This window comes from Ictidomys tridecemlineatus, chromosome Y, assembly GCF_052094955.1.
Source record: "Ictidomys tridecemlineatus isolate mIctTri1 chromosome Y, mIctTri1.hap1, whole genome shotgun sequence".
NCBI classification, from domain to species: Eukaryota; Metazoa; Chordata; class Mammalia; order Rodentia; family Sciuridae; genus Ictidomys; species Ictidomys tridecemlineatus.
The window spans coordinates 27,889,294-27,961,382 of record NC_135494.1 but is presented as its reverse complement, the minus strand read 5'-3'; the positions used below and the strand labels follow the sequence as shown (position 1 = coordinate 27,961,382).

The 72,089-nt window shown below is 42.3% G+C and overlaps 2 pseudogenes; one reads left to right on the top strand and one right to left on the bottom strand.

The window, feature by feature from the left end:
- Positions 1-27,558: 27,558 nt before the first annotated feature.
- Positions 27,559-29,899, bottom strand: LOC144371913 (E3 ubiquitin-protein ligase SH3RF1 pseudogene; annotated as a pseudogene).
- Positions 29,900-43,940: 14,041 nt separating this feature from the next.
- On the top strand, positions 43,941-54,545 carry LOC144371912 (protein lin-54 homolog; annotated as a pseudogene).
- Positions 54,546-72,089: the final 17,544 nt, after the last annotated feature.

The following is a 72,089-nucleotide window of genomic DNA, read 5'->3' as shown; positions in this document are numbered from 1 at the left end:
GGCTAATGAGCTGAGCTCAGAGTCAAGGGATCTTAATTATTTTAAAAGTTGGATCTGTTCCCGTCTATGTTTGAGAGACTCTCGCAAGGGAGCCAGGTCAGGCAGGGGAAGTGGAGAAAAAATGTCTGAGGGGGCATTTGGCCCCTGCAGGGCCGGAGCACAAAAGGCAGAAGGGATATATGAGGCTGGGGGATATGTAAGTCCTATAGGCTATGGCAGGGTCCTGAGAGGTGGCGGGTCTTCTGAATGGTAGCGAACTGCTTCCTTGTCCAAGGTAGCCTCCTCCTCAGGGGTCGATATGTCTCCAAGATTTAAAACTGGATAAAGGCGGTTGGTAACCGTTGGAGCCTTATTTATTAGGGCGGGGTCTTGAGCGGGACCAGGAAGGTTCTCAGAGTCCTGGGGAGACTGAGAAGGGTCTGTGTTTATACTAACTGAAGGGCATGCCGAGGGGAGACAAGAGGTCTTTTGCATAGCCTCTTCCCCAATCCTGACAAGTCTTAAGGTACCATTGTCAAAGGGTGAACTTTTAAGAAGTTCATTAATTAAGTTCCAGTAAGAAAATGTGAGAATAGGCACCTTTTCTGGGCCAAAGGATTCATAATAATTTTTTAAACAGTCTCCTACTCTAAGCCATCTTTTACCATCAATGGTCCCTTCAAGGGGAAACCATGGACACAATTCTCCTACGTATGAAAAGAATAATTTTAAGTCTTTTTTCTTAACACGTGCCCCCGTGTCTTGAGGGCCTCCTTGAGGCCTGACAAAAACAACTCATGTGACAAATCTGCTTGTCCCATGGTGTGTCATTCACCTTGCGTCGTCCTCGCTCTCCTCCCGGATCTGTCTCTCGGTCGTGTCTCCGCGGCGATCACACGCTCCCGCTTGGCCAAGTCTTTTCGGAGGACGGCGTTCCCCCTAAGTCAAAGGCTCGAGCCCCACACTGGGCGCCAAATGCCCCGACCAGCAGGACACATAAACGTGGGAAGCGAACCTAGATGGGGAGGAATGAAGGGACAAGAGACACGAAGGGTGACAGCAAGACAAAGTTCTAATCAAGCTGCAAACTTTTATTGTTCACATGGGTATTTATGGGCTGGGGATGGGGGGAGCTCTCTAATCAGCAGTTGCCAGAAGTCTTCACAAGGTGAGATAGCGCAGGATGTCTCAGGAAGACAGATGGCCGCAGGATGTCTCAGGGAAATGGATAGCTGCAGGGTGTCTCCCAGGCGAGATGTCTCCTAGGGGGCTGTTTCTTGTAACTGTCAGGCTATTCTTTGAAGGAGAACTCCCTTTTGGTCCCTGGCACCCGATGCCTGCCCAGAGCTTGCCCTGGGTCTTGGTTTACTATGCTTTCTTTGATTATGATAAGGAAGTGTTCTGTCCTTAGTGCCAGGAATGAGCTAGGATTATCTCATATTCTAGTGCCACAACTGTAGGGATGATCCATGCAAAATTCCACCTGTGAGAGCATGATGGGGCTAGGGCCAGCTAGAAGTGCCCAGCACCCTCTGTGAGCTTAGACACCCAGAGTGAGGCTCCTTCTGCTCTCTACCCTTCTCCGTTCTTCTTCACTGCCAAGTTTTCAGGCAGCTTTGGACTTTTCACAATGGTACAGGGAGACACTGAGAGAAAGCTAAAGGCCCTTCACTTTGGATGTCTCCCTCCTCTCCCCATGCCTTCGGGTGCTCTGAGCCCAGAGTGTCCTAGTTTTCCTGCCAGTTCTGAACACCCGAGAGGACAGGTGGCAGGGGTGTATTGGATGGTAGGTGCTTTGCTTTCATTAGAGTGCAAAGCATTGCCACTAGAAGAGACCTCTAGTCCCCAAGAAGCATCTGTGCTGGCAGGCTTGCTCTGTGTCCTTTTCTCCTTGTCTTCAGTGGGATTGGCTTCATCCATTTATGCTTCTGGACTCACGCCTTTGGCCCTCATGTTCTCTTTCCTGGGAATAAAGTCAGAAATATTGGTGAGCCTCAGCCCTCAGAGCTTTTGGATTGTGAGAAACTGTTTAACACATTTGGGCCTCAGTGTTGTAAGTTGTGAGAAGTTTCTGTTTCTTTTTTCTGATATTATTATAAAATTATTCACACATCAGTTCTTGTAAGCTGTAAAGTGGACACTCCTGACTGCCTGGTACAACTCTGGGACAACTCTGACAGCACTGGAGGATGACACTCAATGGCCATCTCCCAAAACTGACTCATCTGCACAGCATGCACTTCAGAGCAAGACACTTCATATGACCCAATTTGGGCTTATCTGCTTCCACACCACATTTCTGACTTTTTTTACCCTGTTCATTAGATACAATATCTACAAAATCACTAAGCAATTGGAAAATTACTATAAAGCACCCACACAATACTGACCTGGTCTGATCTTCCTCTACCCCACCTCGGGCTGTTCTTTCCCAGTGTCCTTCTCTGCCTACTCTAAGCCATTTCCTGGGCAAAATTGGAACTTTTATGCTCTATACTTTATCCCCTAAAGTTTTTTAATGTCATGCTGGACATGCTGGATCATCGAGTCCTGGGTCATGAGCTCTCTAATGGGACAATGTCCAGGAAAGGGAACTCCTGCAGATAGTTGAAAGCTGCTTACTTCTGTGATGCCAGGAGAAGATCATCCTCTGTTCAGCCCCTGACCCAGTAAGCACACCCTTTCCTCAGTTTATAAGGGAGATGCTGTCTAGCTGAGGCAGAATGGAAGAACCAGCCCCTTAAATATGATCTGGGCAGAAACAAAGACCAGGAACGCTGTGTCTTGTCATTTTCCCAATAAGCATGCTGACAAATTGATCAAACTAGGCTGGGATTTACAAGAAAAACTGGAACAGTGTTGGGGGTTGTTTTTGCCAAATAGGAACTTGCTAGCCAGGGACAGCTGCTCTTTAGCTAGCACTGCTCAAGTGGCAGACCACCCATGTTGTGTCTGGAAAGTAGATCTCCTGGAACGTGCTCTGCATTTTCTCTGCTTTTAGATGCCAGGTCTGAATTGCAGTGAATTGGCAAAAACTATGATCCATGAGTCTGGTTTCTTCCTGGGGTGAATATTTTTTTACCCCTGAGCAATTAGTCATCATTCAGAATTATACTGTCTATTTTCACCAGAGATTTCAATTTAGAAGGGAACTTAGAAGCCTGTATCTTGAAGATGCATGAGGACTCTCTCTCTGTTTCTTTGCCTTCATTTCCTGAAGGGAGACCAACTAAATGACATTCAGCTTCCCAATCCAACTGGAACTGGCAGGAAATTAATTTGCTTTTTATATCCTCAAACTTAATGCTCCAAGTAATGAATTATTTGGAGCTGGGCTCCAGATAGCAAGAGCACTCTGGGCTCCTTGCAGTTTCTCAGACAGTGTCTGCATCTGTTTGGACATGGTTATCACAGAGACCATCTTAGGTGTTATGAGAATTCCCAATTGATGCCTGATTGTTTCTGAGTCTTTTAGTTAGTGGTTGCCATAAAAAGAGCCTATGACTGATGGTTAATTTTTCAGTTAGGTGCAACTATCAGTGGAATTGTAAGCTGACCCTGGACCCAGGTATGAAGGCATCTGATTACCAGGCCCTTCTTTTTCTCATCTGAACTTCATGGCAGTGGGGGAGTAAAAAGGGTGAAGCATTGAGGGGGCTTGTTGTTGGCTCTTTTTGCATCCATGACAATTGTGAAAGTAGTTTTGGTTAAAGAGGGCAGGAATGGTAGTTGATGGCTGAAATAACAGGTATATCCATGGCTCTGTCACTCGTTCTGCTTATCTGATGTCCTCCCCTTGCTGTCCCCATATGATGGGTCTCCAGGCTGTGTTCTGTGCTTATACTCTTTATTCTCATCACACCTCACACCTCATAGCTACAATCGGTCATAGGGTGCCACACCACACAAAGCCAAAACATTCATTCCTGAGAGGCCGGGGTAACTCAAGGAACTGCCTTTTTTTCAGGTTGCTGTAACTCTTCTATTAAATTTACTATTAGATAATAGTAAAATAATAATAATTTTACTATTACTTCTAGGAAACTGGGCCAGACACTTACATTGCCAGAATCATTGTAACTCAGAGTGAATGCCTTGTGCACCCTGAGAGGCCGGTTGCTATCAATACTGAGCCATGGTGACAAGCTGGATGTTTTGCTGCAATCTGGGAATTCTGAGGAGCCCATTGTGAGAGTTAGAATTTTTTTCATGACTTGGGAGGGCAAAGCAAAGTTTTTCCAAAGTAAAGTTCTGAATAAAAACTTTTGCAGTAATGAGACTGGAGAAAAAATTTAAAACTAAAGTTGATATTGTGCATGTGATTGTGAGTTAGAGCTTCCACCATAGTTGCTCATAAATGTTAGGCCTTCTCTGCTGTGCAGGTGCTGGGAGTCATTTGGGTTTGAATCATTCAGTTGGCTTTGGTTAATGAACTGGATCCTTCTTTTTCCAGTGACCATCATAAATTTTAGGAAGCAGAATAAGGCTCAGCATCATTGCTATAGTGAATATAACTGTAAACATGTCAAGGTTATTTGGAGGAGTATAGATTTGATGTGAGAAATACATTCATGGTTGACTTTAAATGGTACAAAGTTGTGGAAATAATTCTGATGTGCTTGAGAGAAAGTGAACAGTATCACAATGCTCTGACGTATATGGCTTCAAGTTTTTCTGGACAGGGTAAGTCTTTTACTGACAGCCCTTATATTACATTTGTGTGGGAGGAATGTTATGACCCAGAGAGAGGGGTCATAAGCCAAGTCTCAGAGCATTGCTTTTGCGAATCACTGGCAGGTTTCTTTCCACTGACTCACATGTTCTGAGAGTACCTGCAGCAGGCCTGTCACTGTGGAAATATGAAGTTAGCTTAGCAGGATGAAGTTTTTTCAAACCTTCATAGGTTTTGAGGTTCTTTAAGAGATTATAAGCTGTTCAGGCAGTCCATACTTGAACAGTTTAATTGGAGTTAAAGACATTAAAGAATTCACAAATCCAAAGTTTATGATCATTTACCTTGAAAGTGCCATGAAAATGCTAAAATATTCTTGGCAATATAATCAGAGATTTGTATTCTTTTATGATTTGTCAAAATAGAATACAGGTAAAAATAATTGATAAAAAATGAGTGGTGCTTCTTGTGCCTCAACTGGAGATAATTCATCATATGTGAGACCATTGATGCTCCCTTGCTTATTTTAAATTTCCATTGAAATCATGATAATCTTTTCATGTACATTGTCTTCTTATTTTTAACAACAACGTTATGAAGGTTTTATAATTATTATAGGGTCTTTTTAAGGAAAGGAAATAAAAAAATAGAAAACTAAGAACTGGTAAGTTGTTAGGCCAGAATTCTTGCTCAGTGGGTCTGTTATATAGACAACATGCAGTTAGCTATCTTAATATGCTGACTTTAAAGATCAGTTTGAAATCATTCTAAGGATATTTTATAAACAGCTAATCTAGAGTCTAGGAGTTGGTTGTCCACTATCTAAATCAGTTTATCAGATTTATCCTTAGAATATTTCTTTTAATGAGAAGACATTCTTGGTTTTATTTTGTGTTTAATATATATTTTTTTTTTTTTTTTTTTTTGTTGATTCATTTTTATTTTTATTTTTTTTTATTGGTTGTTCACAACATTTCAAAGCTCTTGACATATCATATTTCATACATTAGATTGAAGTGGGTTATGAACTCCCAATTTTACCCCAAATGCAGATTGCAGAATCACGTCGGTTATACATCCACAATTTTACATAATGCCCAATTAGTAATTGTTGTATTCTGCTACCTTTCCTATCCCCTACTATCCCCCCTCCCCTCCCCTCCCTTCTTCTCTCTCTACCCCATCTACTGTATTTCATTACTCTCCTTGTTTATTTTCCCATTCCCCTCACAACCTCTTATATGTAATTTTGTATAGCAATGAGGGTCTCCCTTCATTTCCATGCAATTTCCCTTTTCTCTCCCTTTCCCTCCCATCTCATGACTCTGTTAAATGTTAGTCTTTTCTTCCTGCTCTTCCTCCTTGCTCTGTTCATAGTTGCTCTCATTATATCAAAGAAGACATTTGGTATTTGTTTTTTAGGGATTGACTAGCTTCACTAAGCATAATCTGCTCTAGTGCCATCCATTTCCCTGCAAATTCTATGATTTTGTCATTTTTTATTGCTGCATAGTACTCCATTGTGTATAGATACCACATTTTTTTTTATCCATTCATCAATTGAAGGGCATCTGGGTTGGTTCCACAGTCTAGCTATTGTGAATTGTGCTGCTATGAACATCAATATGGCAGCATCCCTGTAGCATGCTCTTTTAAGGTCTTCAGGGAATAGTCCGAGAAGGGCAATAGCAGGGTCAAATTTTAATACAGTCCCTTATTTAAATTTTTATGTTTAACAGTAATATTCTGCATGTTTTATTTTATGTAGTATTCTTGTGTGTTGCTCCTTAGATTATGTGTTAAGTAATTGACATTGATGCTATTGAAAAAATGTATCTTTTAAAATTTTATTTTTATCTGTTCTTAGTATATAAAAATTTGAGTAAACATTTATATATAGTTGAAACTTTCCATTTAAAAAATTGCTTCTAAATTCTATATAGTGTATAAATTATTTTAGATCATCTGAGTATATAATCCTGCAAATTGAAAACACTTTTTCTTTTTCGTGCTGGATTATCTGAAATAAATGCTAAGTATAAGTTGTAAGAATATCCACCATTTTCTTTCTTTTTTTTTTTTTTTTTTTTTTTTTTTTTTTTATAAAACTGTATTAAATTTTATTTATTTATTTTTTTTTTTTATTGTTGGTCGTTCAAAACCTTACACAGTTCTTAATACATCATATTTCACAGTTTGATTCAAGCGGGTTATGAACTCCCAACTTTACCCCGTATACAGATTGCTGTATCACATCAGTTACCCTTCCATTGATTCACATATTGCCTTTCTAGTGTCTGATGTATTCTGCTGTCAGTCCTATTCTCTACTATCCCCCCTCCCCTCCCCTCCCCTCCCCTTTTCTCTCTACCCCTTCTACTGTAAATCATTTCTTCCATTTGTATTATCTTGTCTTACCCCTCCATTACATATTTCTTGATATATCATATTTCACATTTTGATTCAAGTGGGTTATGCACTCCCATATTGCCCCTTATACAGATTGCAGATTCACATCAGTTTCACTTCCATTGCTTTACATATTGCCATCCTAGTGTCTGTTGTATTCTGCTGCCTTTCCTATCCTCTACTATCCCCCCTCCCCTCCCCTCCCCTCCCCTCTTCTCTCTCTACCCCCACTACTGCAATTCATTCCTCCCCCTTGTATTATTTTTCCCTTTCCCCTCACTTCCTCTTGTATGTAATTTTGTATAAACCTGAGGGTCTCGTTCCATTTCCATGCTATTTCCCTTCTCTCTCCCTTTCCCTCCCACCTCTCAACCCTGTTTAATGATGGTCTTCTTCTTGTGCTGTTCTTCCCTAGTCTGTTCTTAATTACTCTCCTTATATCAAAGAAGACATTTGGCATTTGTTTTTTAGGGCTTGGCTAGCTTCACTGAGCATAATATGCTCTAATGCCATCCATTTCCCTCCAAATTCTATGATTTTGTCATTTCTTAATGCAGAGTAATACTCCATTGTGTATAAATGCCACATTTTTTTTATCCATTCGTCTATTGAAGGGCATCTAGGTTGGTTCCACAGTCTTCCTATTGTGAATTGTGCTGCTATGAACATCGATGTAGCAGTGTCCCTGTAGCATGCTCTTTTTAGGTCTTTAGGGAATAGACCCAGAAGGGGGATAGCTGGGTCAAATGGTGGTTCCATTCCCAGCTTTCCAAGAAATCTCCATACTGCTTTCCAAATTGGCTGCACCAATTTGCAGTCCCACCAACAATGTACAAGTGTACCCTTTTCCCCACATCCTCGCCAGCACTTATTGTTGTTTGACTTCGTGATGGCTGCCAATCTTACTGGAGTGAGATGGTATCTTAGGGTGGTTTTGATTTGCATTTCTCTGACTGCTAGAGATGGTGAGCATTTTTTCATGTACTTGTTGATTGATTGTATGTCCTCCTCTGAGAAGTGTCTGTTCAAGTCCTTGGCCCATTTGTTGATGGGATTATTTGTTATCTTATTGTCTAATTTTCTGAGTTCTTTATATACTCTGGATATTAGGGCTCTATCTGAAGTGTGAGGAGTAAAGATTTGTTCCCATGATGTAGGCTCCCTATTTACCTCTCTTATTGTTTCTTTTGCTGAGAAAAAACTTTTTAGTTTGAGTAAGTCCCATTTGTTGATTCTAGATGTTAACTCTTGTGCTATGGGTGTCCTATTGAGGAATTTGGAGCCCGACCCCACAGCATGTAGGTCGTAGCCAACTTTCTCTTCTATCAGATGCCGTGTCTCTGATTTGATATCAAGCTCCTTGATCCATTTTGAGTTAACTTTTGTGCATGGCGAGAGAAAGGGATTCAATTTCATTTTGTTGCATATGGATTTCCAATTTTCCCAGCACCATTTGTTGAAGATGCTATCCTTCCTCCATTGCATGCTTTTAGCCCCTTTATCAAATATAAGAAAGTTGTAGTTTTGTGGGTTGGTTTCTGTGTCCTCTATTCTGTACCATTGGTCCACCCGCCTGTTTTGGTACCAGTACCATGCTGTTTTTGTTACTATTGCTCTGTAGTATAGTTTGAAATCTGGAATCGTTATAATCGTTATACCACCTGATTCACCTTTCCTGCTTAGTATTGTTTTTGCAATTCTGGGTCTTTTATTCTTCCATATGAATTTCATGATTGCTTTCTCCATTTCTATAAGAAATGCCGTTGGGATTTTGATTGGCATTGCATTAAACCTATAGAGAACTTTTGGTAATATCGCCATTTTGATGATGTTAGTTCTGCCTATCCATGAACAGGGTATATTTTTCCATCTTCTAAGGTCTTCTTCAATTTCTCTCTTTAGGGTTCTGTAGTTTTCATTGTATAAGTCTTTCACCTCTTTTGTTAGGTTGATTCCCAAGTATTTTATTCTTTTTGAGGATATTGTGAACGGGGTGGTTGTCCTCGTGTCCATTTCAGAGGATTTGTCGCTGATATACAGGAATGCCTTTGATTTATGCGTGTTGATTTTATAGCCTGCCACTTTGCTGAATTCATTTATTAGCTCTAACAGTTTCTTTGTAGACCATATTGGGTCTGCTAGGTATAGAATCATGTCATCTGCAAATAGTGATAACTTAAGTTCTTCTTTTCCTATTTTTATGCCTTTAATTTCTTTCGTCTGTCTAATTGCTCTGGCCAGTGTTTCGAGAACTATGTTGAACAGGAGTGGTGAGAGAGGGCATCCCTGTCTTGTTCCAGATTTTAGAGGGAATGCCTTCAATTTTTCTCCATTCAGAATGATGCTAGCCTGAGGCTTAGCATAAATTGCTTTTACAATGTTGAGGTATGTTCCTGTTATCCCTAGTTTTTCGAGAGTTTTGAACATAAACGGATGCTGTACTTTGTCGAATGCTTTTTCTGCATCTATCGAGATGATCATATGGTTCTTATTTTTAAGTCTATTGATGTGGTGAATAACATTTATTGATTTCCGTATATTGAACCAGCCTTGCATACCAGGGATGAATCCTACTTGATCATGGTGCACAATTTTTTTGATATGTTTTTGTATCCGATTTGCCAGAATTTTATTGAGGATTTTTGCATCTAGGTTCATTAGAGATATTGGTCTGTAGTTTTCTTTCTTTGAAGTGTCTTTGTCTGGTTTCGGAATCAGGGTGATGTTGGCCTCGTAGAATGAATTTGGAAGTTCTCCCTCTTTTTCTATTTCCTGGAATAGCTTGAAAAGTATTGGTATTAGTTCCTCTTTAAAGGATTTGTAAAACTCTGCTGTAAACCCATCAGGTCCTGGGCTTTTCTTAGATGGTAATCTTTTGATGGTTTCTTCTATTTCTTCAATTGATATTGGTCTGTTTAGGTTGTCTATATCCTCCTGACTCAATCTGGGCAGATTATATGACTTAAGAAATTCATCGATGCCTTCACTATCTTCTATTTTATTGGAGTATAAGGATTCAAAATAATTTCTGATTATCTTCTGTATTTCTGAAGTGTCTGTCGTGATCTTGCCTTTTTCATTCCTTATGCTAGTAATTTGAGTTCTCTCTCTTCTTCTCTTCACTAGCATGGCTAAGGGTCTGTCAATTTTATTTATCTTTTCGAAGAACCAACTTTTCGTTTTGTCAATTTTTTCAATTGTTTCTTTTGTTTCGATTTCATTAATTTCAGCTCTGATTTTAATTATTTCTTGCCTTCTACTTCTTTTGCTGTTGTTTTGCTCTTCTTTTTCTAGAATTTTGAGATGAAGTATGAGATCATTTATTTGTTGGTTTTTTCTTTTTTTAAGGAATGAACTCCAAGCAATGAATTTTCCTCTTAGAACTGCTTTCAATGTGTCCCATAGATTCCGATATGTTGTGTCTGTGTTTTCATTATACTCTAAGAATTTTTTAATTTCCTCCTTGATGTCTTCTAAAACCCATTGATCATTCAGTAACCTATTGTTCATTCTCCAAGTGATGCATGATTTTTCCTTGCTTCTTTTATGGTTGATTTTTAGTTTCATTCCATTATGATCAGATAAGATGCATGGTATTATCTCCGCTCCTTTATATTGTCTAAGAGTTGCCCTGTGACATAATATATGATCTATTTTTGAGAAGGATCCATGTGCTGCTGAGAAAAAAGTGTAGCTGCTTGATGTTGGGTGGTATATTCTATATATGTCAATTAAGTCTAGGTTGTTAATTGTGTTATTGAGTTCTATAGTTTCCTTATTCAACTTTTGTTTGGAAGATCTGTCCAGTGGTGAGAGAGGTGTGTTGAAGTCTCCCATGATTATTGTATGGTGGTCTATTAGACTCTTGAACTTGAGAAGAGTTTGCTTGATGAACGCAGCAGCACCGTTGTTTGGGGCATATATATTTATGATTGTTATGTCTTGTTGGTGTATGGTTCCCTTGAGCAGTATGTAGTGTCCTTCTTTATCCCTTTTGATTAACTTTGGTTTGAAATCTATTTTATTTGATATGAGTATGGACACTCCTGCTTGTTTCCGCAGTCCATATGAGTGATATGATTTTTCCCAACCTTTCACCTTCAGTCTATATATATCCTTTCCTATCAAATGCGTCTCCTGAAGGCAGCATATTGTTGGATCTTGTTTTGTGATCCATTCAACTAGCCTGTGTCTCTTAATTGGTGAGTTTAAGCCATTAACATTTAGAGTTATTATTGAGATATGGTTTGTTCTTCCAGCCATATTTGTTTATTAATGCTGTTAAACCTGTTTTGTTTTTCTCTTTGATTTTTCCCCCCCTTTACTGTCCTACCTCCCACTGTTGGTTTTCATTGTTGTTTTCCATTTCCTCTTCCTGTAGTGTTTTGCCAAGGATTTTTTGAAGAGATGGTTTTCTAGCTGCAAATTCTTTTAACTTTTGTTTATCATGGAATGTTTTAATTTCATCCTCCATCCTGAAGCTTAATTTTGCTGGATACACGATTCTTGGTTTGAACCCATTTTCTTTTAGCGTTTGAAATATGTTATTCCAGGATCTTCTAGCTTTTAGAGTCTGTGTTGAGAGATCAGCTGTTATCCTGATTGGTTTACCCCTAAATGTAATCTGCTTCCTTTCTCTTGTAGCTTTTAAAATTCTCTCCTTATTCTGTATGTTGGACATCTTCATTATAATGTGTCTAGGTGTGGATCTCTTATGATTTTGCACATTCGGCGTCCTGTAGGCTTCTAGGATTTGGGGTTCTGTCTCATTCTTCAAGTCTGGGAAGTTTTCTCGTATTATTTCACTGAATAAGTTGTCTATTCCTTTGGTTTGGAGCTCTGTGCCTTCCTGTATCCCAATGACTCTTAAGTTTGGTCTTTTGATATTATCCCATATTTCTTGGATGTTCTGCTCATGGTTTCTTAGCAGACTTGCTGAGCTGTCTATGCTCTTTTCAAGTTGAAATACTCTGTCTTCATTGTCTGATGTTCTATCTTCTAAGTGATCCACTCTGCTGGTAGTTTTCTCAATTGAGTTTTTAAGTTGGTTTATTGCTTCCTGCATTTCTAGGATTTGTATTTGTTTGTTTTTTATTTCCTCTATCTCCCTGTGAAATTGATCTTTTACTTCCTGGATTTGTTTATGAAGTTCCTTGTCAATGTGATCTTTCATTGTCTGATTTTGCTGTCTCATGTCTTCCTTGAGACTCCAGATCATCTGAAGCATGTATATCCTGACCTCTCTGTCTGACATTCCATCTGTTGCAGCTATTACCTCTTCTAGAGTTGAGTTGACCTGCATTGCCTGTGGTCCTTTCTTTCCTTGTCTTTTCATACTGCTGGCGTTTCTTTCTGCTTGGTGAAGCTGTTGTGTTTTTGAGATTTTCCCTCTATTTATTTATATTGCTCTTGTATAGTTGAAAAGTCTCCCTTGCAGGACAGATGGTGGCTGTGATCCTCCACCAATTGGTGCGATCTGTCTACCACGCTGGCGGGCCCTAGGTCTGCTCTGCTGGCCGGTCGAGGGTCCGCCTACCCAGCAGGCGCGAGGGGCACCTCTGTCTCTCCGTAGGTTGCTGGGCCTAACCTCCCGATGGGTCCCTGGTATGCCTACCTTGCAGGCACTGGGGGTGGCGCTGGCTCCGGCCGCAACAAGCCGCTGGGCCTGATCTGCCGCTGGTCGCAGTCCCGCCTATCTTGCAGGCACTGGGGGAGGGGACGGGCCTGCCCCACAGAAGGCCGCTGGTGGGTCGCAGGACCCTGTTCCCTGCAGGCGCGTGTGTCAGCTCTGTCTCTTCGCAGATTGCTGGGCCTGACCTGCCTGTGGGTCGCCGGTTCTCCTACTTTGCAGGCACTGGGGTGGGGCCGGCTCCGGTCCCCAACCAGCCGCTGGGCCTGATCTGCCGCTGGTCGCAGTCCCGCCTACCTTGCAGGCACTGGGGGAGGGGACTGTCCTGCCCCTCAGCAGGCCACTAAGGCTGATCTGCTAGAGGTGACAGTCCCGCCTACCTTGCAGGCTCTGGGGGAGGGGACGGGCCTGCCCCACAGAAGGCCGCTGGTGGGTCGCAGGACCCTGTTCCCTGCAGACGCGTGTGTCAGCTCTGTCTGTCCGCCGATTGCTGGGCCTGGCCTGCCCGTAGGTCGCCGGTTCTCCTACCTTGCAGGCACTGGGGGTGGGGCCGGCTCTGGCCCCAACCAGCCACTGGGCCTGCTCTGCTGGTGGTCACAGTCCCTCCTACCTTGCAGGCACTGGGGGAGGGGACGGGCCTGCCCCACAGAAGGCCGCTGGTGGGTCGCAGGACCCTGTTCCCTGCAGGCGCGTGTGTCAGCTCTGTCTCTTCGCAGATTGCTGGGCCTGACCTGCCTGTGGGTCGCCGGTTCTCCTACTTTGCAGGCACTGGGGGTGGGGCCGGCTCCGGCCCGCAACCAGCCGCTGGGCCTGATCTGCCGCTGGTCGCAGTCCCGTCTACCTTGCAGGCACTGGGGGAGGGGACTGTCCTGCCCCTCAGCAGGCCACTAAGCCTGATCTGCTAGAGGTGACAGTCCCGCCTACCTTGCAGGCTCTGGGGGAGGGGACGGGCCTGCCCCACAGAAGGCCGCTGGTGGGTCGCAGGACCCTGTTCCTTGCAGGCGCGTGTGTCAGCTCTGTCTGTCCGCAGATTGCTGGGTCTGGCCTGCCCGTAGGTCGCCGGTTCTCCTACCTTGCAGGCACTGGGGGTGGGGCCGGCTCTGGCCCCAACCAGCCGCTGGGCCTGATCTGCCGCTGGTCGCAGTCCCGCCTACCTTGCAGGCACTGGGGGAGGGGACTGTCCTGCCCCTCAGCAGGCCACTAAGCCTGATCTGCTAGAGGTGACAGTCCCGCCTACCTTGCAGGCTCTGGGGGAGGGGACGGGCCTGCCCCACAGAAGGCCGCTGGTGGGTCGCAGGACCCTGTTCCTTGCAGGCGCGTGTGTCAGCTCTGTCTGTCCGCAGATTGCTGGGTCTGGCCTGCCCGTAGGTCGCCGGTTCTCCTACCTTGCAGGCACTGGGGGTGGGGCCGGCTCCGGTCCCCAACCAGCCGCTGGGCCTGATCTGCCGCTGGTCGCAGTCCCGCCTACCTTGCAGGCACTGGGGGAGGGGACTGTCCTGCCCCTCAGCAGGCCACTAAGCCTGATCTGCTAGAGGTGACAGTCCCGCCTACCTTGCAGGCTCTGGGGGAGGGGACGGGCCTGCCCCACAGAAGGCCGCTGGTGGGTCGCAGGACCCTGTTCCCTGCAGACGCGTGTGTCAGCTCTGTCTGTCCGCAGATTGCTGGGTCTGGCCTGCCCGTAGGTCACCGGTTCTCCTACCTTGCAGGCACTGGGGGTGGGGCCGGCTCTGGCCCCAACCAGCCGCTGGGCCTGATCTGCCGCTGGTCACAGTCCCGCCTACCTTGCAGGCGCTGGGGGAGGGGACTGTCCTGCCCCTCAGCAGGCCACTAAGGCTGATCTGCTAGAGGTGACAGTCCCGCCTACCTTGCAGGCTCTGGGGGAGGGGACGGGCCTGCCCCACAGAAGGCCGCTGGTGGGTCGCAGGACCCTGTTCCCTGCAGACGCGTGTGTCAGCTCTGTCTGTCCGCCGATTGCTGGGCCTGGCCTGCCCGTAGGTCGCCGGTTCTCCTACCTTGCAGGCACTGGGGGTGGGGCCGGCTCTGGCCCCAACCAGCCACTGGGCCTGCTCTGCTGGTGGTCACAGTCCCTCCTACCTTGCAGGCACTGGGGGAGGGGACGGGCCTGCCCCACAGAAGGCCGCTGGTGGGTTGCAGGACCCTGTTCCCTGCAGGCGCGTGTGTCGGCTCTGTCTCTTCGCAGATTGCTGGGCCTGACCTGCCTGTGGGTCGCCGGTTCTCCTACTTTGCAGGCACTGGGGGTGGGGCCGGCTCCGGCCCGCAACCAGCCGCTGGGCCTGATCTGCCGCTGGTCGCAGTCCCGCCTACCTTGCAGGCACTGGGGGAGGGGACTGTCCTGCCCCTCAGCAGGCCACTAAGCCTGATCTGCTAGAGGTGACAGTCCCGCCTACCTTGCAGGCTCTGGGGGAGGGGACGGGCCTGCCCCACAGAAGGCCGCTGGTGGGTCGCAGGACCCTGTTCCTTGCAGGCGCGTGTGTCAGCTCTGTCTGTCCGCAGATTGCTGGGTCTGGCCTGCCCGTAGGTCGCCGGTTCTCCTACCTTGCAGGCACTGGGGGTGGGGCCGGCTCTGGCCCCAACCAGCCGCTGGGCCTGATCTGCCGCTGGTCGCAGTCCCGCCTACCTTGCAGGCACTGGGGGAGGGGACTGTCCTGCCCCTCAGCAGGCCACTAAGCCTGATCTGCTAGAGGTGACAGTCCCGCCTACCTTGCAGGCTCTGGGGGAGGGGACGGGCCTGCCCCACAGAAGGCCGCTGGTGGGTCGCAGGACCCTGTTCCTTGCAGGCGCGTGTGTCAGCTCTGTCTGTCCGCAGATTGCTGGGTCTGGCCTGCCCGTAGGTCGCCGGTTCTCCTACCTTGCAGGCACTGGGGGTGGGGCCGGCTCCGGTCCCCAACCAGCCGCTGGGCCTGATCTGCCGCTGGTCGCAGTCCCGCCTACCTTGCAGGCACTGGGGGAGGGGACTGTCCTGCCCCTCAGCAGGCCACTAAGCCTGATCTGCTAGAGGTGACAGTCCCGCCTACCTTGCAGGCTCTGGGGGAGGGGACGGGCCTGCCCCACAGAAGGCCGCTGGTGGGTCGCAGGACCCTGTTCCTTGCAGGCGCGTGTGTCAGCTCTGTCTGTCCGCAGATTGCTGGGTCTGGCCTGCCTGTAGGTCGCCGGTTCTCCTACCTTGCAGGCACTGGGGGTGGGGCCGGCTCTGGCCCCAACCAGCCGCTGGGCCTGATCTGCCGCTGGTCGCAGTCCCGCCTACCTTGCAGGCGCTGGGGGAGGGGACTGTCCTGCCCCTCAGCAGGCCACTAAGGCTGATCTGCTAGAGGTGACAGTCCCGCCTACCTTGCAGGCTCTGGGGGAGGGGACGGGCCTGCCCCACAGAAGGCCGCTGGTGGGTCGCAGGACCCTGTTCCCTGCAGACGCGTGTGTCAGCTCTGTCTGTCCGCTGATTGCTGGGCCTGGCCTGCCCGTAGGTTGCCGGTTCTCCTACCTTGCAGGCACTGGGGGTGGGGCCGGCTCTGGCCCCAACCAGCCACTGGGCCTGCTCTGCTGGTGGTCACAGTCCCTCCTACCTTGCAGGCACTGGGGGAGGGGACGGGCCTGCCCCACAGAAGGCCGCTGGTGGGTTGCAGGACCCTGTTCCCTGCAGGCGCGTGTGTCGGCTCTGTCTCTTCGCAGATTGCTGGGCCTGACCTGCCTGTGGGTCGCCGGTTCTCCTACTTTGCAGGCACTGGGGGTGGGGCCGGCTCCGGCCCGCAACCAGCCGCTGGGCCTGATCTGCCGCTGGTCGCAGTCCCGTCTACCTTGCAGGCACTGGGGGAGGGGACTGTCCTGCCCCTCAGCAGGCCACTAAGCCTGATCTGCTAGAGGTGACAGTCCCGCCTACCTTGCAGGCTCTGGGGGAGGGGACGGGCCTGCCCCACAGAAGGCCGCTGGTGGGTCGCAGGACCCTGTTCCTTGCAGGCGCGTGTGTCAGCTCTGTCTGTCCGCAGATTGCTGGGTCTGGCCTGCCCGTAGGTCGCCGGTTCTCCTACCTTGCAGGCACTGGGGGTGGGGCCGGCTCTGGCCCCAACCAGCCGCTGGGCCTGATCTGCCGCTGGTCGCAGTCCCGCCTACCTTGCAGGCACTGGGGGAGGGGACTGTCCTGCCCCTCAGCAGGCCACTAAGCCTGATCTGCTAGAGGTGACAGTCCCGCCTACCTTGCAGGCTCTGGGGGAGGGGACGGGCCTGCCCCACAGAAGGCCGCTGGTGGGTCGCAGGACCCTGTTCCTTGCAGGCGCGTGTGTCAGCTCTGTCTGTCCGCAGATTGCTGGGTCTGGCCTGCCCGTAGGTCGCCGGTTCTCCTACCTTGCAGGCACTGGGGGTGGGGCCGGCTCCGGTCCCCAACCAGCCGCTGGGCCTGATCTGCCGCTGGTCGCAGTCCCGCCTACCTTGCAGGCACTGGGGGAGGGGACTGTCCTGCCCCTCAGCAGGCCACTAAGCCTGATCTGCTAGAGGTGACAGTCCCGCCTACCTTGCAGGCTCTGGGGGAGGGGACGGGCCTGCCCCACAGAAGGCCGCTGGTGGGTCGCAGGACCCTGTTCCCTGCAGACGCGTGTGTCAGCTCTGTCTGTCCGCAGATTGCTGGGTCTGGCCTGCCCGTAGGTCACCGGTTCTCCTACCTTGCAGGCACTGGGGGTGGGGCCGGCTCTGGCCCCAACCAGCCGCTGGGCCTGATCTGCCGCTGGTCACAGTCCCGCCTACCTTGCAGGCGCTGGGGGAGGGGACTGTCCTGCCCCTCAGCAGGCCACTAAGGCTGATCTGCTAGAGGTGACAGTCCCGCCTACCTTGCAGGCTCTGGGGGAGGGGACGGGCCTGCCCCACAGAAGGCCGCTGGTGGGTCGCAGGACCCTGTTCCCTGCAGACGCGTGTGTCAGCTCTGTCTGTCCGCCGATTGCTGGGCCTGGCCTGCCCGTAGGTCGCCGGTTCTCCTACCTTGCAGGCACTGGGGGTGGGGCCGGCTCTGGCCCCAACCAGCCACTGGGCCTGCTCTGCTGGTGGTCACAGTCCCTCCTACCTTGCAGGCACTGGGGGAGGGGACGGGCCTGCCCCACAGAAGGCCGCTGGTGGGTTGCAGGACCCTGTTCCCTGCAGGCGCGTGTGTCGGCTCTGTCTCTTCGCAGATTGCTGGGCCTGACCTGCCTGTGGGTCGCCGGTTCTCCTACTTTGCAGGCACTGGGGGTGGGGCCGGCTCCGGCCCGCAACCAGCCGCTGGGCCTGATCTGCCGCTGGTCGCAGTCCCGCCTACCTTGCAGGCACTGGGGGAGGGGACTGTCCTGCCCCTCAGCAGGCCACTAAGCCTGATCTGCTAGAGGTGACAGTCCCGCCTACCTTGCAGGCTCTGGGGGAGGGGACGGGCCTGCCCCACAGAAGGCCGCTGGTGGGTCGCAGGACCCTGTTCCTTGCAGGCGCGTGTGTCAGCTCTGTCTGTCCGCAGATTGCTGGGTCTGGCCTGCCCGTAGGTCGCCGGTTCTCCTACCTTGCAGGCACTGGGGGTGGGGCCGGCTCCGGTCCCCAACCAGCCGCTGGGCCTGATCTGCCGCTGGTCGCAGTCCCGCCTACCTTGCAGGCACTGGGGGAGGGGACTGTCCTGCCCCTCAGCAGGCCACTAAGCCTGATCTGCTAGAGGTGACAGTCCCGCCTACCTTGCAGGCTCTGGGGGAGGGGACGGGCCTGCCCCACAGAAGGCCGCTGGTGGGTCGCAGGACCCTGTTCCTTGCAGGCGCGTGTGTCAGCTCTGTCTGTCCGCAGATTGCTGGGTCTGGCCTGCCTGTAGGTCGCCGGTTCTCCTACCTTGCAGGCACTGGGGGTGGGGCCGGCTCTGGCCCCAACCAGCCGCTGGGCCTGATCTGCCGCTGGTCGCAGTCCCGCCTACCTTGCAGGCGCTGGGGGAGGGGACTGTCCTGCCCCTCAGCAGGCCACTAAGGCTGATCTGCTAGAGGTGACAGTCCCGCCTACCTTGCAGGCTCTGGGGGAGGGGACGGGCCTGCCCCACAGAAGGCCGCTGGTGGGTCGCAGGACCCTGTTCCCTGCAGACGCGTGTGTCAGCTCTGTCTGTCCGCTGATTGCTGGGCCTGGCCTGCCCGTAGGTTGCCGGTTCTCCTACCTTGCAGGCACTGGGGGTGGGGCCGGCTCTGGCCCCAACCAGCCACTGGGCCTGCTCTGCTGGTGGTCACAGTCCCTCCTACCTTGCAGGCACTGGGGGAGGGGACGGGCCTGCCCCACAGAAGGCCGCTGGTGGGTTGCAGGACCCTGTTCCCTGCAGGCGCGTGTGTCGGCTCTGTCTCTTCGCAGATTGCTGGGCCTGACCTGCCTGTGGGTCGCCGGTTCTCCTACTTTGCAGGCACTGGGGGTGGGGCCGGCTCCGGCCCGCAACCAGCCGCTGGGCCTGATCTGCCGCTGGTCGCAGTCCCGTCTACCTTGCAGGCACTGGGGGAGGGGACTGTCCTGCCCCTCAGCAGGCCACTAAGCCTGATCTGCTAGAGGTGACAGTCCCGCCTACCTTGCAGGCTCTGGGGGAGGGGACGGGCCTGCCCCACAGAAGGCCGCTGGTGGGTCGCAGGACCCTGTTCCTTGCAGGCGCGTGTGTCAGCTCTGTCTGTCCGCAGATTGCTGGGTCTGGCCTGCCCGTAGGTCGCCGGTTCTCCTACCTTGCAGGCACTGGGGGTGGGGCCGGCTCTGGCCCCAACCAGCCGCTGGGCCTGATCTGCCGCTGGTCGCAGTCCCGCCTACCTTGCAGGCACTGGGGGAGGGGACTGTCCTGCCCCTCAGCAGGCCACTAAGCCTGATCTGCTAGAGGTGACAGTCCCGCCTACCTTGCAGGCTCTGGGGGAGGGGACGGGCCTGCCCCACAGAAGGCCGCTGGTGGGTCGCAGGACCCTGTTCCTTGCAGGCGCGTGTGTCAGCTCTGTCTGTCCGCAGATTGCTGGGTCTGGCCTGCCCGTAGGTCGCCGGTTCTCCTACCTTGCAGGCACTGGGGGTGGGGCCGGCTCCGGTCCCCAACCAGCCGCTGGGCCTGATCTGCCGCTGGTCGCAGTCCCGCCTACCTTGCAGGCACTGGGGGAGGGGACTGTCCTGCCCCTCAGCAGGCCACTAAGCCTGATCTGCTAGAGGTGACAGTCCCGCCTACCTTGCAGGCTCTGGGGGAGGGGACGGGCCTGCCCCACAGAAGGCCGCTGGTGGGTCGCAGGACCCTGTTCCCTGCAGACGCGTGTGTCAGCTCTGTCTGTCCGCAGATTGCTGGGTCTGGCCTGCCCGTAGGTCACCGGTTCTCCTACCTTGCAGGCACTGGGGGTGGGGCCGGCTCTGGCCCCAACCAGCCGCTGGGCCTGATCTGCCGCTGGTCACAGTCCCGCCTACCTTGCAGGCGCTGGGGGAGGGGACTGTCCTGCCCCTCAGCAGGCCACTAAGGCTGATCTGCTAGAGGTGACAGTCCCGCCTACCTTGCAGGCTCTGGGGGAGGGGACGGGCCTGCCCCACAGAAGGCCGCTGGTGGGTCGCAGGACCCTGTTCCCTGCAGACGCGTGTGTCAGCTCTGTCTGTCCGCCGATTGCTGGGCCTGGCCTGCCCGTAGGTCGCCGGTTCTCCTACCTTGCAGGCACTGGGGGTGGGGCCGGCTCTGGCCCCAACCAGCCACTGGGCCTGCTCTGCTGGTGGTCACAGTCCCTCCTACCTTGCAGGCACTGGGGGAGGGGACGGGCCTGCCCCACAGAAGGCCGCTGGTGGGTTGCAGGACCCTGTTCCCTGCAGGCGCGTGTGTCGGCTCTGTCTCTTCGCAGATTGCTGGGCCTGACCTGCCTGTGGGTCGCCGGTTCTCCTACTTTGCAGGCACTGGGGGTGGGGCCGGCTCCGGCCCGCAACCAGCCGCTGGGCCTGATCTGCCGCTGGTCGCAGTCCCGCCTACCTTGCAGGCACTGGGGGAGGGGACTGTCCTGCCCCTCAGCAGGCCACTAAGCCTGATCTGCTAGAGGTGACAGTCCCGCCTACCTTGCAGGCTCTGGGGGAGGGGACGGGCCTGCCCCACAGAAGGCCGCTGGTGGGTCGCAGGACCCTGTTCCTTGCAGGCGCGTGTGTCAGCTCTGTCTGTCCGCAGATTGCTGGGTCTGGCCTGCCCGTAGGTCGCCGGTTCTCCTACTTTGCAGGCACTGGGGGTGGGGCCGGCTCCGGCCCGCAACCAGCCGCTGGGCCTGATCTGCCGCTGGTCGCAGTCCCGCCTACCTTGCAGGCACTGGGGGAGGGGACTGTCCTGCCCCTCAGCAGGCCACTAAGCCTGATCTGCTAGAGGTGACAGTCCCGCCTACCTTGCAGGCTCTGGGGGAGGGGACGGGCCTGCCCCACAGAAGGCCGCTGGTGGGTCGCAGGACCCTGTTCCTTGCAGGCGCGTGTGTCAGCTCTGTCTGTCCGCAGATTGCTGGGTCTGGCCTGCCCGTAGGTCGCCGGTTCTCCTACCTTGCAGGCACTGGGGGTGGGGCCGGCTCTGGCCCCAACCAGCCGCTGGGCCTGATCTGCCGCTGGTCGCAGTCCCGCCTACCTTGCAGGCACTGGGGGAGGGGACTGTCCTGCCCCTCAGCAGGCCACTAAGCCTGATCTGCTAGAGGTGACAGTCCCGCCTACCTTGCAGGCTCTGGGGGAGGGGACGGGCCTGCCCCACAGAAGGCCGCTGGTGGGTCGCAGGACCCTGTTCCTTGCAGGCGCGTGTGTCAGCTCTGTCTGTCCGCAGATTGCTGGGTCTGGCCTGCCCGTAGGTCGCCGGTTCTCCTACATTGCAGGCACTGGGGGTGGGGCCGGCTCCGGTCCCCAACCAGCCGCTGGGCCTGATCTGCCGCTGGTCGCAGTCCCGCCTACCTTGCAGGCACTGGGGGAGGGGACTGTCCTGCCCCTCAGCAGGCCACTAAGCCTGATCTGCTAGAGGTGACAGTCCCGCCTACCTTGCAGGCTCTGGGGGAGGGGACGGGCCTGCCCCACAGAAGGCCGCTGGTGGGTCGCAGGACCCTGTTCCTTGCAGGCGCGTGTGTCAGCTCTGTCTGTCCGCAGATTGCTGGGTCTGGCCTGCCTGTAGGTCGCCGGTTCTCCTACCTTGCAGGCACTGGGGGTGGGGCCGGCTCTGGCCCCAACCAGCCGCTGGGCCTGATCTGCCGCTGGTCGCAGTCCCGCCTACCTTGCAGGCGCTGGGGGAGGGGACTGTCCTGCCCCTCAGCAGGCCACTAAGGCTGATCTGCTAGAGGTGACAGTCCCGCCTACCTTGCAGGCTCTGGGGGAGGGGACGGGCCTGCCCCACAGAAGGCCGCTGGTGGGTCGCAGGACCCTGTTCCCTGCAGACGCGTGTGTCAGCTCTGTCTGTCCGCTGATTGCTGGGCCTGGCCTGCCCGTAGGTTGCCGGTTCTCCTACCTTGCAGGCACTGGGGGTGGGGCCGGCTCTGGCCCCAACCAGCCACTGGGCCTGCTCTGCTGGTGGTCACAGTCCCTCCTACCTTGCAGGCACTGGGGGAGGGGACGGGCCTGCCCCACAGAAGGCCGCTGGTGGGTTGCAGGACCCTGTTCCCTGCAGGCGCGTGTGTCGGCTCTGTCTCTTCGCAGATTGCTGGGCCTGACCTGCCTGTGGGTCGCCGGTTCTCCTACTTTGCAGGCACTGGGGGTGGGGCCGGCTCCGGCCCGCAACCAGCCGCTGGGCCTGATCTGCCGCTGGTCGCAGTCCCGCCTACCTTGCAGGCACTGGGGGAGGGGACTGTCCTGCCCCTCAGCAGGCCACTAAGCCTGATCTGCTAGAGGTGACAGTCCCGCCTACCTTGCAGGCTCTGGGGGAGGGGACGGGCCTGCCCCACAGAAGGCCGCTGGTGGGTCGCAGGACCCTGTTCCTTGCAGGCGCGTGTGTCAGCTCTGTCTGTCCGCAGATTGCTGGGTCTGGCCTGCCCGTAGGTCGCCGGTTCTCCTACCTTGCAGGCACTGGGGGTGGGGCCGGCTCTGGCCCCAACCAGCCGCTGGGCCTGATCTGCCGCTGGTCGCAGTCCCGCCTACCTTGCAGGCACTGGGGGAGGGGACTGTCCTGCCCCTCAGCAGGCCACTAAGCCTGATCTGCTAGAGGTGACAGTCCCGCCTACCTTGCAGGCTCTGGGGGAGGGGACGGGCCTGCCCCACAGAAGGCCGCTGGTGGGTCGCAGGACCCTGTTCCTTGCAGGCGCGTGTGTCAGCTCTGTCTGTCCGCAGATTGCTGGGTCTGGCCTGCCCGTAGGTCGCCGGTTCTCCTACCTTGCAGGCACTGGGGGTGGGGCCGGCTCCGGTCCCCAACCAGCCGCTGGGCCTGATCTGCCGCTGGTCGCAGTCCCGCCTACCTTGCAGGCACTGGGGGAGGGGACTGTCCTGCCCCTCAGCAGGCCACTAAGCCTGATCTGCTAGAGGTGACAGTCCCGCCTACCTTGCAGGCTCTGGGGGAGGGGACGGGCCTGCCCCACAGAAGGCCGCTGGTGGGTCGCAGGACCCTGTTCCTTGCAGGCGCGTGTGTCAGCTCTGTCTGTCCGCAGATTGCTGGGTCTGGCCTGCCCGTAGGTCGCCGGTTCTCCTACCTTGCAGGCACTGGGGGTGGGGCCGGCTCTGGCCCCAACCAGCCGCTGGGCCTGATCTGCCGCTGGTCGCAGTCCCGCCTACCTTGCAGGCGCTGGGGGAGGGGACTGTCCTGCCCCTCAGCAGGCCACTAAGGCTGATCTGCTAGAGGTGACAGTCCCGCCTACCTTGCAGGCTCTGGGGGAGGGGACGGGCCTGCCCCACAGAAGGCCGCTGGTGGGTCGCAGGACCCTGTTCCCTGCAGACGCGTGTGTCAGCTCTGTCTGTCCGCCGATTGCTGGGCCTGGCCTGCCCGTAGGTTGCCGGTTCTCCTACCTTGCAGGCACTGGGGGTGGGGCCGGCTCTGGCCCCAACCAGCCACTGGGCCTGCTCTGCTGGTGGTCACAGTCCCTCCTACCTTGCAGGCACTGGGGGAGGGGACGGGCCTGCCCCACAGAAGGCCGCTGGTGGGTTGCAGGACCCTGTTCCCTGCAGGCGCGTGTGTCGGCTCTGTCTCTTCGCAGATTGCTGGGCCTGACCTGCCTGTGGGTCGCCGGTTCTCCTACTTTGCAGGCACTGGGGGTGGGGCCGGCTCCGGCCCGCAACCAGCCGCTGGGCCTGATCTGCCGCTGGTCGCAGTCCCGCCTACCTTGCAGGCACTGGGGGAGGGGACTGTCCTGCCCCTCAGCAGGCCACTAAGCCTGATCTGCTAGAGGTGACAGTCCCGCCTACCTTGCAGGCTCTGGGGGAGGGGACGGGCCTGCCCCACAGAAGGCCGCTGGTGGGTCGCAGGACCCTGTTCCTTGCAGGCGCGTGTGTCAGCTCTGTCTGTCCGCAGATTGCTGGGTCTGGCCTGCCCGTAGGTCGCCGGTTCTCCTACCTTGCAGGCACTGGGGGTGGGGCCGGCTCTGGCCCCAACCAGCCGCTGGGCCTGATCTGCCGCTGGTCGCAGTCCCGCCTACCTTGCAGGCACTGGGGGAGGGGACTGTCCTGCCCCTCAGCAGGCCACTAAGCCTGATCTGCTAGAGGTGACAGTCCCGCCTACCTTGCAGGCTCTGGGGGAGGGGACGGGCCTGCCCCACAGAAGGCCGCTGGTGGGTCGCAGGACCCTGTTCCTTGCAGGCGCGTGTGTCAGCTCTGTCTGTCCGCAGATTGCTGGGTCTGGCCTGCCCTGCCCGTAGGTCGCCGGTTCTCCTACCTTGCAGGCACTGGGGGTGGGGCCGGCTCCGGTCCCCAACCAGCCGCTGGGCCTGATCTCTGTTTAATATATTTATAATGTCCTTTTGTTATGAAAATATCTTTCGAGAACCAGCCCATATCCAGCTGGACTATGTGCATCCTGGGTCTTGGTTGTCTCAAGCTCAAGCTTGCCTAATTAATAAGGCTGAGTTCTCAAACTCACCCATCAGTTTTTATCCTGTTTTTTCTTCACTTTGGCAGTCACATTTTGAGATTTTGAGAATGTATGGTATTGCTTAGATTGGAAGGGTAACAGAAAAAAGAAGGAAAAATGATTAATGAGAAAATAAAGCAGCACACATGTGCAGAATGGGGAGCCCAATGACTATACCCTGGATAAAAGGCAAAATGTTACACCCAGTGTAATTATTTATCTTTGTGCCTAAGCAGAAGCTGTTTAAATGAATATTACATACCAGTGCAATTTTATATTTGCTTAAATGCATTACCAATTTGAGGCAAGTATTTTCCCCTGTCACTTAAATGTTATTTATATTTTTAAGGTTGAACATCAAATTTGAATCTTTAAACATTTTATCTAGTCCTCAAATTATTACCATAAAAAGAAATGATGAATTATGATTTTATTATTGCAATATGACTATAACAAGCCCTTATTACAAAATTTATCTACTGTCTCAAAAAAAATAGAAAACTCATACATGATACTAATTAATGATCTATTTACAGATGAAATTTTAGACAAATTTATAGTAGAAAAATATTAAAAGAAATACTCCAATCACATAGCTTAATATCTGAAGAAAAAAAGGTTAAAAATTAACTCAACCTGTAGTAGTCTTTATAACTTAAAATTTTTATAAAAACACTAATTTCTAAAATAAAGAATATTAAAATATATTAATGCCAACTTACACAGATGAAAACTGACATCAGCTTTTTTGTCTAACTTGTTTTATTTCACCAAACTTCATATATTACGTGGATATCTCAGTATTTTTTTTTTTACTTCAACTTATAGGAACATAATGCACAGTGTTTTATAAAATCAGTGGTTTACTTAGGAATTATTTCATTTTCAACTACATCCTACATTTTTTGTAGTTGTTGATAAATTATTTTTTTATATATGTGGTGCTGAGAATCAAACCCAAGACCTCATACATGCCAATCAAGTTTCCTACCATGGAGCTGCAGCCCCAGCCTCACATTCTTTATCTTTTCAAAATGATGAACCCTCTTGCTATTTGATGAAGTCTTTCAGCCCATGTTCCTATCTTCAAGTATTGCTTCTTATTTTTTAAAAATTTGTTGTTTCAGTACTTAGTTTCAATGAAAAAACTGTGATAACTACCTCCCTACTAGACTGCTTTTCCTCCTTTGTTCTCAGGACTCTGCAAACCCATGACTGTATGGCACCATAATGAAATTGGTGCAAGTGGCTAATGACAAAAATGGATATAAACATAAAAAGTTAGGCTCAGCTGGATCCTGCCACATTTTTAAGGTGTGGGCACAGTGGCTCCCTTCAAGCCTGTCAGAGTTTCCAGAAATAGCTCCTGCATAAACTCCCCCTTTCTTTCTATCTGCTGAGAACACAAGGGACATTTTTATTCGTGAATCCTGTGATGGCTGATGGACATATTAGGCAGGGAGGGAGTGAATTTGCTAAGCAGACCTTGGTCAGGAGTGGTTTTAGGGTAGAGAATGCTGGTTATTTTACATCTCCTCTATTACTCAGTTCTGAATGTAAACGAACCTCAGCAGAAAACTACAAGAAAATGTATACATCATGCACATTCATGTTACTGTGGGACATGCAAGGTGGCTGAGAAAGAGCCACAATGGATAAAAGTAAATTTTTCACATTGTTTCTTCAGCATTTGACTCAAACACAAGTGTATCACTTACCAGTGCATTTTGCAAATTTTTGGACATGCCATTAATGGGGTAAAATGAAAATTACTTTTTATAGCCATTCTCTGACAGCAAGTATAAGGTTAATGTTTCCTTCTTTCTAATGAATGAATTGAGCTGCTTCTGTTATAAAATCAAATATTATTGCTGAATACATTTCTAGTTAATGCTTGTGTTTTGTTTGTTCCATCACTTCATTGGTTTAATTCTAGGAAAATTAAAAAAAAACTATAAAATTAAATTGAGGATTAATTCTTTAGGTTGACTCATGATCAAACTAAAAAGAAAGAATCACTAAATTTTCTCTTTTTTTGAGTTTCTTTTCTCCCTACTATAGGCTTTTACTGAGACTGACTGAGTTGTATGTTTAGTTTCCCAAAGAGAAAAACCCAAATTAGAGAACCAGCAGTTCTTACTTAAGGAAGCAAAATGCAATGATGGGGAACAAGACTGAAGTAGGGAAGATGCATTCCACAGCAAAATAAGTCTCTTGCTTTAAAGAGCAGATAATCCAGCTGATCCTTGGTTCTCATTTCATTAATTCATTTCTTAAATAGTTTATCTATTACAAGAAAATTTCAGTTTTTTTTAAAAAGCAAATACATTAGGTAAGCCTTGTAAACAACTGTGCATTTTAGTTATACATTGAATAGACAACACAAAATAAAACAAACACAAAAATGGTTGCTCAGTACAAGTTACAACTTACATTCCAAACTGAGTAGTGAAAACCAGACACCTACTTTGCTTTCTTTGCTGGCTGATGTGGATGTGCTGAGACTTGAGAGCAACACACCAACCCTCTGCTCAGCTTCTGACCTTGTGGAAGTCCACATATGTGCTCTTTCAACCAGACTGCTATGTGCTCTTCATTTGTGTGATGAGATTTTAAGTCTTCCCAGGGTTTATCTCCTCCCATATTTTCCACAAATCCTCCCAGGAAAAGCCAAGTTTCCAATTGTGTGGTAATGTGCCTTTGAACCAGCCATCCTCTCACTTTTTATGAACAAATGAAACACCTCCTTTAAGTTCCCATATTGTGCCTCACAAAAAAGATAGAAAACCACCACCTAGTCCTTTCACAACCAACAGGTTAGACACATTCATGACAGGACCCCAGTGAGGAACATGCCTGATGAGTAGGTGAGCAAGGGACTTCAAAGTCCAGGGATCAAATCTTCAGATGGAAAGCTTCTTGTTCCAAGGCTGTGCCTGCTTGTGCTGCAGTTACTGGGCTATTCCTGTTCATGTGGCAGTAGCCAGCCATGCCATGGCCTCCCATCAAGTGGTAGCTCAGGACCCATGGCTCCCTGTAGGAACAACTCACCACAATTTATCCCCACTTCCAGCTTTAATTCAACTTCAACAATGTTGTAGGGGATACTCAGGGCTTCCATTTGGTGGTGGCACCAGAAGGCATCTGCAATAACCCCATGATTATATTTTACTGTCATTGTCCACTTTGCTTGCTGAAGAGCTCCCATGAGCTGATGAAGAACATGTGAAATTGTGGTAAGCCCAGAAAGAATGGCCACTGTCTGACCCCTGGGCTTTGTTTCATGAAAGGCAGCTGTGATACTTGGGGAGGTCATGAAGTGGCTTAAGCACAGGCCAGGGAGGTACCAGCTTGACTGAAACTGACAGCAGCAGCATGGGCAGCAGAGCCTGCTATTGGTGGCAGAGGTTGTGGGGAGGCCAGAAAATGGTGAAGCAGGCCCACAGATACAGGTAGCATTCTGTACCTGGATGGGAATTAGTGGGATATTCTCGATTATGTGCCGCAAATGCCCTCACTGCATTGTGGACCTGGTTGACTGTCATCTGCCCAGGCATGTGCAAAAGTCCTTTAGTTTGATCACATATTTGTTTGTGAGCTGCTGACACTATAGCTGTAGGGACAATCCTGGGTGTGCCAGCCACACCATTTCTATGAAGATTTTGGGAAGGCTCTTATGCAGTGGAGAGGTTTAACTTTGTCATCCCCTAACTAGTCTGACCATAGTAGACATAGGAACTTTAGCTTGGGTAGCATTAACCACTGCACTTGTTACAGAAGCCACAGAATTGCCAAGGAAAACCCAAATTTCAGTAATATGCATTGATATCTCTTTGAACCAGCCATCATGACAATGCTAAAATATTAAAATCATCTTTACTATTCTCAGATCTAGCTCATCTTCTTTTTGCGTCTGTATGGGTGGATACCAAATGAACACTGGTGTGAAACTGAGTTTGAAAATGTGCAATCTGTAGAGTGGATCCTGCCATGGGTCTGGGTCCCATTTCAGTAGCAGCTACACAAGCAGTGGTGGTGTGGAGGTGAGGACAATGGTAGCCAGAAGATGGGGTGGTAGATGGAAGAATTCACAGTTCTAAGGGCAGATGGGTAGGGGGAATAAATGGGAAAGTGAATGAGGAGCCAGTTGTCATAGCTGCTTGGGAATGAGGTCATTCTTAATTCGGTGGTACTCATACGAACTTGAGAAGGGACACTGCAGGAATCCCAGATAGTTCCATGATCCTCCCAGCAGCTGTGGGGTAGCTGGAGCTGTTGAGAACACTCCATTGTCCATGGAGTGGCAATTCTGGGATACCTAGGAAGACATGTTTGCCACAGTAAATAAAGAGAAGGAGTGGTGCTTTTTGGTGATCTTCTTGGTATTGGAGGGCTTTGGGGCAGTGCTACTCTGGGATTTTTTTAAAGGACATTCTCTAGCATCAACTCCTGGCATGGTGGCATGGGAGGCTTATCTCATTCATCATCATTCCAACAGTAAACTCTGTTGGAAATCAGAAATATGTCTGCTTTGTCTGTCAACATCCCTTGAGCCCAGTTTTCATCCACTCTGTGTGACACCATCAGAAAAAAAATCCTTTGAAAACAGAAGGCAATTTTTGTCTACTTCCTTGTCTTTTACTTCAAAGTCATAAAGTTCTTTGCACTGAGGTGGGGGTTGAGGTAATGTTTAAATAATCTGCTAAAATTGGTGGGGAAAGAGCCATGGATCCTGCTGACTTCCCCATTTTACCAGTTTTTATCAGCTTGTCATAAAATGATGATGTCATTTTGGTAAATTTAAAGTCACCGGGTTCCTTTCCCTCATAGTTATACAATGATTTGGCACATGGTAACTGAGGTGTACACCTCACTGGGGGACTCCCGGCTTGCACCCAAGGCTGATGTCTATGCTGGCAACCTGTAGATCATTTGTGCTACAATTAGCCTTAGTGCTGTCCTTAGCTGTAAATGCACTTGTCCAGTTGGTTCCACTGCCCCCTCCAGGGCTATGTTTCCAAGGACCGTGCTTGATGTTCTCCAGAAGCTTGTCCAGCAGATATTACTGGGAAGCTCCTCAATACCCAAGGCAACAAGAAAAACTCAGGGAACATAGGATCCCCAGCAATCATCATTTGCAACACTTGTGTTGGCAAGACAAGACTTTTGCTGACGTATCCAGGTGTCCTAGACACACAGGACACTGCAAATGATCCAAGAAGGCAGATTCATGCATCTTGATCTAGTGTGCTGAGAAAGAGTCTTCAGAAATGTCCATAGTTGTTTGCAGCTCTTAAAATAATTTGTGTAACATGCATTTGAGTTTTTGCTATTGTGCCTTGACTGCTCCTATTTGTTTGTGGACCCTTGTGCAGCCCAGTCTTGCCTACTGTTAGCTGTGTCCTGATGCCATATTGCCCCAAGACTCTTCTATGCTGCCCACCCCAACATGCACCCATACAAAGTATGCCACTGCCTCTTCCTTGCCCAGCCTTAAATATTGTTTTTTTTAATCAACATAATGTTTAATAAGATTGAAACCAATATGTGAGAGTTGGAAAAATCAAACCTTCAAGTTTGATTATTTTGTGAATTTGTGACACTTTATAAAAGTGACCTAAATTCTCTGGTTACTTATTCTCTGCTGTTAGTAAGAGTCCCTGTTTTAGACAACAACACAAAACTACAAAGTTTCAGTCACAGTGTTTGTCAGGATATCCACTTCAGACATGGCATGCTCTCAAACAAGAGTAGTAATGATAGTGTCTTGTGGTTATGGGCAGCTGACGATGCAGAAATAGCAAGCAACATATCTCTCTCTGTGACATCAGCTGGTAGACACCAATGTAGATGGGACCTGGATGCTTAACACTAATGACATACTTATGATCCTTCCACTTTCCTTACAGAATGTCCCCCAGGACCTGTACCTTTGTGCTAGACCAGTTCCTTGTGGTGCAGACCCTGCTGGAGATGCTGGCCAACATGGCGGAGAAGCTGGAAGAGGCAAGTACACTTTATTTTTAAAATTTTTTTTTTCATTTTTTTTATTGGTTGTTCAAAACATTACAATGCTTTTGACATATCATGTTTCATACATTAGATTCAAGTTGGTTATGAACTCCCATTTTTACCCCAACTACAGATTGCAGAATCACATCTGTTACATATCCACATTTTTACATAATGCCCTATTAGTAACTGTTGTATTCTGCTCTCTTTCCTATCCTCTACTACCCCCCTCCCCTCCCCTCCCATCTTGTCTCTCTACCCCATCTACTGTATTTCACTTCTCTCCTTGTTTATTTACCCATTCCCCTCACAACCTCTTATGTGTAATTTAGTATAACAATGAGCATCTCCCTCCATTATCATGCAATTTCCCTTTTTCTCTCCCTTTCCCCTCCCACCTATTGTATCTGTTTAATGTTGATCTTTTTTTCCTGCTCTTCCTCCCTGCTCTGAACCTGGTTATTCTCATTATATCAAAGAAGACATTTGGTATTTGTTTTTTAGGGATTGGCTAGCTTCACTAAGCATAATCTGCTCTAGTGCCATCCATTTCCCTGCAAAATCCATGATTTTGTCATTTTTTAGTGCTGAGTAATATTCCATGGTGTATAAATGCCACATTTTTTTATCCATTCATCTATTGAAGGGCATCTGGGTTGGTTCCACAGTCTAGCAATTGTGAATTGTGCCGCTATGAATATCGATGTGGCAGTATCCCTGTAATAAGCTCTTTTAAGGTCTTCAGGGAATAGTCTGAGAAGGGCAATAGCTGGGGCAAATGGTGGTTCCATTCCAAGCTTTCCCAGGAATCTCCATACTGCTTTCCAAATTGGCTGCACTAGTTTGCAGTCCCACCAGCAATGTACAAGAGTACCCTTTTCCCCACATCCTAGCCAGGACTTGATGTTGTTTGAGTTCATAATGGCTGCCAATCTTACTGGAGTGAGATGGTATCTTAGGGTGGTTTTGATTTGCATTTCTCTGACTGCTAGAGAAGGTGAGCATTTTTTCATATATTTGTTGATTGTATGGCCTCCTCTGAGAAGTGTCTGTTTAGGTCTTTGGCTCATTTGTTGATTGGGTTATTTGTTTTCTTATTGTTTAATTTTTTGAGTTCTTTGTATACTCTGGATATTAGGGCTCTATCTGAAGTGTGAGGAGGAAAAATTTGTTCCCATGATGTAGGCTCCCTATTTACCTCTCTTATTGTTTCTCTTGCTGAGAAAAAACTTTTCAGTTTAAGTAAGTCCCATTTATTGATTCTTATTATTAACTCTAGTGCTATAGGTGTCCTGTTAAGGAATTTGGAACCCGACCCCACAATATGTAGATCGGAGCCAACTTTTTCCTCTATCAAGCACAGAGTCTCTGATTTGATATCTAGCTCCTTGATCCACTTTCAGTTAACTTTTGTGCATGGCGAGAGGAGGGGATTCAGATTCATTTTGTTGCAAATGGATTTCCAGTTTTTCCAGCACCATTTGTTGAAGATGCTATCGTTCCTCCATTGCATGCTTTTAGCTCCTTTATCAAATATAAGATAGTTGTAGCTTTGTGGATTAGTCTCTGTGTCCTCTATTCTGTACCATTGGTCCACCCGCCTGTTTTGGTACCAGTACCATGCTGTCTTTGTTACTATTGCTCTGTAATATAGTTTGAAATCTGGTATCGCTATACCGCCTGATTCACTCTTCCTGCTTAGAATTGCTTTTGCTATTCTGGGTCTTTTATTTTTCCTTATGAATTTCATGGTTGCTTTATCTATTTCTACAAGAAATGCCGTTGGGATTTTGATTGGGATTGCATTAATCCTATAAAGAACTTTTGGTAATATCGCCATTTTGATGATGTTAGTTCTGCCTATCCATGAACAGGGTATATTTTTCCATCTTCTAAAATCTTCTTCTACTTCTCTCTTTAGGGTTTTGTAGTTTTCATTGTATAGATCTTTCACCTCTTTTGTTAGGTTGATTTCCAAGTATTTTATTTTCTTTGAGGATATCGTGAATGGAGTGTTTTTCCTCATTTCCATTTCAGAAGTTTTGTCGTTGATATACAGAAATGCCTTTGATTTATGCGTGTTAATTTAATATCCTGCCACTTTGCTGAATTCATTTATTAGTTCTAGTAGTTTTTTTGTGGACCCTTTTGGTTCTTCTAGGTATAGAATCATGTCGTCCGCAAATAGTGATAGTTTAAGTTCTTCTTTTCCTATTTTTATGACTTTAATTTCTTTTGTCTTTCTAATTGCTCTGGCCAGTGTTTCGAGAACTATATTGAATAGAAGTGGTGATAGAGGGCATCCCTGTCTTGTTCCAGATTTTAGGGGGAATGCCTCTAATTTTTCTGTATTGAGAATGATGCTAGCCTGAGGCTTGGCATAAATAGCTTTTACAATGTCGAGGTAAGATCCTGTTATCCCTAGTTTTTCTAGTGTTTTGAACATAAAGGGATGCTGTACTTTGTCAAAAGCTTTTTCTGCATCTATTGAGATGATTATATGGTTCTTATCTTTAAGTCGATTGATGTGGTGAATAACATTTATTGATTTCTGTATATTGAACCATCCTTGCATCCCAGGGATGAATCCTACTTGATCATGGTGTACAATTTTTTTGATGTGCCTTTGTATCCGATTCACCAGAATTTTATTGAGGAGTTTTGCATCTAGGTTCATCAGAGATATTGGTCTGTAGTTTTCTTTCTTTGAGGTGTCTTTGTCTGGTTTCGGAATCAGGGTGATGTTGGCCTCATAGAATGAATTTGGCAGAGCTCCCTCTTTTTCTATTTCCTGAAATAACTTGAAAAGTATTGGTATTAATTCTTCTTTAAAGGTTTTGTAAAACTCCGCTGTATACCCATCCAGTCCTGGGCTTTTCTTGGTTGGAAGTCTTTTGATTGCTTCTTCTATTTCATCTATTGATATTGGTCTGTTTATATACAACTTAAGGAATTTATCAATGTCTTCACTATCCTCTATTTGATTGGAATATAGGTTTTCAAAATAATTTCTAATTGTCTTCTGTATTTCTGTTGTGTCTGTTGTAATATTGCCTTTTTCATCCCGTATGTTAGTAATTTGAGTTCTCTCTCCTCTTCGTTAGCATGGCTAGGGGTCTGTCAATCTTATTTATTTTTTCAAAGAACTAACTTTTATTTTTGTTAATTTTTTCAATAGTTTCTTTTGTTTCAATTTCGTTGATTCCGAAACCAGACATATGATTTGCCCAGACTGAGTCTTCTGTATTTTTGTTGTGCCTTCTGCTACATTTGCTGTTGTTTTGCTCTTCCTTTTCTAGGGTTTTGAGATGGAGTGTGAGCTCATTTATTTGTTGGTTTTTCCTTTTTTTGAGGTATGACCTCCAGGCGATGAATTTCCCTCTTAAAACTGCTTTCATTGTATCCCATAGATTCCGATATGTTGTGTCTGTGTTTTCATTTATCTCTAAGAATTTTTTTATTTCCTTCTTTATGTCTTCTGTAACCCATTGATCATTCAGTAACATATTGTTCATTTTCCATGTGATGTAGGATTTTTCCTTCCTTCTTTTATCACTGATTTCCATTTTCATTGCATTATGATAAGATAAAATGCATGGTATTATCTCCACCCCTGTAAATTTACTGAGGGATTCCCTATGACATAATATATGGTCTATTTTTGAGAAGGATCCATGTGCTGTTGAAATAAAAGTATAGCCACTTGATGTTGGATGATATATTCTATATATGTCAGTTAAGTCTAGGTTGTTGATTGTGATATTGAGTTCTGTAGTTTCTTTATTCAACTTTTGTTTGGAAGATCTATCCAATGGTGAGAGAGGTGTGTTGAAGTCACCCATAATTATTGTATTGTGGTCTATTTGATTCTTGAACTTGAGGAGAATTTCTTTCATGAACGTCACATCCCCATTATTTGGTGCATAAATATTGATGATTGTTATGTCTTGTTGGTGAATGGTTCCTTTTAACAGTATATAATGACCTTCCTTATCCCTTTTGATTAATTTAGTCTTGAAGTCGATTTTATTCGATATGAGGATGGCCACACCTGCCTGCTTGCGAGGACCCTGTGCATGGTATATTTTTTCCCAACCTTTCACCTTCAGCCTGTGTATGTCTTTTTCAATCAGATGCGTCTCCTGGAGGCAGCATATTGTTGGGTTTGTTTTTTTAATCCATGTTACCAGCCTATGTTGCTTTATTGGAGAGTTTAAGCCATTAACGTTTAGAGTTACTATTGATGTATGGTTTGTACTTCCAGCCATGTTTGATTGTTTATCTTCTTTTAGTTTGTTTCTCCTAGCTTAGCTTTCCCCCCGCCCTCTGGCTTTATAGAGTCATTTCCCACTGATGGTTTTGGTTATTGTTTTTCATTTCTTCCTCATGTAATGTTTTGCTCAAGATGCTTTGCAATGCTGGTTTTCTGGCTACAAATTCTTTTAGCTTTTGTTTATCCTGAAAGATTTTTATTTTGTTGTCGTACCTGAAGCTTAATTTTGCTGGATACAAAATTCTTGGTTGGCAACCATTGTCTTTCAGTGTTTGAAATACGTTGTTCCAGGATCTTCTCGCTTTCAGTGTCTGTGATGAGAAATCCGTTGTTAACCTTATTGGTTTACCCCTAAATGTAATCTGCCTCTTTTCTCTTATAGCTTTTAATATTTTCTCTTTGTTCTGTATGTTGGATATCTTCATAACAATGTGTCTTGGCGTTGGTCTACTGTGATTTTGTGTGCTCGGTGTCCTGTATGCATCTACAATTTGTATATCTGTTTCCTTTTTTATTTCTGGAAAGTTTTCTGTAATTATTTCATTCAGCAGGTTACTCATTCCCTTGGTATTAATCTCTGTGCCTTCTTCTATCCCGATGACTCGTAAATTTGGTTTTTTTATATTATCCCAAATCTCTTAGATGTTTTTCTCATGATTTTTTACCAGCCTATCTGAGTTGGCTAGACTCCTTTCAAGATGATATATTTTGTCTTCATTATCTGACGTTCTGGCTTCTACTTGCTCCACTCTGTTGGTGATACTCTCGATTGAGTTTTTAATTTGGTTTATCGATTCCTTCATTTCTAGAATTACAGTTTGATTTTTTTAATAATCTCTATTTCCTGATAAAGATGCTTAACTTCTTCTTTTATCTGTTTCTGTAATTCACTTTCAATGTGATCTTTAAGATTCTTTTCCATCTGTCTAAGGTGTTCCTTGAGTTCTTTATATGGCCATTTTCCTGATGACTCTAAGTCCTCCTGAATATTTAGGCTGTCCTTCATTGTTTGTACTCCTTTTCTTCCTTGCTTTTTTATGCTCATGTTACTTCTTGTTCTGTTTGACTGCTGAGTTACTGTTTACTCTAATAAATTTATTTGATGAATCCGCTGTTGATTAAGTATTCAGCTTCTTTGCCGGTAGCGGAGTGAAAGAGGCAGCAGATGGGCGCAGAGCACCTGCGGCTCTGAACAGAAAAGCGTCTCTCTTTCAATCTCTTTGTTTTTTCTGCTGCTTGGCAAGGTGATCCACTACAGATTAATGGTGAAAGGAGCTCTAACACGCTGCGTGAAATCTCGATTAAAGCCACTGCACAGAGCCCCACGTTCAGCACTTCAGCAACCCCTGTACGCAGCAGCCATCTTTCCTCGGCAAGTACACTTTAGACATGAGTATTTTAGTGTGCTCAGCTACTGTGAAATGGTGGCTGTAAGATACAGCCCATGACTTTCACTTATGATACCCCTGAGGTTGGCCTTCTCCTTTAACTAGCACCCAATCATATCTTGAACATGAAACCAAAAATTCAAGTGAAATGTGAATCAGTGTGGCTGCCTGTTGTGCTCATAAAAACAGTTTTTCTTGGGCATCTGTGTGTCTCCTTGCATCTTCAGAGCTCTGATTGTTTTTGTTTGGACGAGTTGTTTTGTGCATGGCTCTTTGTTATATACCATTATTTGTTGTGAAACACCTTTAACTGTGTGGCTATTTTCTAAGCAGTTGTTTGGCGAGTAGAATTTTATGGCACTGTTACATACTTTGGGTAATGAAAGCATAGTGATATGGCTTCAGTGAATTGTAAATTTGCAAAGATCTAATCATTTTCTTTTGAAAATTATGACTTTTATTTCTGTCTTCAAATGCAGACATTTTCCTTCAAAAATCTATCTGGTTATTTTAATTATTTTCCATGTGACGATCTCTTACTGACTGAGTAATACCCATTTGTAACCAATTCATACAGTTTAGACTTAAGCAGAAGGATAAATAATCACATTTTGGGTCTTCTCTATAATTTTTAGAGACATTCTAAGTGCTGCACTGTTTTGTGTTTTAATTGACTGTAGTATCTCCAGGAATAAAACCAAACTTTTTCTTTGTTCATTAATCATCTGTGTATTGCTATCATTGTTGAATTATTGTTCTAGTTGAGATCAGAAAACAGATTAATAATACATGGTTAAAAAATTAATGACTAATTGTGTTGTAACATATAGTTTTGCACCATCCATGTACAAATTTTATATCTCTGTATTTTAAAATATTTTAGCATCACATCTTAGGACTTATAATCAGGCTGTGAATGAATTCTAATTTAAATTTTCACATGCATAATTTGATGAAAACCTACTATAGGAAAGAGGTGGATTTCATGGAGCTGTATCTTGCTTTCGGATGCTAATATTTCTTAGGAATAAAACACTGTCAAATAGCTTAAGGGAAAAGTATATGAGTTTTTAGGGTGAGAAAAAATCTTATTTAAGCAGTTTTGATGATACCCAGGAGTGATATTCAAAGTATTTTAAAACTGTTTTGGAATAAGTACCAGTGAATCAGAATGGCTGGCAGCCACAGTGCTAGAGGTTGGGTGGTCTGAGTGATTTGTGTGGGGTTTATGGAGAACCCCTGGATTGTTTCAGTGATGTACACAAAGAGAGATTGTTATTTTCCCCTGTAACAATCATTTTAATAATGAGAGCATTTTCTGGTTATATTTGATCCATGGATGCTGCTGGGACTCATAAAATAATCATCTTTCAGACTCCCTGGATGCTCATATCATCTCTCCTTGATCTTCGTATGTCTTCTTCAAACTTCTTATGGTATTGTGATTGTGAATCCTTTTGAAAAGCCAAGTGACATCTCAGTTAATGAATTTTGCACAGTACATTCTCTGAAACGAAAATTCCCCATTTCCTAGAGTAAAATGTGTCAGAAAGGTAATACTAATCTTTTTATTTGGAGAGGGTACCAGATTTTAAACTCAAGCACACTCAACCACTGAGCCACATCCCCAGCCCTAGTTTGCCTATTTTTTAGAGACAGGGTCTCACTGAGTTTCTTTGTACCTCACTTTTTCCTGAAGCTGGTTTTGAACTCACAGTACTTCTGTCTTAGCCTCCTGAGCTGCTGGGATGAGAGTCATGCACCACCACACTTAGCTTACCATTTTCTAAATATAGGATGTTACTGATTTCCTACAAAGCAATGCTTGCATTTTGCAAAGAAAAAATGTTCAGTATTAGAATTTTGGTAGGAAATGAAAGTATAAGTTGTATAAAAGTGTACAAATAGCTGTTTCTAAACTCTGGAAATGCCCAAGAAGTGCATGGGATCTGCATGTGTCATCATCATCGATGGTGATCTAGAGAATGATGATATGAATGATGCAAAATTTTCTCAAATTTAAATAAGTTTTAAGACATGTGTCCATGTCACAGAGTGCAAAGTCACAAAGTTAATTGCCCCAGAATTCATTTTTTAGCTAGGTGTGGTTAAGTAGCTTATTGCTATTTGATATGCTATCAATGTTTCTTTTCCATTTCAAAATCCTATAATCTTTCAAAAAATGATTTTTAAGAATTAACACTTTTTTTCCTAGTTAACAATGGTTAAAGGAAAATGGGAATGAATAGAATAGCATTTGAAGTCTGATCTGTCTGTCTATTTAATTATGAAAATAACTCTATTAATAAAAATTATTATTAGTATTACTAAAGTATGATTGAGCTGCATGTTCTGATGAGAAAAAGGCTTATGACATTGATATGAAAGTAGTTTGATTAGCTACTCTCATTTAGTGACTTTTATATCCAAACAGAAACAGCTCTGGAAGGTAAAGAGGAATCTGCAACCTGTTTATTTTATTTATTTATTTATTTATTTGTATATTTATTTCTTTATTTATGTATTTATTTATTTATTTCGTGTGTGTGTGTGTATGTGTGTGTGTGTGTGTGTGTATTTTACTTTATGGCTAACTTCTTCTATTGAGGTATGGAACTGAAGACACTTGGTTTGAGTCACTAAACTGTTGCTTTTTAGCTGTATGTTTTGACCAATAATCTCTCTGAAACTTAGTATGATCTGTGTTGCTATAATTGAATATCATTCTTGGTAAGTGACAGAGAAAAGTTATTTATTTAGCTCTTGGTTCTGGAAGTTCAAGAACATGGCACTGACATCTGTTGAGTCCTACTGGTTCATAAGGTGGTAGAAGATAACACTTGGTGCTATGGTTTCAATCTGAAATGTCCCCTTAATGGCTTATATTTGTTTTGTTTTGTTTTGAGGCAGGGTTTCACTAAATTGTTTAGGGCCTGGCTAAATTGCTTTGGCTGACCTTTAATTTGTGATACTCCTGCCTCTGCCTCTTAAATGGCTAGGATTACATGTCATGGATTTGATGCCATGCCCAGTGATAATTTGATTCTGACACAGGTATATACATAATGAAATATTCACAACAAACTGATTAACATTCATAACCTCACTTAATTACATTTGTCAAAAAATTTTTAAACTTTCATACCCTATCAAACAGGATAAGTGTTTTATTTTACATTGATATAGCTCTGACCACAGAATTATAATCATTCTAATCATACATAAATTTCCCATGTATTTAGAGACATTAAGAAAAGCAATGACTTCTAGTGAGTTATTTTCTTCAATTATTAGCATTGGCTTATTAACAATTACGCAAAACTAGCAAGAAAAAATATATTTGAATGTCTTATATTTACATCACACAATGAACCCTTTATCTAATCAAAAATATAATTCACCTTCAGAGGCTAAGTCCATTTCAAAGAGTCATATCGTATTCTTCTCTTTTCTATACATTTATAATAACTAACCTACTTAGAAGATTTTATATCCTGTGAGAAATCAAAAGAAAATAACACCTGAAAAAAAGATTTTGAAGACTCTTAATTAGTAGTCTAGAAATACTGACATGAAAACCATCTCAAGTTTTAAGCTTCTTCTTTCTAGAAACATTACATTGTAAGGGACCTATGAAACTTAGGAGTAAGAGACCACAAGAGACTGTCTTATGCAACAGCAGAAGGGTGGGTTTATTTGGAGACCAGCATGTGAGGGCTCTCTCTATAGCAAAGAGAGATATAGCCCTGAGAACAGCTTGAGAAGGGCTAATATACTTTTCTTGGAGAGAGCAGGGAGGAAAGTTCATTGATGGGTCAGGGCGAGTGGGCAGTTTGCCTGCAACCGAGTGAAGGAGTGCATCCTGCAGTTTGGCAGTTGGGGAAAGCACATTCTGAAAACAAGATTTCAACAGTGTTTTGTTAAGCATATAGAAAAACAGAGTGTCAAGTACCTATTTTATTAACCATTCAACATATGATGTATTTTTTGAAAGTAACTTGTCACAACTTATTTGTACTCATGTTAGCAACTCTTCTAAAATTGCTGTTAAAATAACATAACAGGAGAGTTTTCCTATAGAGATAATTTATATTACTTTTATAGTAAGTGTCAATAGGGTTGGAAATGAAGCACAGTGGCAGAGGGCTTGCCTAGTATGTACATGGCCTTGGAGTTTAACCCTGAAAACTAAAGAAAAGAGAAGGGAGAAAAAAGGATAGGAGAAAAAAATAGAGGGTGCAGGAGGGGAGAGAGAAGAATAATAAATTAAAACAAAATGTACTAGTTCTTTAAAATTTTTTATAGAGCTTTAGAATTATAGTGACATCAAACTAGATTATGTTATGACTGTACAGAATGGCACATAAAAATTCTGCCTTGGCCTGGCCTAAACCAAACCAATGGGTAGGTGATTTGGAGAGGACTCCTCTTTGCTTGATTGGGTCAGGCTTGAACCTGTGATGCACAACATAGTAAAGGAGTCAACAAAACTTCCCTAGCAGGCAGCGTGATTTTGTTAGGGCCCTGGGTGCCAATTACCAGAACTACTTACCCATGCCTACAGTTACCCTCCCACCCACCTTCACAATGGTCTGCTCAGTTGCCTGGTGCAGGTTTATTCCTGAACAAAGACCTGAGTGTTCACAGCCTGTTTTGGAATGGCTGATCCTGGAGGAAATAGTCAAAATAGTCTTAGAATAATGGAGGGGTAATGGCTGCCATTCATTCAAATTTGGTGGTAGTCCCAGAGGAAGTAATCAGGATTGTGGTCTGCCTAGTGTGAATATTTGGAAACACACACTAGTCCTTAAGGCTGTCAATGGGAGTTGTTGATATTTAAAGCTATTGGATTTTATGTTTTTCTCTTGTTTTTGTGGAGAAGTTATTAGTCTGTGAGAAGCAGGTGTTAGAAAAGAAAATAAAGCTTCCTCTAAAACTTTCTGCATTACTTCGAGAAAATTGTGAAATTTTTGAAAAAGCATTGTTCAAAAAGAGTATGAAGGCTTACAAAGGAAAGGTTAATAAAATAGGTACTTGTAACTCTGTTTTTCTATATGCTTAACAAAACACTGTTGAAATCTTGTTCCCAGGATGTGTTGTCCTCAACTGTGAACTGTTTGCTAATCTTGTTCCCAGAATGTACTGTCCCCAACTGCCAAACTGCAGGATGCACTCCCTCACTTGGTTGCAGGCAAACTGCCCACTCACCCAGACCCCTCAATGAACTTCCCTCCCTGCCCTCTCCAAGAAAAGTATATAAGCTCTGCTCAAGCTATTCTCAGGGCTCTAGCTCTCTTTGCTAAGGTGAGCTCTGAGACCCAGCAAGCTGGTTCCCAAATAAACTCTTTTGCTGTTGCTTGAGGCAGTCTCTTGGTTTTCTCTTCCTCTGACATATTGCCGGTCCCTTACATTTGGTGCCTTGGCCGGGAACTGTGCATCGCTTGACAGGGAGACCTCAACAAGACTCCTTTAGGGAGGTAAGTAAGGCGCCTTTTTTTTCTTCTTCTTCCTCTCCTCCTTTTTCTCCTACTTGTTTTTACTTTGCAAGGGCTCAGAGTCTGGTTTTTGGGTCAGCAAAGAGCGTAAGCTCTCAGAGCCTTCTGGTTTTTGGCTCAGTGAAGAGCGTGAGCTCTCAGAGCCTTCTGATTTTTGGGTTTGGGTTGGCAGAGTGTTGTTGCTAGTGGAGAGCATAAGCTCCCCCTGATGGTGATAAACAGACATGTTCAGAAGCTACAGGCCATGTCTTTCAAGGGACGCTTTGAAAGACTCTGGGGGGGATGGAGGTGCCCCCATCTGGGAGGGATGGAAGTGCCCTCATCTAGTATATTCTGCTGCCAACCCATCTGGTCTTGCCGGCAATTCTTTCTCTCAGGTTGAATTCACTGTCTGTTTTTAATTTTTGCCTCTGAACTTGTGTTACACATTCACTGTTTACTGGTGTCCATGTTTGTGTCACGTTTGTATTGTCTCTGTGTTTGTTCAAGTAACTTTCATTATGGGAAAGAGTCATTCCACGCCTCTGTCCTTGACCCTTGATCACTGGACTGAAGTCTGCTTAAGAGCTCAGAATCTTTCTTTTTCAGTAAAACACCGCACCTGGCAGACTCTCTGTGCCTCAGAATGGCCCAACTTTAGAATTGGATGGCCTCCAGAAGGATCTTTCTACTTCCCACTAATTTAAAAAGTCAGAGATATTATCTTTGTCTTTCATCTGGGGCCACATAGCCATCCAGATCAACAGCCATATATCTTAACTTGGCAGGACCTCTATGAATCTCCTCCTCCATGGGTGAAGTCTTTTCTTGTCCCTGCCCCCACTCCTACTTCTTCCCCCACGATTCTGTCTCTCAAACCCTCTGCTCCTCCTCCTCCTCCACACTCTATTCTCCCTAAATCTCAAGATTTGACTCTACTTAACTCTCCTCCCCCTCCTTATTCCCTGCCCGCTTCTCCCAACCCCCAACACCCTCTAAGTAATTTCCTTGCTGCTGACTCAGCCTCTCAACCATTGGAGGAAGCTGAGCCGGCCCAGTACCCTACAGATGACTCCCCCATGGCACACACAACCCCTCCTTGCCTGAAAGAAACAGGCCCAGCTAAAAGAACTCAAAGAACCCGCCGACGTTTTCACACCAGCCTACTTGGGATAGCTGCCAACAACTCCTAGGGACTCTCTTCATGACAGAGGAACAAAAAAGAATCTTTCTGGAAGCTAAAAAAAAAAATCCTCAGACCAGATGGGCAAACGACACAACTTCCCCTTGAACCAACCCAACTGGGACCCAACACCTTTGAAGGTAGAGATTATCTATTCACTTATCACTGCACTCTAATAGCAGGTCTTTGAGCAGCCACTAAATAACCAACTAATTTGTTCAAGGTAAGAGAGATTATTCAAAGGCCTGATAAATTTTTCTCTATGTTTCTAGTGAGAATTATGGAGACATATAGGAGATATACTCCTTTGGATCCTCAGGCAGAGGATCAAAAGGCATCTGTCATGATGCCCTTTATTAGGCAAGCCGCCCTAGATATTAAAAGAAAGTTACAATGCTTAGATAGATTACAAGATATGACTTTGAGAGATTTAGTCAGAGAAGCTGAGAAGGTATATTATAAGAGAGAAACTGAGGAAAAGAAGGAACAAAAGAGGGAGAAAGAAAGGGAGCAAAGGGAGGATGAAAGAAGCAAAAGATAGACTGAGGCACTGACTAATGTCTGGTCACAACAACAAATAGGCCAGAAGTTAAGAGACAGGAAGACAGAAAGGGATACCTGGGTCCACGCCAAAAGCCACCTCTGTCTCAGATCAATATGTCTACTGTACAGAAAAAGGACACTGGGCTAAAGAGTGCCCTAGAAAGAAACTGCCATGCCAGTCAGCCGTTTTAACTCTGGAGGATGACTATAAATGTCAGGGCTCAGATTCCCTCCCTGAGCTCAGGATAACTTTTGAAGTGGAGGGGACCCCAGTAAACTTTTAAATGGATACAGGGGCAATATACTCAGCCATTAAGGCCCCATTGGGCCCTCTAAAAACTAAAAGGTCTCTAGTTCAAGGGGCTAATGGCAGTAAATATCGGGCTTGGACAACTAAGAGGACCATGGACCTGGAAAAAGGAAAAGCCCATCACTCCTCTCAAGTGATCCCAGAATGTCCAGCCCCATTGATGGGTAGAAATCTGCTCACCAAACTCCGGGCCAAAATAACTTTTAACCCTGAAGTCCCCAAAATTAAATTTCTAAATCTTTCTGTAAAAACCCCTATACTCATGGCTTTACCTATGTCAGTAGAAGATGAACATCAACTTTTTACATTCCCCAAGACTGATCAAACAGGTAAGCTATCCCAAAAATGAATAACAGATTACCCAGATGTCTGGCCAGAAACTGCTAGGTTAGGCCTAGCCTTAAAACAACCTCCAATAATGGTGGAGTTAAAAACCTCAGCCTCCCCAATTAATATTAAACAATATCCTCTGAGCAAAGAAGCTAAAGATGGGATAAGGCCCCATATTCAGAAATATTTGGACTTAGGGGTCCTAAGGCCCTGTCAATCAGCCTGGAACACTCCCCTGCTACCAGTAAAAAGGCCAAAAACTGGGGGCTATCGCCCCATTCAAGACCTAAGAGAGACCAACAACAGAGTGTAGGACATTCACTCCACAGTTCCTAACCAGTACAATCTGCTTAACACCCTGAACCCTGAGCGAAAATGGTATACTGTCCTGGACTTAAAAGATGCTTTCTTTTACTTGCCTCTGCATAAAGATAGTCAGTTGCTGTTTTCTTTTGAGTGGGTAGTCCCAGAAACTGGGACATCTGGTCAATTAACTTGGACCAGACACCAACAGGGGTTCAAAAACTCCCCAACTCTCTTTGATGAAGCCCTCCACAGAGATATCAACAACTTCAGAACTATGCACCCTGAAGTCACCCTGCTTCAATATGTGGATGACCTGCTACTGACAGCCAACACCAAGGAAAACTGTGAGTCTGGGACCCAAGCACTATTATCCGAGCTTCTGCCAAAAACGCCCAAATTTGTTAGCAAGAAGTAATCTTCCTGGACTATTCCCTTAGGGGCGATAAGTGATGGCTCACTGAGCCAAGAAAACAAACCATTGTGCAGATACCACCCCCATATAACAAGTGAGCAAATAAAGAGGCTAAATTGGCAGCCCTAAATGGAGTAACCATGTTAACATTTTCCACACCGGGAGAACATAAGGACACTGACACTGAACTCCTCGACTTTACTGAGCCCATGAAAGAAAATAACTGAATGGGTAACAAAAGCCTGTTGGGTCTATCAATTTGTTAATGCTTACCCTTCCAAGCTCCCTGTAGGAAGGCACCTTCGAGGGACCAGACCAGGACAATTTTGAAAAGTGGACTTTACTGAAATTAAGCCAGCAAGGAATGGACTTAAATATCTCCTAATCTTTGTAGAGACATTTTCAGGATGGATTGAAGACTTCCCTCCCTCCACCCCACACACAAAGAAACGGCACAAATGGTGATCAAGAGGATCCTGGAAGATATTTTTTCAAGATATGGCCTGCCTAAGGTAATAGGGTCTGATAATGGACCAACGTTCATGGCCCAGGTAAGTCAAGGGTTAACCATACCCTGGGGATTAATTAGAGGTTACATTGCACTCATTGACCCCAGAGCTCAGGACAAGTAAAAAAATAAATAAAACCATTAAAGAGACCTTGAAGAAATTAAGCTTAGAGACTGGCATAAATGTTTGGACTATGCTCCTGCCTTATGCACTGTTTTGTACAAAAAATATACTCCCTCTGTTTCTTTGTGTAACTTCACCCCCTATAAAATTCTCTATGGTGCCCCTCCTCCAGTAAGGGACCTAACCCTAACTCTAGGACCTAACAATCCCTTCCACACCCCCTTGCTTGACAGACTTAAAGCTCTTGAAAGAACCCAGCAATACCTGTGGAAACAGCTGGCCACTGCCTATCAATCTGGGGATGAAGGGACTCCACGCCGGTATCAAGTGGGAGACTTCATCTATGTAAGAAAACATCAGGTGTCATCTCTAAAACCCCGCTGGATAGGATCATACCAGGTGTTACTTTTAACACCTACAGTGGTAAAAGTAGATAGAATCACTTCCTAGATCCATGCCTCTCATCTCAAGCCTGTGCCCTGTCCAGACTCTGGCTGAAAATTGGAAAAGACTGATAAGCCACTCAAACTATGTATTCACCATGTAGATAGGGCTATAGATTCTCCCCTTGACCACCATTAGTCCTAACCCTCATCAGCTCATTCAGCAGCAATGGCTGATCATAAATCCTACTGGACAGGAAGTAGGGTCTATCTCGAATACAGCCCCCTTAGGGACATGGTGGCCATCTCTCCACCCAGACATTTTTCAGTTGGCTATAGGTCTTTTTTATTGGGTATCCCTGATGAAGAGGATCCCACTAAAATTCCATTAAATCCCTTCCATACCATAGATAATAGAAACAAACATTAGAGATGTAGGAACAGGAGAACTACATGCAGGTTGGCTAACCTAGATTACTATGTTTGTTTGGTGGACTATCAAAGACACAAAAAGTCACGGCTGTGTGGGGGGAAAAACTGACTTCTTCTGTAAGTCATAAGGATGTAAACCTACAAGGGCTACCTGATGGAACCCAAACCTCTGCCAGTTCTCAGACCATTGCCCCCCTTGCTGAAGTAACAGGTACTGAGGTATCTCTTCACCCATTCACTTCTCTCTTCTCCTGTCAGTGCCCATACCGGGTCCCACCATGTCCTCTTACCAGCTAACCCAAAGCTCAAACCAGCTGAGGAGAGCCCTCAGACCCCTATCCACGATGTAATGAAAATGGCCTTTAAAGTTGCTTTATCATTAGTAAAAACAGGTTACTAAAAATTTAAAGTCCCTCACAAGCTTTTTGGGATACTAACTCCAGTCTTTTCCTCTGTTCTACCTGTTCTACTACTCAAGTTTTTGTTGCTAAGAAAATCCCAAACCCCTTTCCCATCATTCTTTTACATCTCTCCTTCCTCATTCTCAGATCCATGGAGCTGCTCTCAGAACCGCCTTCCCCGTCATCCCTCTCTATACCAGGGCCACAGAAAAGTCTTAACTAGTCTTCTCCAGAAGTCTTCACTACGGCTGACTTTAGGACTTTCAGAAAAAGAGTCCCTATAAAAAAGTTCAGTACAGATAAACTTCCTTATTTCATGTTGCCCTGTTCTACTTGGCCACTGGCTGGAAAAATCAGCACTCCTAACCTAGACACCCCCTTACTAATTTTTCACAGAATATGTGAACAAGGCCTCTGGCCTTGAGCTGGGGCTTCACAGAGATGGTTACATTTCTAAGATAAAAAATTTAGTAACTGGGCTCTATGGTAACAGCTGTCAAGGGAAAAAAAACGAAAGAAAAAATTCTCCCCGTCTCAGGTGTCCTTGAAATGTTAACTTGCCCAGAACAGAGGAAAAACCAAAAACAAAAACTGCTTTTTGTGAACTTCTGCAGACTGTGAACTTCCAAGCCCCTTCCCATACATGCTGAGTACAAAATTCTAAAACTACCCAAACTTGGGGTTCAAGGGATTAATTGATTACAACAGAAGCAATGCCCTCTGAATCCAGTTGCAACCAAATAGAACTGTTTTTCTTTCTTCAGTGCTATCTTAGGTGCCTGCCTTATCCGTCCCTACAACAGTATAATTCTATATACTTAAACATTATTTATGTTTTCATAAAATGGTTAACAGATGTGATTAATTATGTAATGGTTCAGATGTTTTCCAGAGTGCTCTATCATGAGGCAGGTTCATTTAAAGATCAAATAGGGGGGCATACAACCCGCTTCCACCGAGAACTTGTATCCCTCACTTTAGCCATCTTATTAGGAATGGGAATTGCTGAAGGGGTGGGCACAGGGACCACTGCCCTGGTCCGTGGTACACAACAAATGACCCAATTAGAAACAGCAATAGACCCAAACTTAAAAATATTAGAAACCTCCATCACAGCTTTGCAGGAATCTTTAACCTCTCTCTCTGAAGTTGTTTTACAGAACAGGCGAGGGTTTATGAGAGAAGAGGGCCTTTGTGCTACATTGAGGAAAAAAATGTTGTTTTTATCCCGATCATACTGGAGTTGTAAAAAAATCTATGAGTAAATTAAAAAGACGCCTTAAACAGCATCAACGAGAGAGAGAAAAACCCAAAAAGGGTGATATGAGTCTTGGTTCACACAGTCCCCCTAGTTAACTACACTTTTATCAGCCCTGGCCTGTCCTCTAATAATTCTTATATTGTGGCTAACTCTAGGACCCTGTTTGCTCAATCTTGTAGTTTTCTTTCTTCAATTCCAAATTGGACAAGTCAGACTTATAATAATTAGACAACAATATACCCTACTAGCAGACACAGAATGCGACACCCCTCAATGATCACTTTTATGATTAAAAGTAGCCAGAAGAAGAATTAAAAAAATAAAAGTTTAATAAAATAGGTACTTGTAACTCTGTTTTTCTATATGCTTAACAAAACACTGTTGAAATCTTGTTCCCAGGATGTGTTGTCCCCAACTGTGAACTGTTTGCTAATCTTGTTCCCAGAATGTGCTGTCCCCAACTGCCAAACTGCAGGATGCACTCCCTCACTTGGTTGCAGGCAAACTGCCCACTTGCCCTGACCCCTCAATAAACTTTCCTCCCTGCCCTCTCCAAGAAAATTATATAAGATCTGCTCAAGCTGTTCTCAGGGCTCTAGCTCTCTTTGCTAAGGTAAGCTCTCGGCCCCAGCAAGCTGGTCCCCAAATAAACCCTTTTGCTTTTGCATGAGGCAGTCTCTTGGTAGTCTCTTCCTCTGATGTTTCGCCGGTCCCTTACAGTCTCCTTTAAAGGATGACTTTTCGGTGAAGGAGTAAATAGAAGCAAAAAATTTGGAGGCAATTCATGAAAACCTGGATAGGTTAGTATCTAAACTTGAGGAAGAAATATTCTCTCTTGAAAAAGATTTTAAAGAAGAGAAATGTAAACAACCTCAACTAGATGAATTGAGGATGATCTATAAAAAATATTAAGTACCTAGAAGATTAATAAAAATCTCTTAGATCACAGATGCCTGGAGCTAAAACAACTTTGAGCCTATTTCAAATGAATGAAGAGGAATTTAAGGAAGCAAAACAAGAGGTTTCGAATGAAAATTTCCAACTTTACAAAAGTCAGAAACAGCTTTTATTAGAAGTTGCGTTATGAAAAGAAAAAGTGAATGGCATTAATAAACAGAAAATGACGTTTGAACACACTAAAGTACATGGAGAACAAGTTCTAAAAGGTAAACAAAATCACATTAAGTCTCTGAACACTTTCTGCAGATAAAAGATTGGGGTTCTGGGCTTAGAAAAGACCTAACAGATGATGGTAACTTGGAATTGGAAATGAAGAGTGTTGGTGCTTACTTGGAGGATCAGCCAAAAGAAAATTTGAAGAGATGGTTTTATGCTGCTAAGTTAAAGACCTCTTTTAAAACCTTAGAAGGAGAAAGAAATTAAATTTCTTACTTTATTGTTTAAAATTAATTGAACTAAATGAAGAACTTATAGAGAATATTTAAAATTTTAAGACATAATAATCATCATTGCAGTCAAATAATACACAATTTAAAAGTGAGAATCAGAATCTGCAGCAGGAACTTAAAATCATTGCTGAACTGTATCAAGAAAATGTAATGAAACTCTAAAGAAATTAATAATAGAGGAAAATTACCAGGTATAGAAAGAGGATAAACTCTCCAAAATGTAAGAAAACATCAGTCATGCAACTGAACAGCTAGAGAACTACAGAAAGCAAGTCAAAAATCTTGAAGAAGAACTGGAGAGAACCATTTATTCTTATCGGGGACCAATTATGTACTATGAGAAAAAAAGCATATGAAAATAAGTTGGCAGCTCAGAGTGGTGAAAGATACCTCAATGATTTAAAGAAACAAAATGCCCACAACAGATAAAACTGAAAATAAATTTAAATTTAAACTAGAAGAAAAAGATCTTTAAGCACTTGATGATTCAAATTCAGCCTTTGGCAAAGAGAATTCCCCAAATGGTTCCTGACCATTGGGTCGACGACCTTCATCTGAAGTGAGAGATCCTTTTTTGGAAAAGAAATGTCCACTCAGACTTTTACCTTTGCTTCAAATGGGATGAGAAAAAAGCCCAAGAATCCTCTGGGCCCTCCTATTATCAATGAAAGAAGATAATCAGGCTATTATGTGATAAAAGATCCTCAGAGTATCTTATAACATAGGAGCACTGTCAACTCCATGGGAACAGAACCCTAAGATGATCAGGGCCCCACAAGGCAAACCAAATTCTGATCTATGTCTTTTTCTACTAAGGCAAGATGAATATTATTCCAATTATGGTTGACCATCTTGGACCAGCAGAACTCAGAAGTTTTACTATGTCAACTTTGGATAGAATGGATAGGCCAATGTCTTCAGAAATGGAATCGAGTAGAAATGATATCCAATTTGATTTTGGTGATTCCAATGTGCCGGATTCATCTGTCCCTGCTAAAAATAAAGCAACTGGCTCTGGCTTTTATTTCTCATTTTACCCTCCAATCAGAGGTCCATTGTTTCCAATCAATTCAAGAAGTCAGTTGATGAAAAGAGGACCATTTTTTTATTCTCCAGCTCCTCCAAGAAACATGTATGGAGCATCTCGAGAATATTTTCCACCGAGCCCATCACCTGCTCCATTCTCAATGTGACTGTGTTTTTTTTCTCATCTTCTCCCAAGATCTGAATTTCCTTCCTCCCTCCCTGACATTCTGAAAGTATAACTGAGTTCCCTTCAAGGTTAATTCCATCTTCAAAGGCCTGCTTCTGAAGCACAACAACAATCCTGACAATATTTTGTATCTGTTTTCAAAAGTAATGTATCTCTCATTTTTAGTATAACTAACTGCTTTTACTCAAGTGATTATACTTTTGCTCCAATTGAAGCCTAATAAAATTATATTTCTTAGAATTACATTTTGTAAATAAAGGTGGTTTAAATGTGAATTTTATTAGTTAATTATTTTCATTTTATTTTATTTAAGATAGTGTAACTTACTTTGATTAATTTACTGTTGTATAAGCAACAATTGGAATATTATATACATAATCTTGCAGTTGTGATATTTTAAAATCTAAAAAAAAAGCTTGTGCCTTGATACAATTAAATGTTCTTATTATAACTGTAGCAAATGTAAACATAACTTTATGCTTAGTGAAAGATTTTAATATATTTAAATTTATTTTAATATATTTAAATCTTATAATCAAACTAGGTAGTTTTTCAATAAAATAAGAATAGCTAGAGCATATTAAGAGTAAACAATAAAACACAAGTATGTCATATAAATAGGAAATTTCAAATATAAAATATTTCAGTTCTCAGAAAAGTTTTCAACATTAGAAACCACAAATTAAGTTCACTCAGCCCCCATTGCCTCTTATATTTATTTTATGCCCAATTATATAAAATTAAGAATTGTATTCTGCTCTGAGCTAGGTTTAATTATTTTTATTTTTGAATAGAGAGGCATGTGTTCAGGGTACAATGTGCTCATTCAATGAAGACTTGTGTAGTAGAATGGGACATTCCATGGGTTAAAATTATATTCCAATGAGTATAAAATTATGCAAAATCACAGATTGTATATGCAGGAAATTATGTGTCTTTAAATAAGTGGACTTGCCCATAGTGGCAAAAAAGAAAAATAAATGAGAAATCAAAGAAGATAAATTTTTAGATCAATAGGAAATAGCCTGATAAATTCAGAATGAGTATCATTGAAAATATGAGGAAAGAAATAAGGATGAAAAAGATGGAAATGTGTAATATGCATTTCCCAAAGTGCATTAAATTGATTTTCAAATTCTCACATAGGGGCCTGAAATTGTATACAGTGTGAACAGTTATTGACAATGGCACGAGCTTGTTGGGAATAAATGGAAAACTTCATCATTAGTGATTGAGTATTTTGATGAAAAAAACAATGAGATTTTACAGCATCTTAAAACAAAAGATAAAGTGATCTCATAGCTGTGTCTGAGTGGATGATATTCTCTATCAAAGGTCCTGGAATCTTAATGTGGCTTTGAATATGAGCAAGAAAGATGGAAGACATATTATGCTGTGAAAGAGTTTAAAGAGTTTTAAAAAAAGACATTAAATTGCATTCCAAATGAGGGGATAAAACACCTACAAAAATATGAGGAAGAAGTTTGCCTGTATATTAAGAATCTGTAACAATGTTTAAAGTAGTAGAATATAATCTCTTTGGCAGGATAATGGCAATTAGTTCAGCTTACTGTGGAGATATTTAAGGCAAGAGCCTATTGTTTTTTTAACAATGGGAAAGAAAAAGGAGAAAGTAGCTGGGCTTTAGTTGTAATTTCCAATTTATTTATTTGAGAAACCATGTTATTGAAGATTAATCCCAATTATTTTCTATTTAGTTTACTTATTTTAATGATAAAATAATAATATCAGAACAATGTGATTATCAGTATTAATTGTCTCTTCTCTGTTGAAAAATTTTAAAAACAATGAATGTTATACTACATTTTTGACATTTTTTAGAAATAAGTATTTTATTGGGCCTGGGGATGTGGCTTAAGTCGTAATGCACTCTCCTGGTATGAACAGGGCACTGGATTCCATCCTCAGCACCAAATGAAAATAAAAAAGAAATAAAAATGTTGTGTCCACCAAAAACTGAAAAATAAATAGTAAAAAAATTCTCTCTCTCTCTCTCTCTCTCTCTCTCTCTCTCTCTCTCTCTCTCTCTCTCTCTCTGTCTCTCTCTCTCTTTCTCTTTCTCTTTAAAAAATATTTTATTGTCTGGCCATCTAAAAACATTTTTCAGTTAGAATTTTATAAACATCTATATTTTTATTTTATTAATTGATTTGAATTGAATTATTTCGCTCCATTCACTCATTTAAATTTTAATCCATGAGTGACAATTTGTGTAAATGCCATTTTGATACCAAATACATAATATATAGATAGGACAGGCCTGCATATTTGGAAATTCCAGGTATAAAATCAAGTAGCTATGATGGACACTGAAGTCAAAAATTATATTAGAGTTAGTGCCAGATGAGATTGCTAAGAAGCATGAAACACCAATCTGTGGTCCAGTAATCATGAAGCTGATCTTGGAAAAACCAATTAATAGTAAAGCAGTTACAGATAAGAGAACATCAGTCATTGCAGGTAGGGTTCTTTCACAGTCTACCCCTGGAACTCTATCAAAGACCATAACAATATCTGAAAGTGGTTTTATGGAATCAATTTTTAATTCTACCAATGCAGATGCCAAATTAAATAGAAATCTCACCTTTGAAATCACCAAATAAAGCTAATAACAATTAAATAAGCTCTGCATATCATCACTGTTGGAGGAGTGAGCATATCACAATTTAAAACAGCTATTCTTCTGAAAACCGCTCCCAATTTCTCTGAAAATGCTAGCAACTGTTCAGCAGATTCAAATGCCTGGAAGGAAGTTTCATTATGTCTGATTTGATACTGCCACAACAGCCAGTATCTTAACCCAAAAAGTTAGTCATAATCACAGGACAAGCATTAAAACCTCTTTAGGAAGCAAAGCCAGTTGTTAATACAACCTCAGTGCAGATGTCAGCTCTATTGTTTCAAGCTCAGGCTATTCAACAAGCTGTCCCCAAATCCATCAATCAAGCTTCAAAAATAGTAATTTACAGCCAACAACAGCAATGGCTTGTTATGCCTTCCACCCCATTGTCACAGATCCAGCCCCAAATCACTAAAGTGCCACCAGGTACTGTCCTGGCACCAGCTTCAGGAACAGGAATTGTGGGTTATGCAGAGCTTCCAACTCAGTATAGTACTTATCTACAGGGGTCTTTATATGTGTGTATAGCAGTCAGCTCTAATTATACTGGAATTTCTGGTATCCAGACCCAGAAAAGTCTTTCATTCAATGGCATAATCTCATCAGTATCTGCCAGTCAGCCCAGAAATTCCTGGAATTGTATAAAATCACTATTAGAAATTATACTGTAATTGCTTTGTAAATGGCAAATTTTATAACAATTGCAGTTTTACTAATTGTTATAACAATTTGGAACATGGAAATGAAAGGCAAAAAGTATAAAGGAATGCATTAACAGAAATACAGATTTTAAGCCTAACATAGGAAAAGGAAATGGGGAGAAGCATATTAATATCATAGCAAGGGATGTATTTGTTAATGTCAGAATATCATTAAAAACTACTGAGTGCTGCCAGGCAAAAATAATGTGTTCTTCAATATGTAAATGTTTTGGCTGTAAGAATTTTGAAGAAATACCAGAAAAAGACATGGATGTATTTGTCAGAAAAAAACTGAATTAAGAGTATAGCAATAAATAGCATGAAGACTACATTATCTTATCAGACTTGCTTACTAGGCCAACACTAGCATTGAACAATGGAGGAGTAAAATTGCCATTTAAATTTATAACTAAGGAAGTAGTAATTGTCTTCACACCTAGGCAGATCAGACAGTCATGAAGAGAGAATCAAAGGCAGCAGAAGATTGGATTATCCTTGAGGGATTGGGACGCTGTTTGATGTGCATAATCAATCCTACAGGAAAAGCAAAAAGTGACCCTGGTTCCATAAATTGCTAACTCTTTCACAAGACTGATAAATGGTCCTATACAAAAATGTTAGGGATTCTTGACTTTTTTAAAGATAGTCAAATAATTACTTATTTTAATTTAGTTCTTTTTTAAAAGCAATATGAAATTATAATATTGAAAAAGAAGAAATAAGAAAACATTTTATATCTTAGTTAATTCTATGCCTTTTCTAGATTGGATTTTTCTTTTTAATTTTTTTCTTTACTGTATTATTTAGATTCTTAATTTCCTCAAATAGTTAAGAATCAGATGTCCTATTCTTCCATTTATATTGGCAAAGAACATTCATATATCACTATAATATAATTTATAAAGTATGGTGTTTTGTGAATTTGTTCATTTGAAACAACCAAAGCAGCATTGGTATTGGCCAGTCATTCTTTGGTTCTAAATTCACAATCAACATAGATAGAATGCCTACATAAACAAATTATGGAACATATTTGAATCACATCTTGTGTTTAGAAAAGCAATAACTTTTAGGAAAAAAATTACCTTATTAAAGCTGAATTCTGGAATATGCTATTTTTACTTTGGAAAATAAGAAGGGGAAGAAATCCCCAGGCAAATTTTTAAAATTAAGAAATAATATTTTCAAAAACACAAAATGTATTAAGGTACAATAAGTGATTTTCAGAGGAGGGAAATGGCTAACATGCTTAGGGGTCTCTCCATTATCTTACAGAGGTGGTATGTCTTTGAAACAATAAATTGTTGAAGTGATTACTGGTATTGTAAAACTTAGGTGTGTGTGAATAGAATGAAACATTAAGTAGTGGTAACAGAGATCTTCACACCAGTATTAAGTATAAAATTTGGCTTGGGTGGAGAATTGAGGAATATAGAAGCTGTAACACATGAGTTTAGGGGAACGTTTTTCATCAGTACAGTTCTCTTTGTAGCCTTGGACTAAAAAGTTTCAAACCAATAAAAGGTTCTTACTTTTTAACTTAAATGAACTGCCTAACAAAGCACTAAAAATTGTAGTGGGATTTTTTTTATAAGGCATGTTTAATATGCCATTATTTTTAGGATGTGATTTGGTAAGGTGAACATAACTGTGTTTTTATATAATTGCTAAAATAACCTAAATAATTTTCAGTAATTTAAAAACTGAATTTAAGAGCCTTTTATTAAATAGGACTCCAGATTTTATGACAAGAAAAAAATGATGTTGATATTCAGGCATTCTTTTAGGCACTTTAATCCTCAGTAATTATTAGTCTATGATCATTACTTTCCTACAAGGACTTCATGGTTTATGTATTAAGTATATATATATGAAAATTCAAAATATAGGTAATAGAAATTAAGTAATCCAGAAGAGGATTAAATTATTTATTAAAGTACCCTTTTTTTGAAATTTGGATTTATAAAATTATAGTGTAGAAACTTTAAATGTACATACAGACATTCTTAGCATCTAAATCTAGGATGTTTAAGTAAAATTTGTATAAAGGTAAATTATCATGAGGTAAAATAATATCTAGTCAAATTATTTTTCAAAACTTTGCAATTAAGTTTTTGGTATAAATCTAAACTTTGTTCATTTTGTATATATTCTGTATTAATTCTAATTGTATCATCTTAATGTGTACTTATATACAGTGCACAAAAATGTTTGTGAAATTTTGAATATAATTGTAGAGTATGTATAATGGTGTTGATTAACAATGTCTTTTTTGTAATAAAATGCTACTAGTTTTTAATTTTCAGGAAGCTATCTAAAGTCCTAAGTTTTTTTTTCCCATGTACTACTCACTAATTTTTTTTTTGTATTTAGGTATTTTCATCAAATTGCTAAACAAGAATAATAGCCACATTAAATTAACAATTTCAAAAAACTATTTGAAGGGGATTTTGGCATATAGGCTTTTAGCTTTGTTTATGTCCCAATGTATAAAGATTATATTTACTATAGCTATTCAGATATTATTTTTATATTGTAAAATAAGATAGCAAAGTCAATCACAAAGAAAATACACATTTATATTATTCTGTAATATATATATATATATATATATATATATATATATATATATATATATACACACACACACACAAACACACACACACTCACACACACTCACACATACATATATTTTACAAACATATATACATTTTACACACACACACACACACACACACACACACACACACACACCAGACTGGTTGTAGGATACCATAGAGTGCTGTCCTAATGTGTGGTAGGCCTGAATTTGAGCCATTCCAAGCAGAGAGGGATAAGACAAACTCATGCATTTGTAAACTTGAGTAAACACCATCAAAAATTGTTTGCTGTTTTCCAGAAGCATACCTTGAGATTTTCCCAGAAAGGGCAAAAGTAATAAGTTGGCAATGTTGTACATATGACCAAGTTGCATGGAAAGGACACTGGATACATTTCTGTTACTACCTTATTAAAAAATCATGATGAGAATTATTTCTAGAAATAAAACAGACATTTAATTATAATGAAATTGTGGAGTTTATAAGAAAAATTTAAAAATCATGAATTTATATGTATCTAATGACATGGCTTTCATATTTGTAAAGACCCAAATGAAAAATAAGTGTAAGAAAAAATGAACCAATTTACAATTTAATCATACATATCTCAACTATTACAATAAGCAGTCATATAAATCAATGAGGATGTAGAATCTGAACAGTATGATTGGTAAATGTACAGAATGCTGCACTACCTACTGACAAAGTACACAACTGTTTTAAGGGCAGGTGAATTATTTGCCAAAATAGGTCATGGTCTATGTATAAATTTCAAAAGTTTGAAATAATTTAGTAGTATATTCTGACAGCTATGCAATTTAACTAGGAAACCAATTACAAAAAGATAAACAAAACCCATAAATCTGTGAAAAGAATGAGCTAATTACAATTAAAATTGAGAGAATATTTTTAAATGAATAATAATGAAAAAAGTGAGAAGCATCTGAAATTACAGATGCATTAAATATTATTTATAGTGTTCTTGGCCCAAAATAAAGAAGAATAATTGAATAATTGATATTTCAATTAGACAACTGCCACAGTCTTGCTGGGAACAATTCAGGATTCACTTGTCAAAAGAAACAAACTTTATTTTTAGGACCACACATGCCAAACCTCACAACTCTTCAGGAAAACTTTCAGAGCACAACTGCCACCACTGGCTTTCCACAAGCCTCTCAACCTCCCTCACTCCTCCTGCTCTTGAGTCCCATTGGCTGGGTTGTGTGGGTGGAGCCAAAAAGTCCCCCAATGAGCAGCTCCTTGCTCTGAAAGGGAAGGGAAAAAGCAAAATGAGCATCACCAAAGAGGAGCCAATCAGTTGGCAGCTAGAAATTTGCTGGGGCCCCTGTAAGCCAATCATCAGCAAGCAGCTTGAAGTTTGCTGAAGCCCCTTTGGCTGTAACTCTCAATATCTCCCCCTCTCTGTTTAAACAACAAGAATGTGGCTTAGGGGCCTTTTCTGCCTTAGGTTGTCCAATAGTACATATGGTCCTTACCATTCATCACATGAGCTGACCTCAAGGCATTAGCCTCCTGTCTTAGGTTGGTACCATTGCAATTGGATCTTACCCGTTATTGACTTCCAGTCCAGAATACAGTCACACCTGTTGATATGTCTTTGTACCAGGAGGGGGGGTGAGGTTTTTTGCATCACCTCTGTTGGCCTCTAAATTTTAATTGAACGACCATGACAAGCAGAAGGGAGAAAGTTACACCAAGCCAATTGATTTCTTCTTTTGGAAAAATTGTACCACTGATTACACCATCAGCAAAAATACCCCAACACTACAATAACTCACTGTACCAACAGATAGTTCACAATGCATACAAGTGAGTTCACAATGCATACAAGTGATACATAGTCAAGGCAAGTTCTGCAAGCAGTTCAGTGATGGCTATTGCAGAAGCTGTAGATTGGTTTTATCTTTGTCTTCACCAGCACTGGGATGAAGATAGGAATTTTGGCAATAATGGCTAAAGAAAAAAATATGCAACATTCCAGAAGGCACTAAAAGAAAACAATTCTCTTAACAATTTATATTATCTTGAACAGAATTATTAAATATAATGAAAAGGAAAGGTGAAAGTAAACAAACAGATCAGTTAAACTCCTTTGTTCTTCACATATTGAAACAATCCTCAACATCTGTCTACCCAATTTAAATTAAAACATTAAAATCACGTGAATTAAAAAAATACTTGAATCCATTTTTTCATGAGTGCTCATCATATGTGATATATGGACATATGGAAATACAAACATACAACATAAAACACAAGTGTGCCCACATAATATAATACGTATAACACAACATAATAGTAAAGGCCTTGTAACTTTTTACAGGTGAAATTTCCATTTCAATGTTTAAAACCTCTATAGTCAAAAAATAGAACTGATCAGCAAGAAATTAACCTAGGTATGTATGAGCTCATAAAATAAAATAGAACTTCATGATGTGAGAAAAGATAATAATAAAATAAATATTAAAAAAAGCATCCTTGTTCTGTTGCAGATGTAAGGATAGCCAAACTGGAGTTTTGGATATCAGCTGTTATGGATTTGAGCCAAATCAACTTTTTTTTTTTTGATCTGTAGAAATCACTTTAGTTAATCTCTCTGGAATCCAAATTGGCTGCTGTTCTCTTTGTGGAAACACAAAAACAGACCCCCGTCTCCAGACAATGACTGGGTCAGGACCTTTTCATTGTCCTGTTAGAATATCCTTCCAAAGAACGTTAAGCTTATGTAAATTTTTTGGACACATATGCCTTTCCACAGCCCTTAGTTCTGACGAATTTAAATTTAAAAAGTTTAAAGTAAAAAGGGTTATTTTAAGTTTATCTTTGGGGAATATAAACTCCTTCCCAATTTCCTCTTTTTGCTTTAATAAGTACATTTTAATAGTTTGATGAATTCTTTCAACTATGCCTTATCCCTGTGGATTGTATGGGATTCCTGTTATATGAGTAATGCCATATTATGAGAAACATTGTTTAAAAGAGGTAGAAGTATAACCAGGGGCATTATCTGTTTTTAACTGTTTTGGAATGCCCACAGTGGCAAAATTTTGTAAGCAATGAACCATAATATCTTTAGTTTTTTCTCCAGCAAGAAGGGATCCCATCAAAAATCCAAAAGAATTATAAACTATAACATGCAAATATTTCAATTTTCCAAATTCTGGCAAGCGTGTGATGTCTAGCTGCCAAATATGGTTAGGTATCAGTCCTGTAGGATTGATTCCAAGATTAACTTGTGGTAAAACATCACACAATTTTGACATTGTTTTATTATTTTTCTAGCTTGTTTCTTAGTTATTTTAAAATGCTTTTGTAAAGTATTAGCATTGACATGGAATTTTCTATAAAAATTTGTAGCTTCTTTTAGTGTAGAGAAAATATATATGTCATGTGTAGTTTTATCTGCTAAATAATTGCCCAAAATAAGTGCTCAAGGCAATCCTTTATGTGCCCTGATAAGTCATATAAAGAATGGATCTTTTCTATCCCAGATTAGACTTTGTATATTGGAAAGCAAAGAGAAAACAGTAGAGGAAGGGGAAATATTACCAGCATCTTCAAGGGATATTATAGCATTAACTATATACTGAATATCAGAAAATAAATTAAATACAGAATCTTTAAACATCACAAAAGCTTGTAATACTGCATTAAGCTCTACCTTTTGAGTTGATTGTTTGGGTACTAAAAATGTAAAAGTTTGACATAAAGAAAACATAAAGTGCAAGTTTCATATTATGGTATTTTTTCAGGATCACTTAATACAGAAGAGAGCCAAAACCTTTAAATAAAACTTTAGGTTCACCTAAAGTTGTGAGAATTTTCCAAAATACCCCTGAAGTCTGCTGTGTATGCTGCTTTTCACCATGGAAGGGAAGGTGGTGGATTTCTTCAGAGACTCCTTATATCTGTTTAAGTGCTATGACTTTCTTGGTTATTGCAGTGTTGTCTGGTCCAAAAGACCTTGCACTGAGCTACCCACCCCCCACAGTGCTACAACTTCTATTAAATGTAATTGCAATAAAAAGTCCCCCAATGAGCAACTCTGTGGTCTGAAATGGTGGGGAAACAGCCCAGTGAGCATCACCCTAGAGGAGTCAATCAGTTGGCAGCTAGAAGTTTTCTGAGGCCACTGTGAGCCAAACATCAGCTGGCAGCTGGAAGTTTGCTGAGGCCCCTTCAGCTTGGCTCTCAACAGATAACAGAATAAAAAATTTTAAACACCAAAAGTGTAAAATAAAAATAATAAAGAAAATAATTTAATGAACTGCAAAGAGACATAAGGTATCAAAGTCATTCTACTGATACTAAAATTTCCTGGAAAAATAGTTTACCAACTGTCATATAAGAAGTGGGAAATACTTCTGTATTTATTAGATAAATTTAAATGATAATTAGAAGCATTACTGAAACAAGTCAAGGCCCGAGCAACCCTTCTGGAGAATTCTACTAAACAGTTAAGGAAACAATAATACCAATCTTAAGTGCTGAGGACAGAGTTTCAGCTGATTTTATGAGGTTCACTTAGAAACCTGATTCTAAAATATGCAAAGATTTTACAAGAAAATAAAAAGTTATAATGTCTGTCATGGATTTACATGCACAATCACTCTGGAAAATAATAGCAAATCAAATCCATCAATATATCACATATTAAAATGAGTTTGGAATTCAAAAATCAATTATGTGTCATCATGTTCAGAGAGGAAAAAATGGTAACATAAAAATGTTTTTAGAAATTTAACACCCTTTTGTTTGTTGTAATACTAGTATGTAAGTATATTAAGAAAACTTCATTAAACTGGAAGAAATATCAGAAAAATGGAAAACCAATGAAATATTGAATTCTCTCAGTACAATGTTGAATATAAGTATTAAAAGTGGAACCTGTTTTTGGCTGGGGTGGTGGTTCAGTGGTATAACATTTGTCTAGCATGCTTGAGGCACAGGGTTCAATCCAGAGCACCACATAAAAACTACATAAATAAAATAAAGATATTGTATCCATCTACAACTAAAAAATATATTTTTTAAAGTGGTAACTTTTAGAATTAAAAATTATGAAGCTGGGTTTGTAGCTCAGTGGTAAAGCGTTTGCCTGACATGTGAGGCACTGGAATCAATTCTCAGAACCATATATAAATAAATAAATTAAAAGTATTATGTCCATCTACAACTACAAAACTATTTTTAAAAAGTGATTGAAGCAAACTCATTGCTCAACATAATTTAGTGTTACCCTTTTACATGTTAGCAAAAGGTAATTGTAAAATAAAATTTTAAACTGAATCTACTTAGGTCATATAATAAAACATGATATATCTGGAAATAATTCCAATGAAAGATGTGCAAATAATTACATAGAAAATTGAAAGCATTTTAAGAGAAATAGTGATGATTTTTAAAAAGAGAAATGCCATCTGTGTTCATGTACCAAGAGTTTTGGCATTACACAAATGGCACTTCTTTCCAAATTAACCTATATATATCTCTGCAATTTCAATCTAAATTTCATTGGGCTTTCTTCTCTTGTATATTAAAATTGACAGTTGATTTTGGGCATCAAAAGAAATGAGGAAATGTACTATTTCAAATATAATGTTGATTAACAAATTTGGAGTCTTTGTCTACCACATGTTGAGACTTATTTTAATATTAAAATAAGAAAGTTTATTGTTATCATAGAGATAGAAAAATAGTCCTAAAAACAATTTTAAAGTAGATCTTTGAGTTGTTTACTTGACACATCAGTACGTGACCTTCTGGGAAGTGGATCCTCAGTGTGGAATTAGTGCAGGTTCAGCTGAATAGTTACCCAGGGTTGAAATACAACCCATGGGTCCTCCCTACCTTCCAACACAGAGACAAATACCAGCTAAGTTCTGGATCTCAGGTGAAATGTAAAACAATGACCTTTCTAAAAACAAAAATGCAGGAGAAACTTCCTAATGGAACACTGCCACAGTAATCAAAGAAAGGATTGGTAAATTGTACCCTGCTTAAGATAGTTCATTCATTCAAGGTGCTGGTATGAGACTAAGAAGGTGAGAATCAGGCTGGAGTAGACATTAACAGTGCACATATAGGGCCTAGAACACAAAATCAAAAACATGAGTCATCAGACAAATTGGAGTAAATGGAGTTGTGACAAGGGTAGGTCAGAATGCCTGTGGCAAGCAGGACCTGTAACAGTGTGGAGCTTGCCATGAAGATTGGGGGTCCTTAGGTGTTGTAAGTCAAGTTATTCTGACCTGTCACCCTTCTGTAGCTAGGCTAGGGAATGGTACTGACTCCCATGGGCAATGCCCACTCCTCGAAGCTCTGCAACCCCATTTCAGGACCTCAGCCACCAATTTCCTGGACAAGCAAGAGAAAATGGAAGTGGGATAGAACTGAATGGAAATGGGGACTCCAGAGTTGACCAATAGCATCCTATAGTATGTCCAAGCCATCATTAGCTTGAAATTCAAATCAATAACATTGGTACTTCTTCCAAATTGTAGTTAGCACATATATGGCCCAATGGCAGTGAATAAAGTGGTACATAAGCTCTGAGACTAGCAAACTTAGGTTTTTATAGTGCTCACAGCAAGACTTCCAGTCTTGCTTTTGCTTCTGCTCCTGCTTGTAGAGAGAATAGGTAAATGCTTTTCTTTTTCCTTGAAAAGACCAGAGTATATGTAAGGGAAAACTCAAATTACTGCAATTAGATATCCATAGGCTCAAAGAGCCCATGGAATATAACTGAGACACTGGCTTGCCATCCCCCTCGCTGCTGAACACCAGCCAGCTTGGTGTAAGAACATTGAAGTGATTTATCTTTAAATAATGCACCCCTTGGTGTTTGTCACATGTCCATTAATATCCTGCAGTAGTTCCCATCAAAACTCCATTTACTTTGTTAATTTTTCTTCCAGAAACCTAGGTACTCACCAAGAAAAAAAAAAATACCAATTTCGCCTAAAGAAGGCTGTGGAAATAGGTGTTTTAGGATAAGTTCTATTGTTGTACATTAATTGCTTATGAGGAAGTGTTATGACCCTGCATGCTACTTGTTTTTGTGTTTCTGATATATATATATACATAAATTTAAATTTTAGGTTTTGTTGCCTCCTCATCCACAGAAGATAAAAGAAAAACTAGTGGATATTATCCATAAACTGTGGGTTATATTAAAATTGAAATTGGCTTGCAGTATGTTCAGGTACATATTGTTAGAATATATTTTCAGATTCTTTTCGTTAATCTTAATATAAAACCCTTTTTCTCTTGTCCTGCTGTGAAATACATGAGTCAGTTGGATTAATTTTTTTGAGCATATTAATTTTTGCATAGGTTTTACTTTCATTTTTTAGATGGACTGAGATTATTTTTAGGCTCATTGAAGGATGGATCAGTTGCCAAGTCATTGAAAGCTATCTGTTCTTGGGTGGAAAGTTATATTTTAAAATCGGGATTAACAGACAATGGGCAGCAGAGATTACTGAGCCATTTAAATAACACCTCGAGCCTGAAGTAAAAGAAGTAATTCAATTTTAATTCCTGTGTCTAATCTTTCTCTCCTCTTAGTTTCAGCTGTACATAGTATTCCAATATCTCTGATTAAATGCTCCAAAATGCTGATTTTCAAAAGATCTTAGTTTAGAATTTTTCAGTACGTTTAAAGACCTGTTTTTAATAGGATCTTGTTAATACTCTCATTATTATAATACTGTTATTCTAAATACTCTAAAAGTTGTTGTATTTTGTTGTACCTGGTTGAACATAGAAATTGTTTTCCCAGGTATTAGTCTATTGCTATGAGGTATGAATGAAGAGTATTTATTTCTAATGTGAGTTGTACCATCAGCTACTCCACACCACTCTGTGGTATTACTTTGTAGATGGCTTTGTACTCCAAAGAATATCAGGTTGAGTTGTCATTACAGAGCACTTGTTATGAGATGTTATTTGTTTATCTGAAGACATAACTGAGGTTCTTTGCAGACTTGCTAAATGCCTTTTAAGGAGTTCTATAGCTACTGAGTAGCATCTATAGTGATGTAACCCAGGTTTTCTAACTTACAGTTGAGAACTGGTTTTCACTACAAAACTTGTCAAAATATGTCCAGAAAATAAGATCCTTGCATTTAACAAACAACATTTAGATGTTTTTTAGTCAGAAAACACTTAATTTTTATCTTGTTTGCTGTTGTGTGCATTGACTCTTAAAAATTGAGAAAGTGGATAAATGCTTAATAAAAAGATCCAGCAGTTAAAATCAATAGGAAAGATTATAAATGTGTACATTTTTCATTGCCAGAGGGATTAGACAATATTCACCAATAGTTTCTAGATTAAGGAAAGATGATTATAGGATAAGAATATTGAAAAAAGAGCTCATAGAGAAAAATAAAAGAGCAATTTTTATGCCCTTGTGGTAAGAGAAGCCGTCCTCCCAGGCTTTGCTCAGTGAAGGCACTGTCTTTTACAAGCTCATAAATTACCTCAATAGTTATTCTTTGCAGTGAATTATTTGTTATTTATTTCTTCAATAACTGACAAAAAGTTTTCATGACTGTTACTCTAGTTAACTTTGGTTCAGTTCCATTCGATGTCATAAGGGCTCTTCCTGCTATATTGAAAACACTCCGAGTTTCAAGATTCTGAAGTGGAACAGTCTCCCAGACACACACACACACACACACACACATACACACACACACACACACACACACACACACACACACACACACACACACACACACCCACATAGCCCATTGCCTCAAGTTACTATTTCTTGATCCAAAATTCTTTGAAGGAACTTGAGCTTCATGTGGATCCAGGAAGAGATTGAGCCCTGGTTACCTAAATTTCTGCTGTCATCTGCCCATTTTATAGGCTGTGCTCCATAAATACTTCCTTGAATTTTCTCAGGACTTCTTCTGGACAAGTAAAATATTCAAGTGTATGTGTGTCTTTAGGAATTTATGCTTAGTTCTCTGATATGTTAAAATGGTTGTTTTCTGCATAGATTTTGTTGTTAATCTTGGAGTTATTTCACAGGAGCACAGTGTAAGGGCTCTGTGTTATGGAATAACACCAGACAGATCCATTCTGTTATTAATTTTTTCCTTTAACATTTATTGCTTGCCTTCTGTTAGCCTGGATGTGCTTGGTACTGGGGACACAAATTCAGAAAGATCTTGGCCCACAGGTACACTGTTTACATTTTAAGACCTTTCTGTTTATCTTTCTGTTAATCTTAATGTATTTTAGGACATTCAAATAATTCCAGAGAGAAAAAGAAGACATAGGACATTTCTGAGAAACTAGGAAGCTTCAAGGAGATGTTAGCTCTGAGTCCAGGACCAGTTGGCAGCAGTCGGCACAAAACCAGACTGTGGGCTGAGGATCCAGCATTTGTAAAGTGAGGAGGTGAAGGAATTGAGCATTTTCACTGGCTTTTAAGTAGCATTGAAGAGAGGATAGTGCTCTATGTACAAATTAGTGGGAACTCTAGTAACACTGGCAGGAGCCATGACACAGACAGCTTTGGGCAGTGTGCTTTTATTCTGTAAGGGGTAAGAGCTTGAAGAATGCTGTTAAGAGAGTTAATATTCTTAGGTCCTTGCACTGGGGAAGCTGTACTCTCAGGCCAAGGGTATAGGAAGTGAGTGTCCCCACTCTGCATGGCCTGGGAACAGAGGGCAGGATTGCAGGAGTTGACTCAGAATTCAAGAATACCACATGAAAGGGTATATTTCTGTTTTATTCCAGGCACCTGAGAGGACAGTGACACTCATTCTTCCCTGAAGCAGAGGTGAAGGTGGAGTTTCATGCAGGTATTACCTTGGGACTGACACATATTCACTTTTTATTTGATATATAGATTTAGGATTAGAGATTTCTACAGCTAAGTTATAAAATTCAATTTTATGTATAAGTTCCATTCATTTGTAATGATTGTAAGAAAGAAAAGAATAGAGACATTATCTTTAACATGGTGTTACCTGAAGAAGACCTTTAAAAAAGTTCTCATTTGTGTTTGCAAAATTTTCCTACAGCATTTAGAAAAACTGGTAATTATTCCCATGGAGGAATGTGTTTCCTAACAGCATATGACTGTCATATAGTGCCACTATGGCATTAATGTTATAATTTGGGTTTCTAAGAATATAGAAAATATAGTTACCAATACAAGGATAGGGAATGTCTTTCTCACTCCAAAAATTTTAAATTTGGTTTAATGTCATGGCTGATAAGTTGGTCCTCTGTTATCTTTGATTTTGACATCTATGATCTCAACCAACAGCAGATGCAAAATATTAAAGAAAAATGAATTTGTCTTCACTGAAAATATGTGAACTCCTGCTTTTTTCATGATTTCTAAACACTATAGTGTAATGACTATTTACCTATTACATCAAATTAATACAATAATTTAGATGTAATTTAATGTATACAGCGGGATGCTATCATGTTATATGCAAACACTGTCATTTTAAACAAGGAGCTGAAGCATCCATGGGCTTAGGTATCCATGAAGAGTTGTGAAATCAACTCCCTGTGTATTCTGAGGGATAGTGGTGTACGTTTTCAAGGATCACTATGAAAACTGGCTTTTTAAATTCAACCAGTTTTGTTAAAGCAGTACAGTGATTTGTGAGAGTACAGATGTCTTTCAAGGGATGAAATGAACATAAGTACAGAATAAGTCAATCATGTTGTTTATTTAGATCTGTAATCAAATTAGAGCTAAAAAGAAAATAAATCTGTAATTAAAACTACATAATTACCACACCCTCTTACACAGTATTTGTTTCAGTTTTAAAAACTTATTAAGTGTTTACAATGCACCAGACAGATTCTCAGTGTTTGGAGAAAATCAAAGAACAAAAGATTTGGCTTGGGGTTGTGTCTATTGGTAGAGAGCAGTGCTTTCTTTGCATGTGTGAGGCACTAGGTTCCATTCTCAGCACCACTTAAAAATAAAATAGAGATATTGTGTCCATCTAAAAATATCTTTATAAAAGAACAAAAATCCAAATCCTTCTTCCATGTGCAAGGAGACAGACAATAAACCAATAAATAGGTTGAGATCTAGTCTGTAAAAGTGTTGAGTATTTTGGAAAAAAATATAAGGGAGTAAAGTGGATGGGCATACTGCCCTGTGAGCAAGACCAGTGAACCTTATGGAGAAAATGAGATCTGAGTGAATGATGGAACTAGTGGAGTGAGCAGCAGTGTGGGCATCAGGGGAAGAATTTGCATGGCAGAAGCCCACACAAGGTTTAGACATGGATGGGGGTAAAGAGGAGGGAGCAGTGAGGATGATAGCCTACTACTTACACTTGATCTGTTGTGGGCCAGGGATCCTGAGGCAGTTTCACTTAGCACAGTCCTGAGTGTTGCTTCTTGCTCTGGGTCTCCACTTATCACCCATTGAAGCACCATTGCTTGCCTGATGCCTGAGAGTATTTTATTTCCTGTCAGGTCCCAGGTTAGAGATGACAGTAAGAAACAGCACCCTTGTTTGCTGTTAGTTTTTTAAGATGCCTGAATAAGCACACAATTACAACATTAATCTGTCTCATTTTTCGATCTGTCTCACCTAAAAAAATCCAGAAAGGATTGTTTTACTTTAACTTAGCTATGAAGTCAGCTGAATTCCAGCTAGAACTTTCCATTAATGTGTAAGTGGATTGGATGGATATTTGTTGGGAATTTTACTCTAACCCTGTTATGTTCTGTCTTTTTGCTCCATGTCGGTATCCTCTAGATATTGATGATGTTACAGAACATGGGGATTTGGGGATCAAATGCAGTGCCACTCTGAGTGTATGACAGGGATCATGAACCAGGCCAGTCAAAACTGATTACTGGTCTGTGACAAAATGAGTGAAGATATTAAGAATAAAACATTAAACATTTTATACTTGTTAAAGGGAGAAATTTAATCCTGTTCACCTAATAACTTGAAATGGTGGGCATGTATCATTTATGTCATAATTTTGAAATGTTAATCCTTCTAGAAATTTTATTGTATTTTATTAGAGATGAAGACTATTAAAAACTAGTACCTTGTCATGGGTGTTTTGAGAAGTATTGATCTGACCTGTTTAAAGGATGCTGAATTAAAAGGGTTAAATAAGTGTCATTTCTACTTCACACTTTTCACATCGGTGTACTGCCAGTAGCTAGAAAGGGTAGCCTTTCCTGTGTCTAGGCATACTGAGTCACAGCACCCTTTTTTAGAGACTCTTCTGAGACTGCATGTCTAAACAGTAGTTTTTTTTGTTGTTGTTTTGGGAAAAGCTCTGATGGGATGTTTTGTTTTATTTTAGTCATCTCACAAAGGTGACTTTACTCTTCACTGGCTTTCTACCCATAGATCTCTCGGATTTGCCATCTCCCTTTCCTAAGGTATAACTGGGGCTGGGTAGAATAAGTGAATACATATTAAAATTTATGTAAAAATTTCAGAAAATGATTTTGAAAAGTGAGCGACTTTTTTTTTTTTTTGGCCCCTTTTCATTTTTGATGTCCTGTAGAACTGGTTTTGTTCAAATAGGTTACTTACTTACCGTGTACATTTTGATTTTTCTTTTGGTTTCTGTTTCGCTAATGATGAAGAGTTATTTTCAGTGAAGCCATTTTGCCAAGGATCCAGAACATAAAACTTAAACAAAATTTCAGATTCTAGAATTTGAGAAATAAACAACTTAGTCACAGACTGTGACTCTTTCTCTTAGTTTGTTTGTATTTGTTTTATTTTGTTTTGATTTCTGAGGATTTTACTGAGAGACCCTCTTCCACTGAGCTACTCCTTCAACCCTTTTAATTTTTGAGAAAAATTCTCTGTAAAGTTAGTCTTGAATTTGTGATCCTCTGGGTTCCTGAGGTCAGAGATGTCCCCAGTTTCTACTAGTAACTTAAAAGAAGGAGGAATACATACCAATAAAGTAACTTATGATACAGGTATGCCTGTATTCAGATTGCACTGTTTTTTAACAATGGACATTTGTATTTAGTATGTCCTACCTTTCCTTGTGTCTCAGAAATTTGTCCATTATGCTTAGTAATTCATGAAAGCTCATAATTTCTCCATTTTTTATAACATAATTTGATTAAATCTGAGCTACATTCCTGTCATTTTAGTGGTCAGTAGCAAGGTTCCAAAAAGTAAACCCTGAAATGTACTCACCTTATTTGCATGTAGTATGCTGAGCCCTGCCCACTGCAAATAATACACTCTCATTGATGATAGCTACCTATGGATGGTTTGATTAATCAGTAGCTACGTAAACTGTGGTGTTCTTCCCTATACTGAATACTATCACCCCCTTTTCATGTAATAAATCTTAGTATTTGCTTTCAGATGTTTCTTATAGATACATACATAGTGTTTATTTATACGGTTTTATGATGAACTGATTTTTCTAGTATTTTTTAATAAAATAAGAGCAGTAAAGCTCCTCTTTCTCCCCAATTTACACCATGTTCACTTCCATTATGCAAAGAAAGTAGGGTGATATCTCTTTTCTTGTTATTCTTGTACTGATTTGGCAAAGGCCCCAGCAGAGTAGATGAGAGAACAGTCTCTGCCACTGGGCAGTATGGGGTCAAGGACTAGCTCCACCAAGGTGATCCTCCTGAAGTAACTCAGCTTCACTGACTCTACACTTTGGTCTTATTGTTCAGTGGTAATATTAGTGTATCTATTTATTGTCATGATGTGCGGACTCAGTGACAGAATTATGTTGAAGACATTGCATTATCTATGTACAACAGAGCAAACACCATGCAGGGTTTCTTCTTGCTGGCCTTACAGTATATCTCAGAGGGATTATCAACTTTTTCATTGAATCCTTAGAATTGACAAACCCTTGTTTTATATAAAGGGGTGATTTTATCTAAATATAACTTGGTACTCTTTCTGTGGCTTACTCCCATGTAAGTTGTAAGCATTTGACTTACTTTAGACCCAAAGTCTCATTTGCATATTGTAGAATAACATAAAGTTCTGACATCTCCTTGGGAACAGCTCAGACCACTAGAGTATGCAACCAGCTGTCAGCTGAGCTCCTGCGCCACTTATCTGGCTGCCCAGCCAGAAACCCTGAATCATTCTGGACACCTACTTTTGTCTTAACACTGTGTCCATCCCATCATTAGTCCCTCCAAGTTTAGCTCCAATATATTTCCCTCTCCCAACTATCCCCATGTAGACTGTCACCAACTGTGATCCACACTACCCGCAGTCTCCTAACTTGTTCTTCTACTCTTTCTCTACATTCTACACTTGGAATTGCACATTTACACATGCACATATGTGGCCCCCCCCACACACAGGTTGCTTGAAACCCTTCATTGGCTTATCATTGCTCTTGAACCCCATATTGTCACAGGAGCTGCAGGCTGTTCTATCTCTATGCCTTACTCTTTCTTGTTCCCTGTCTTCCAGCTTCTATGACCTTTTCCCATGAGTTCACTATTAGCTGCCTTTTCTGTTCTCTTTCCCTTCACTAGAAAGTTCTGTGCCTAATTTTCAAACATCCTCTTCCCTGCTTACACTGACATCACTTCTTTGTAGGGATTTTCCCACCATTTCTTGTCCTCTTTTACAGCACCTTACAGAATTTTTATAGCTCTAATTTTAATACATAATCTTTCTTGTCAAAGTTATTTAATATTTGCCTTTTCTGTGATACTCAAAACTTCATGGGTTCAGATACCATGATTATTTTTATGACTTTAATTTTTAGAGCAGCTTTAGTTTTCCAGAAGAAGTAGGGAGGTGGGTAGAGGTTACCTCATGCCATGCAAATCCCCATTATTCAAAGAGGTGCCTTTGCTACACTGATGAGCCTGCATTGATGCATCATTAGCACCTAGTGATCACATCAGGGGCTCAAAAACACGGTTTTGATGTGAGTTCCAGCATGGTGTTCTCCACACATTTCTCCAGAAGACTTCTTGCTCAAATATTGCAAATATTTCCCAAATATTGATTTTTTTTATTGTTTTCTATCTGAATTTTCTTTGAGTTTTCCTTGTTCTGATTTCTGATGTGACAGAACAAACCTGGTGTCTAGGACTTAGTTCTCTCTTCCCTCACTCATGGATGGCTTCTAATCTTTTCACCCATACTTCTTTTCTATTTTCAATCCCCTTTTAAATGATACATTTTTTAATTAGAAAGTGCATTTGGGGACTGGGGCTGTACCTCAGTGCTAAAGCGCCAGTCTTGCATGTAAAAAACAGTGAGTTAAATCATTAGCAAAACAAAATAATACATAAGTAAGATATATATATATATATATATATATATATATATATATATGAGTTTGTTTGTTATGATAGTCTATGAAAATGTGTAAAGAGGATTTATAATTATAAATGCATATATTTATGAGACTTGAAGAGGAATATTTATCAAATTTGATTTCATATATAGGTTTAACACTGTCTTTTATTAGATAGGCTTAGTAAAATATATAAGAAAATAACCACCAT